Source organism: Cajanus cajan, chromosome 5 (genome assembly GCF_000230855.2).
Source record: "Cajanus cajan strain Asha chromosome 5, NIPB_CcT2T_4, whole genome shotgun sequence".
Classification (NCBI taxonomy): Eukaryota; Viridiplantae; Streptophyta; class Magnoliopsida; order Fabales; family Fabaceae; genus Cajanus; species Cajanus cajan.
Genome location: NC_138521.1, coordinates 64870307 through 64936996, shown reverse-complemented (window position 1 = coordinate 64936996; position 66690 = coordinate 64870307). Strand labels below are relative to the sequence as shown.

Here is a 66690-nt window from a genome sequence, read left to right as displayed (position 1 = left end):
GACACACAAAAAATTAATATTTATATCACATCAACGCAAAAAACATAACATTACAAAAGAAAATAACAATAAAAACTAAAAAAATTACAAAATTGCAAGTATATAGGGGTTAAAAATATCCGTCTTAAACTATAAAGACTAAAAAAATTAAAAAAGATAAGTATGAAACTACAAATTATTTTAAATTATAAGAATTAAAAGGTAAAGTAAGTGAAATTATAGAAATTAAAATAGTATTTTTAATCTAATTATATTTAATGATACTAATAATTATAAAATCAAGGAATAAGCTTTTTCAACTACTCTCTTTTATCTCAAAATAACTGTATCAATATATTCTTTTTTTATGCAATTTTATTAAAAACGTTTCACACTTAATAATTGTATAACTTTTAATTGTGATGGTCAAAGAATTTATGAGTGAAAGAATTAAAAAAAAAAACAATTAATATTACATTAAAATTTAAGAATACCACTCCTTTTAAGACTTTGCTCAAATGTTAAAATTATAATTAATTTGAAATGAGAGAAGTAGTGAATATGATTTACCCCTCTGATTTCTATTATAAACAACAACAACAAAAATATACTTAAAATAAACAAATTTTAACTCATTTAATTATATTCTTTATAAAATATCTTTCCATTATTAATGCATGATCTTTTGACTGTGTTCTTTTTTTTTTTACATTTATAACAAAGATCATTTGAAATAAATATTATAGAATTAGTAAAATTTAATGTAGATAATTATTTTTTTCAAAATGTGTGAATTCAGTTTTTTTCATCTTATAATAAATGCAAGTACTTTCATCAGAAAAATAAGTGAATGACTCATTAATCAACTCATATAGTTAAAAGTATAAAAAGAAAGGAAAATGCTAAGGACACTTGGTAAGGAATCATAAATAAAACAAAGATTAAAAATGTATTTACACATTCTTCTATGTAACTTTATCATAATTTTAAATAATTATATAATTATATATAATTATATATATATATATATATATATATATATATATATATTAATTCCTTGACCAATGTCTAAGAACATTGGTCAACAACACTTCAAAAAATTAACAATTAATATATTTAAAATAAATATATATTTTTATAACAAGATAAAAAATGATATTCTCATTTATTTTTGATATATAAGATTAAAAGTAATATTTAATAACACATAAAATGTTAGTTCATTTATTGCAAAAATTATTAATTATACAAGTAGTAATTTTTTTTATAGAAATATATTATTTTTAAATAGCTAAAATATACTTCTTCTAGTTTTTTTTTATATAAAAACAATTACTTAATCTATTAAGAGTTAATTTAGTTGATAATATTAAATTTTTCTTAAATTTATATATTTTTCTTAATTTACTTTTCACATTATTATGACTCATTTTACTAAATACTTATTGAATTAAGAGAAACAATTTTAATTAAAAATATATGTCGTCAAAAATAATTAATGTACTAGATATTTAATATTAGTTCTTATAAAAAAATAATATTTTTAATTTGAGTTTTATGAAAAAGGATAAGAAGAAATAATTTAATAGTGTAAAATTTTGTACTTTATCAATTATTCAAAAATATTATTATAACTGTTAATAAATTTAATATTCATAAAAATTTATAATCAAACGAGAGTAATTATTATGGATAAATACATATTTTGATAGATTTGAGTTTTGTGTATAAAAAAAAACATAATTAAAAGAGGAAATCTTATTGAAGATGATAAGTCAAATTCTTCAACAAAAATTAGTTATTGATAAAGTTTATAGATATTTCATACAAATAATTAAAAAAATATATTATAAAAATCATAATTAATATTTGATATAATTATTTTTTTATCATATAGTTTTATTAACTGTGCTTTTTAATTTTTATAACTAAAAATAGTACATTTTAGTCTTCTACATATTATTTTTGTTTATTTTTTAGAATTAACAAATTTATAAACTTGATCTTTTAGCTTCTATAAAAACTAACAGTAAAGGGACAAAAGTAATATGTATAAAAATTAAATTGAAATAACTTTAACTATAAAAATTAAAAAGTAAAATTTATGAAATTTTTTTATTAAAAATGATAGATAAAGAATAATAGCTCATAATTACAAAGACCAACAATAAAATTTTAAATAAAGTATTAATATTTATTTAATAATTAGTAAAAAATTAGCGGAATTCAGTTTAATTTAAAATTATATTTGGCAAACTGAAACCAACTTAGAGTGAGAGACCCATTAGAGACAATTATCAACCTAAATTAAGTAAAGGTAATTAAACATTTAAACCTTAATATTTTCTTATAACATTTTAAAATTTCCTATGTAACTTTCACCCTGGTCTAACCTGTGAACCACGCTAGTTGACTTTCTATATGGAGCCTTACCCTGCATCAACCCCAATGCCCAATTAATGTCCTCTAATTAAGATACTACTACCACTACCAATTAATTAATGGATGTCAGAAGAAAATAATACTCCCACTCATGCATTTTGCATTGGTTTGGAAATGTGAACCCAGATAATATTTTTTTTCCTCATTTTCCTATGATTTAACGTTCTGATTGACATTCTTTTGGGTTCTTCTATTCCGTCTCCAATCTGAAATCCAAGGATCTGGCCCCATGGCCGAGTTGAATAAAACAAAAAGGAAAGGTAGAAGTAGAAGTCACAAAGCCAATAGGGAGAGAGAGGAGACATAGGAATAGGATATGGTTATAACAAATCAATAGAGCTTTCTGGAATCCATAGTCTGGGAAATTGCCCTCTTTTCTTTATTTTATGTTTTCAATTTTGTCTTTAGGGGGATTCCGTGCTGCATAAAGAAGACTATTCCCTTTTCATGTTTCTACTTTCTATTCAGTATTCAGAACATGAGAACACAGTCAACGCACCAAGACCCCGTGCATTTGGAGAAATGACTGACATGACATGTATTTTTTCTTTTGATACTACTAAGTTTTTCTTCTCTTTTCTCTTGCCTTTTATTTCATTTTACACTATTTTTATATAATTTTTTTTAAATAAGAGGTTACTTCATTTTAAATCTAGGAATAAAATGCCACGTGCTTTGGTCAAACTTTACACTCAAACTTATAAATAACCTATTAATAAAGAAACGCAAACATTAAATGAAACCATCAATTGCATTTTACTCAGAATTATTCCATGTTTTCCGCCAATTATATGACCAATTAACTTCTACAAAAAATGTGACAATCAAATATTCTTGACTATCTTATACTCCCTACTTACTTTTGTAATTGTTGATTTTATTTTAGTAAATTTTATAATTATTTATCATTTTTAAAATTTAAAATAATATTAATTATTTTTCGATACATGTTAAAATAAGATCTTATATGTATTTATTATAGAACGAAAATAAAAGATGATATAATAAAAAATATTAAAATTATTTTATGAAAAATAGAACAAAATTATTATATTTTTTATTTGTGTATGACAACCTTAAACAACAATTTAAAAAAAAAACATACTAACAATTTTCTTCTAACTTTTGAGTGAACACTAATCTTACTTACTTATTTATCTAAGTAACACATTCAATCTCTTATATAAAATAATACTATTTGTACAATTGTACACGGTTAAAAAGATAACAAATTATTAATGCAAATTTTAACAATTGAATAAGACTTAATCTCTTACTCAAATTTCACTTCCAAATTATATATTGAATATCATGCGTGTTATGATTTAAAAAATATATTAACTTGAATGAATAATTTTAAAAAATGGGTTGAGAAGTTATTATTTTAAAAATTGAAGAACAATGAAATTTTTCATAAAGAAAACAGTGCATTGTACATAATTTAAAAACAAATGATAGACACGTTTATGATTAAAATAATATGAATTGACTTTTATTTTTTTTCCTTCTTCCACTTCAATGAATGACATTATTCTAAGAGCGACGAGTGGTTTTTAAAAGTTAGAGGGGAGGTGAGTATCATTTAAACAAAACTTAGGAGAGGTCAGTCTAATTAAATTATGCTTAATTTTTTGGGGTCTATAGACATGGTTCAAATAGTCCTCACAGAATTAATATGTACTCACAAAAATGTAACTTTCTAGGTAGTTTAGTGGATAAGATGGTTGCACTCCAACTCACTCAAAAATGGGATAACAGTGATCCGTCGACAAGCTCATTCTGATCTTTTAACACTGACAAGAGTTACTGAAAATACCAAGTAAACCTAAGTGTTTCAGGACATACATTATAATTATTGAGTAAGGAGTTAGATTATTATGCTTGAATTGATAACATTAGTCTTTTAATTCACAATCACATAATAAAATTCTTAATTGGTTTACTTCCTCCTTCAATGTTATATTATTCGTTTAAATAAATTTTGTTTTATAATATTATACTATTTATTTTTGTTTTTTAATAAAATATTATGTTTCATTTTATCTAAAAGAATATTTATATATAAAATCGTATAAACATATTTTTTTCATGTTCTTTTACATTTATCTGTTAGTTGATCGATTAATTAACTAAATACTTTTTATTTAACAAGCTTTTTTGTATGAAGAGAACAAGTTAACTTAAGAACGTTCACCTAAAATTTAGCTATGTAATTTCAACTAATTTATCAACTAATTATTATATCAAACATAATTAAGATATCCTAATTAAAAAAAGTCCAACAAAAGTATTAATTAAGAAAACTAAATTAAGAATTACTTAATATACTATATAAAATATTTAAATGTTTTCGGAGCAAGTATATAAATCTTAAATAATGTTGAATGTATTGTTATTTTTTTATTTCAATTAATTTCCTTAACGAAGAACGTTGTTAACTTTTCCTTCTCACAATTGCAAGTATACAAACAAAATGTCCTCATCATGGATTGTATAAACAAATTTGAGGCACCGAGTGGATGGTGTTTCTAGGGATGATGTACGAATGTTTTGTTATATGCGTGGAGCGTGTGCCTCGCTATGTTTCTTGAGGTCGTGGGAGAACGTGGAAGAAGGTTCTTACTTCTTATCATATTTAATGGAATGAAGACACCTAAGTTTGGCAGAAGCATTTAAGTTCAATTGACTCTTGGGTCAGGAGTTAGCTACTTAGACTAGGCGTCAATGTCCATCCATGATTCACTTTTAGGAAGCTCCTTCTTAAAATTGTGTTCACTACGAGCCAGTTACTCCAAACGCATATAGAGCTACACCAAGGAGAAAATATCAAAACTACACATGTCTGGCAAAGTCAAGTTCATAAATGTCCTACATTCATGATGCGTGCTTTTTAAGCTATTTTCTGGTTGTTATATTTATAATATCACACCATTAGTCAAGCACTAAGTATGGAAATTGAAAAGTGATACGAGAAACGAATTTTTTACCTAAATATTATTTTTTAAAAAAAAAATACCCAAATAACCACTGTGCAGGTTTATTTACACAGATAGAATTATTCACTGTTCAAGCTCAGAATTCGGTTCCCGGGGAACCGAATTCTGAGCACCAAAATGTATTTTTTTTTGTTTTTTCAACTCAGAATTCGGTTCCCGGGGAACCGAATTCTGAGTTGCTTTTATATATTTTTTTTTTTTCGTGTTTGCAGGGGAGACGTGGGCTGACGTTGGAAGCGGAACGGCCCGTTCCGAAATCAGAACGGGCCGTTCTGCTTAAAGAAACAGAGTGGCATTTGTTAACGTGAAACGGGACAAGAACGGGCCGTTCCGACGTTAAGAATTAACGTTGAAATAGATGTTGGAAGCGGCCCGTTTTAAACAAATTGTTGTGGCAATTTTTTTAACGTGGAACGGGCCGTTTTTGTTTTAGAACAGCCCGTTCCAAGATAGATATTTACACATTTTTTTTACTCCTGGAACGGCTTCGGAACGGCCCGTTCCAGGAGCTGTTTTTACAAAGTTTTTTTGATTTGGAACGGGCCGTTCTGGTTTTGGAACGGCCCGTTCTAGGTAAACAGTAAAAACTTGCGTTTTTCTATAAATAGACCCTCTCCCCTTCATTTTTTTCACACGATTTCAGATTAGCTTATCTCCTTTATTCCTTCCGTGTACCCCTTTTGAATCAGTTTCTTAGAATCACGTTAATTTCCTTTAAACCTTTCATAAAATGGCTTCTTCAATCTACGTTATTGTTCATTCTGATGGTTCCATTAACCAATGTCCGAATGAAGGAATCACCTTCTCTTCTCCATCTGCAAAATTAGTTCGTATGAACAGAGGAATTACTCTAGAAAGGCTTCAAAGAGTCATCCACAGAAAGCTACATCGACAAGATTCTGAGAGGGTGGCTAGCATACATTTTCGGTACCCTATTAGACTTGGCCCAGGGGTTAGTAACTATACCTGTGTTGAGTTGACGGATGATGAAGACGTTGAGGCAGTTTTCAATGTTCACGATTCTAATCAACTTCAATCAAGTATTGAATTATATGCTACATTTACTACAGTTGAATCACATGCACCACAAGTTTCACCTTCACGTTCACCTTACGAAGTTTATCAAAGTTACCAGTACACTAACCCATCTGGCCCTTCTTATGATATCCCCTCCAACTACAACATTGAGTCATACACACAGCTTTTAAGTGGTCCAATCATGGACCTTAATCAAATACCTTCTCAGCCATTTGAGCAAGCTAGACCTTCTGCTTCTCAACCCAATGTTGAAACCAACATTGAAGATGATGTTGTTGTTGGTCTCCCAACAGAAAATGTCTTTGATCCTTTTAGCGAGGACGAAGACGAAATTCTCTCTGCACATGAACATGATGATGAAGAAACCCTCCCAATTCCAAATAATCCACCACTACAACCACAACCAGTAGCCATATACAACCCACCTCCACACTTTTTAGAGTTTCCCAATGAAATCCAACAAGACAGTGAGTATAGCCATTTGTTGGAGCGTGATATGGTTGTGTATCCACCTGGAACACTATTTGTTGGCCAACGCTTCCAAACAAAAGAACAAATGCAGGATGCCATAAATAGATTTCACATTGTCAACCATTGCAGTTACAAGGTTAAAAATTCAAGCAGTAGTAGGCTTGTTATGGAATGCGTTCACCACGACTATGCCTGGAGATGTCGTGGTATATTGCGAACCAGGGAACAACATTGGGAAATCATGATCCTTGAGGGCCCCCACACATGTGTTTCCCCACTTATCTCCCAAGATCATAATAAATTGGGATCACAAATGATTGCTCAAAGCATTGGTGAAATTATTGAGGTTGATCCATCGGCATCCATTTCAACCATCATAGCCCACATCAAGTCCACCATGGGTTATACAATTAGTTACAGAAAGGGATGGTTAGCCAAGCAACATGCCATTGAGAATATCTTTGGAAACTGGGAGGAGTCGTACAACAAATTACCAGGTATGTTGCAAGCAATGCAAATGTATGTTCCAGGTTTTATTTGGAAATTAAATACGCAACCGGCTTACCAAGGTGAATTATTGGACGAGGGGAGTGTTATCTTCAAAAGGTTATTTTGGACCTTTAAACCATGCATTGATGGTTTTGCCTTCTGCAAACCAATTGTACAAGTGGATGGTACATTTTTATATGGGAGATATAAAGGTACACTATTGGTCGCAGTTGCGCAAGATGGTCGCAACAACATAATTCCTATTGCATTTGCTGTTGTTGAAGGTGAAACTAGTGATGCATGGTTTTTTTTTCTGAAGAACTTGAGGCGGTATGTAACACCGCAAGATGGGTTGTGCCTTATTTCTGATCGTCATGAAGCTATTCGAAGTGCATACTCAAGAAATGGAAGTGGCTGGACGAAAAACAATTTTGTTCATGTCTATTGTATTCGACATATTGCACAAAATTTCATGCGACGGTTCAAAAATGCAGCACTAAAGAAGGATGTCGTCAATATGGGTAAGTTTATCATTACTTTTTTTAAAGCATTTGATTATTACTTTTAATTATTTAATAATTTTATTATTTTGCAGCCTACGGGATGACTGAACCTAGATTCTTTTACTATTACAACATAGTAAGAGATACTAATGTTGAAGCAGCTCAATGGTTAGACAACATTCCTAGGGAAAAATGGACACTAGCATGGGACAATGGACGACGTTGGGGACACATGACAACAAACCTAGCTGAGTCAATTAATTCCGTATTGAAGAAAACACGAAATTTGCCAATTTGTTCCATGGTAATGGCCACATACACTCGTTGCAACAAGTTTTTCGTTCAAAGAGGTACGAAAGTGGGCGCAATGATTAATGCAGGACATGTCTACTCGGAAATTGCAAATAAAACTATTCAAGATGCACAGTCTAAGGCAAATACTCATAGAGTTATCAGCTTTGACAGATCAAGCAGTAGATTTCTAGTGGAAGAAACGCAACATTCGAGAGAAGTTCGACCAGCTGGGAGATTTGCGGTAAGGCTTGATGAATTGTGGTGTGATTGTAGCAAGTTCCAAAAAGTTCATATCCCTTGCTCACATGTGCTTGCTTCATGCTTACATGCACATCATGACTATGAAAGGTACATATCTCCCATATATACCTTACAACAAGTTGCAAAGGTATACGAAGGACAGTTTGGAGAGCTTCGACATGAAGATTATTGGCCTACTTACACTGGTCCAACTTTGTGGCCAAATCCAGAACTGAAGAGAACTTCGAAGGGTCGACCAAAGTCCACCAGGATTAGAACAGAGATGGATATTAGAGAACAACATACTCATGTCAAAAATTGTTCTTATTGTCACACTCCTGGTCACACTAGGAAGACATGTCCGAATATTAGTCATGGATGTAGTTCCCGCCACCAATGATCATTATTGTTGTAATCAGTTGTAATAAATTTATTTAGTTATGTAATATTAAAGTTAATTACTTTGTGTTAGTATCGGATAGTACGTTGTGTTTGTGTTAAAATCGTATATTGTGTTGAAATCGTATATTGTGTTGAAATCGTATATTGTGTTGAAATCGTATATTATGTTCGCAACAATACTTATAATTATAATAGTTTATAACCTTCTTAGTCTAGATCGCATGTAAAAATGCATAATATTAAAATTCATATTACATTGATAAAGACACATAGTACATTAGAATAAAAAAAACAATAACATTAACATAGAGTGATTTATATACATTTTTCAATCTCCGTAATGGTGTCCAGTTCCACAACGAGGGCGACGTCTATTACGGCCTGGATTACGCCGTGGAGGTTGTTGCTCAGAAGGATTTGTTTCATCATCAACCACCGGATGTTGAAATGGTGCTGAAGAACTTCCAGGTTCATTACCGAATTGTGGACGGTAAAGAGATTGCATGTATGATTGTGCTGAAGATGGAGTTCTAAAATCTACTCCAAATAAATTTGTAAAAAAATCCTCTGAAGTTGTTGCAAATGAATGTCGTCTGTCAATTATGTTTTGTTCAGGAGTGACGTACTGAGGATTTGATACATGTTGACCAGTCTCTTCATGCGATCGCATGGAAGTTCGACCAGTCTCAAATGTTGTGGAAGTCCTTCATTGTTGATGGGTCCTTGGATCTTGTAGTAGTCGTGGCACAGATAAAAAATAGATGGAATTGGCCATGTACCATTCCATGTATTCTCGTGTGTGAAACAGTGGGCCTTGCATTGGATGACCCATCAATGTGTGCTCACGTCTATTGTTCCATATGTCGATCCACTGAGCATGTCTTGTAACCCAATTTTCATCTTGTCTTCCCCTCATGTCAATGTTGTGCAGGTTATCCAAATTATTCGGTGGAGAAGGGACATCCTGGAAGAGACGAAATTGCAATTTCACTCTATCAGATTGGTGCCATTCAACAATTGCAAAACAAATAATGGAGGTGCATGATGTCCATAGCAGAGCATCTCTATATGCTTGCATCGGTATTGCTGTTTGCAATACTCCATATGGCGCCCATAAAAACTACAAAAAAAATTAAACTTCTTTAGTTAACATATTATGCTAAACAAAAGAAAAAAAAATAAAACTTTGATTTTAAAGAGTTACCTGGTCATTCTGAATGTGATCAAACCTTGATCTATATCCAACAACATCATTATGAGGTACATTTTGAAAGTTTAAAACTCTGCCCCCGCTCCATTTACAGACTAGAGGGAATGATGCTGATAACCTGGAAATAGGCGCAATATATGGCATGCGATGCCATGCCCAAGATTGTAACAGAGATGCACAACCACCCATTGTTTTGCTACTAACATTTGTAGCTCTACACATTTCCCTATATAACATAGCTAAACAAGCCGACCCCCAACTATATCGTTTTGTTCTTCTAAGATTTATTAATAAAGATAAATACATAAGATGTACCTTATTGCCTGTTTTGTCAGGCATCAAAACACCTCCTATTAACCCTAATATATATGATCTACAATGTGCATCAAGTTGTTCTTGAGATGGCTCCTCTGGTAATTCTAACATATTATCTCTTAACCACTTTAACTTAATCGTAGAGCCAATTAGTGACTCACCTTTAACTGGCATGATTCCGAGATAGGTGGAGCACATTTCCTCCCAGTCATATAATGTTGGGCCAATGACTGGTAAACCATCAACTCTTAAGCCAAGTTGAAGTGCAACATCCTCCAGTGTTATGGTGCACTCTCCAGTTGGAAAATGGAATGTATGAGTCTCAGGTCTCCATCTTTCAACCAAAGCTGTGATTAATGCGTGATCCACTTTTAGATGTCTGAGCTTTGCAACCCCAGAAAAACCCACTTCCTCTAGTATAGGAACAATTAGAGGGTGAGGTTCTGGCATTGAATGACAGTAAGAACAAATAATATTCTCAGTCTCCTGCAATAATAATTACCAAAATTAGTACTAATTTGTTACAAGTTAATTGAAATTTAAAGTATATAACGAAAGTGCTGAACTTACAGTTCTACCAATGAAAGCAGACCTATGCTCATTTTGCTTCCACAACAACATTTTTGATATAGTTAATAAAAATTGAAGAAGAAAAAAATTTCTTACTATCAAGGTGAATCAGAAGCAGTACAAATCGCATCAAAAAATGAAGGGGAGGGGGACTATTTATAGAAAAAATGCAACTTTTACTGTTTACCCAGAACAGGCCGTTCCAAAACCAGAACGGCCCGTTCTAAATCAAAAAAACTTTGTAAAAACAGCTCCTGGAACGGGCCGTTCCGAAGCCGTTACAGGAGTAAAAAAAATGTGTAAATATCTATCTTGGAACGGGCTGTTCTAAAACAAATACGGCCCGTTCCACGTTAAAAAAATTGCCACAACAATTTGTTTAAAACGGGCCGCTTCCAACATCTATTTCAACGTTAATTCTTAACGTCGGAATGGCCCGTTCTTGTCCCGTTTCACGTTAACAAATGCCACTCTGTTTCTTTAAGCAGAACGGCCCGTTCTGATTTCGGAACGGGCCGTTCCGCTTCCAACGTCAGCCCACGTCTCTCCTGCAAACACGAAAAAAAAAAAAAATATAAAAGCAACTCAGAATTTGGTTCCCCGGGAACCGAATTCTGAGTTGAAAAAACAAAAAAAAATACATTTTGGTGCTCAGAATTCGGTTCCCCGGGAACCGAATTCTGAGTTTGAACAGTGAATGGTTCTATCTGTGTAAATAAACCTGCACAGTGGTTATTTGGGTATTTTTTTTTTTAAAAAAATAATATTTACGTAAAAAATTCACGAGAAACCTCAAAACAATAACAATAATTTAATAAAAGAATAATTATGTAACGTAAATTAATTTTTCTATTTGCAAGAATTGTTATGACAATATGTAAAAGAAAGAGAAGAGAAAGAAGATGACACACAAATTACGTGGTTCAGTCAGTGTGACCTACATCCACGGGCAGTTCAAGAGTTTCTTATTTCTGAAATGAATAGAGATATCTGATACAGATTCCTTTTAGCCTTATAACAAGGATAAAATATAACAGTCTCATTACAACCCAAATAATAGTGAAAATAGTAACGGACAAAATTATAAATTTAAGGCATCTCAACAATTCTCCACCTTGACTTGAATTTTCCCAAGTCACCGGTAACCAAGAACAACTCTCCTGCCTATTCTCCCTGAAGGGTCTCAAGCGATGCGAACATTCACCAAGTCCAAGCTATGCTTAAACTTTTCAAAAGACAAAGGTTTAGTCAACATATCTGCTGGATTGTCTACCGTAGGTATCTTCTCTATGGAGAACAATTTGTCTTCAATTACATCTCGTATGAAATTCAATCTGACATCAATATGTTTTGATCTTTCATGATAGACTGGATTTTTTGCCAAACACAAAGCACTTTGACTATCACAATAAAGTATACGTCTCTGCACATTCAAACCCAGACTATCAATAAGACCTTGCAACCATATACCTTCTTTAACCCCTTCTGTCAAGGACATGTATTCCGCTTCAGTGGTAGACAAAGCAACAGTAGGTTGAAGTGTTGCTTTCCAACTTACAGCACAACCATAAAGAGTGAAGATATAACATGTCAAAGATCTTCTCCTCACGAGATCTCCACCATAGTCAGAATCTGCATAGCCAATAAGACCAGACCCAATATCATTAGAACCATAAACTAAGCAGATATTACTAGTACCTTTCAAATATCGCATAATCCACTTCACAGCCTCCCAGTGAGCCTTTCCAGGATTACTCATAAATCTACTAACCACACTCACAACATGAGCCAAATCTGGTCTTGTACAAACCATGGCATACATTAAGCTCCCAACAGCACTAGAATAAGGAACCCTATTCATATACTCCTTCTCTTCATCAGTACTAGGAAGAGTGTTAGCATCAAGTTTAAAATGTGTTGCCAAAGGAGTCCTAACAGGCTTAGAATTCTCCATTTGAAAAGACTGCAACAACTTTTCAATGTATTTCTTTTGAGATACATAAAGTAGACCTGCATTCCTGTCTCTCCAAATCTCCATTCCTAAAATCTTCTTGGCAGCACCCAAATCCTTCATCTCAAACTCACTGCTCAACATAGCTTTAAGAGCATCAATATCAGTCTTGCTCTTAGCTGCAATTAGCATGTCATCCACATACAACAACAAATATATATAGGAACCATCTGATAGCTTCCTACTATAAACACAGTTATCAAACTCATTTCGGACAAAATTATAGGAAATCATAAAAGCATCAAACCTCTTGTACCACTGCCTCGGGCTCTGTTTTAAACCATACAAGGATTTTTTCAGCAAACACACATGGTTCTCTTTTCCAGCCTCAAGGAATCCATCTGGCTGTGACATGTAAATCTGCTATTCTAAATTTTCATGCAAGAATGCAGTTTTCACGTCAAGCTGCTCTAACTCCATATCCAAAGCACTCACCATAGCCAACAGAACTCGAATAGTCTTATGTTTTACCACAGGCGAGAACACTTCATGGTAGTCAATTCCTTCTTTCTGTGAAAAACCTTTTGCCACAAGTCTTTCCTTGAATCTGGATGGTTCAACACCAGGAATCCCTTCTTTCCTTTTTAACACCCATTTGCATCCCACTAGCTTCACACCTCTAGGTAATGGTACTAACTCCCAGGTTTGATTTTTCTTAAGTGAATGCATCTCCTCATCCATGGCAATTATCCATTTCGATGCTTCTTTACTTTGAATCGCCTCCTTATAGGATTTAGGCTCATCAGAATCAAGAATTTCACCTACTAGCAAGGCATATGCAACAGAGTTAGTATCAAAATTAGTAACATCTGCATACCTCGTAGGTTTTCTGATTTCCCTCCTTGTTCTCCTTGTTGCTATGCTTTGAGGCTCTTTTTTAACATTACTGGATTGTTCCACAGGATTCAAATTTTCTTTATTTGAATCTTCAACCTCAAACTCCACCTTCTGATGAACTCCCTTATTTGTACTTTTATTTCCTGCAAGATTTTCAACCTCCTCTTTCTAGCCAAACATAGCAGACTCATTAAAAGTAACATCTTTGCTAAGAACAAATTTTTTTTGTTCTGTTATTTTCAGTACACCATAATCTATATATCCTTTGACACCCGTAGGATACCCAAGAAATATACATTTCATTGCCCTAGACTCTAATTTATCATCATTAACATGAGCATAAGCAAGACAACCAAATATACGTAAGCCAGAATAATCAGAAGGTTTACCAGACCATACCTCCTGAGGAGTCTTTAAGCCAATTGCAGTAGATGGAGACCTGTTCACCAAATAGGCAGCAGTATTAACTGCTTCAGCCCAGAATTCTTTTGAAAGACCAGCATTTAAACGTATGCACCGAGCACGCTGAAGTAGTGTTTTATTCATTCGTTCAGCAACGCCATTCTGTTGTGGTGTATGTCTCACTGTGAGGTGCCTGACTATACCTACTTCTTTACAATAATCATCAAATAATGCATTGTAGAACTCCAGTCTATTATCTGTTCTTAGAGTCTTGACTAATTTCCCGGTTCGTTTCTCAACCATAGTCTTCCACTCCTTGAAACGCCCAAACACTTCATCCTTAGACTTCAAAAAATACACTCAAACCTTTCTAGAGTAGTCATCAATAAACGTCACAAAATACTTGCTCCTTCCATGGGACTGCACTGGGGAAGGACCCCATAAATCAGAATGAACATATTGCAATATTTCGATTGAAGTGTGCTTACCGTGACTGAATTTCAGCCTGCGTTGTTTACCCATAACACAAGATTCACAGAACTTCAATTTCCGTGTCACCGCTTCACCCAACAGTCCTTGTTTACTCAACACTACAAGTCCACGCTCACTCATATGTCCCAACCTACAATGCCATAATTTTGTATTATCAACATGTTGCTCTAAGGAATGGGATATAGACACCGTTCCTTGAAAGGAATTGTCAAGCATAACATAAATTCCATGTTATAACTTTCCTTTCATAACAACCAGAGCACCTTTAGAAACTGTAATATGTCTATCATTTCCTGAAAAACTGTACCCTTGTTTATCTAAGGTACCAATAGAAATCAAGTTCTTCCGTAAGCCAGGAACATACCAAGCATCAAACGTTCTGACCATGCCATCATACATTTTTATCTGTACAACGCCACTACCTTTTACTCCAAGCTCTTCATCATCACCTAACTTTACACTACCATTCCATTCTTTAAATGAATTGAACAACTTCTTGTTAAAAGTCATGTGATAAGAAGCTCCGGTATCCATGACCCATGTATCATCAAAACTAGTAGTACTAACAGTCAAAACATCTCTGTCATCTCCTTCATCTTAACTCTCACTAGAGACAGTTGCACTAGAACGAACAACAGCTGCACTGGCGTTACTATTTCTATCTTTCTTCAGTTGTGGACAATTCTTCCTTATGTGCCCCACCTCTTTGCATTTGTAACATCTCACTTTTTTTGACTTTGAAAGTGAATTACTGCGTGTATGACCCTTACTACTATTTCCTCTCTCCATGCTTCTGCCTCTGCTAATTAACTGTCAGACCTACATCATCCACATTAGAACTAGAGACTATTCTTCTCTTCAATTCTTTAGATTGTAAGCTGTCCTTCACATTGTTGAGAGTAATACTATTTCTATCTTTCTTCAGTTGTGGACAATTCTTCCTTATGTGCCCCACCTCTTTGCATTTGTAACATCTCACTTTCTTTGACTTTGAAAGTGAATTACTGCGTGTATGACCCTTGCTACTATTTCCTCTCTCCATGCTTCTGCCTCTGCTAATTAACTGTCAGACCTACATCATCCACATTAGAACTAGAGACTATTCTTCTCTTCAATTCTTTAGATTGTAAGCTGTCCTTCACATTGTTGAGAGTAATACTATTTCTATCTTTCTTCAGTTGTGGACAATTCTTCCTTATGTGCCCCACCTCTTTGCATTTGTAACATCTCACTTTCTTTAACTTTGAAAGTGAATTACTGCGTGTATGACCCTTGCTACTATTTCCTCTCTCCATGCTTCTGCCTCTGCTAATTAACTGTCAGACCTACATCATCCACATTAGAACTAAAGACTACTCTTCTCTTCAATTCTTTAGATTGTAAGCTGTCCTTCACATTGTTGAGAGTAATACTATCCCTGCCATACAACATAGTATCAATAAAATTCTCATATGATTTTGGCAGAGAGCATAACAAAATAATAGCTAGATCCTCATCATCAACTTTAACTCCAATACTCTGTAGGTCCAAGATAATTCGGTTAAAATTATCAAGATGATCTCTCACAGACATATTCTCAGACATCTGCAAGGTATAGAGACGTTGCTTCTGATACAACCGATTGGTTAGGGATTTCTGCTGGAATTTATCTTTCAACATCTTCCACATCCCTGCAGCCGTTGTCTCTTCACCTACCTCTCGCAGAACCTCATCAGTCAAACTCAAGAGAATCAAACTGTGCGCCTTTTCCAACATCGCTTTCTTTTCATCATCAGTCATAGTTATGGGTAATTTATTCGCACCCTCTACTGCTGCAGCGCAACCCTGATGCACAAGAACCACTTTCATCTTCAATTTTCACAAAGTGAAATCATTCAATCCATTGAATTTATCAATATCAAGTTTGTACGAAGACATTGCGTTTCTTCAGATCAGGCCCTAGCGTAACCTAGAGCTCTGATACCAATTGTTATGACAATATGTAAAAGAAAGAGAAGAGAAAGAAGATGACACACAAATTACGTGGTTCAGTCAGTGTGACCTACATCCACGGGCAATTCAAGAGTTTCTTATTTCTGAAATGAATAGGGATATCTGATACAGATTCCTTTTAGCCTTATAACAAGGATAAAATATAACAGTCTCATTACAACCCAAATAATAGTGAAAATAGTAATGGACAAAATTATAAATTCAAGGCATCTCATCAATAAAATAAAATAAAACAGGTAATTTAAACATGAAGAGACATAAAAAAAATTTAACGTAAAAAATTCCTTAATATAAATTTAAAAATCATGAGCCGTCCAAATAAAAAAAAAAACTTCATCATCAACAAAGCAACAAAAAATACAAGAGAATCTAAAAAAAAAACAGTGCTTACAATCAATAAAAAAAAAATGAACACAATTGTTTATAATTAATAAATAAAGATAAAAAAAACCCGTAAACAAAATTGTTATTGCGATTCTCTAAACTTATTTTTGATGATCCAATCGTTGAATATAAAATGCCATATTATATGAATTTGTTTTCAAAAAAACAATCTGATCTAACAACAAACAAATCTTTGGTTACAATTTAGTAGACGTTGTTTAATGAATATGTGATTTGAATAACAAAACTTTATCTATTCTCTTCTTTTTTGTATTTTGTTATTATTTTCTCTCAAAAAAATGAGTCATACTCTCTACCCTATTATTATCTCTCTTTACTTACTTAAGTGAGATATAATAAATTTACACACTTAAAACTATTATCCGCTAATCAAGAGAGCCCAAAATTAAAAAAAAATTATATAAGAGATTTGTTCATATTAATTAAAAAGGTGCTACTACAATAATCTACATCCAGTTTTATCGATGGTTTAGAAAAAAATTATCTAATACATATGCGAATGTGTATTTGAATCAACATTAACTATGTACGTACTTATATTTCAATGGGTATAGTTTTTCTTAATTATTTTGTTAATGCGATACAATTGATGATAGCCTTTCGTTTTATCTAAATTAACCCTCTTCCTTTCTCGATGGACAAGAATAGTTTTTCTATAGTGCGACACATTTCTGTCTTATGAATAGGGTTGTGTAAATATACAAGTGTTAGGATCACTCGAAGACCAGGTAACTCGAAAAGCACATTCAGGAGTTTCAGGAAGTATCAAAAGCTCAAGCTGTCCGTATTCAAAATATAGTCGAAAAAATGAGTCGAATCAAACCGAGAAGTGCTCGAAAGATGGAAATTACTGAAGGTTTCCAAGTAGTGAGTAGTTATCTAAGAACGGTTAACGGAAAATGGATCGAAGTGAAAAGAAAAAGAGTGGAACGAGCGGTTACGAGAGGTTACATTCTAAAACCACCTATTGGGCATAGTGGATGGCGGTTACCTTTCCATGACGCACATGCACTAAAATTAACCACCTTCATTTGACTCTATAAATACGAAGACATATGTACTTTCAAGGGGTCGGAAATTTCATACTCACATTTCTGTAAGCACTCTCTGCCTGCGCATATGGCTTTCGTGCACGCATCTGCTGGGTATCAATTTCTTGACCACTTTTCTTTGCTTTTTAGGAGTAGAATTAGCGTAGTTTTCTTAGGTTATCTCGTTTAAACCCACGTAGTTGTATTACTTCAGCATTGTAATTCTGGAACGTTATGTAAGTTGAACCATGATTTGTATTGCAAATATCTCAATTATTCATCCTGTTCATCTTTACATTTATATGTCTGGAAATTATTGCTTGTTAATTATTGAAGAATCTTTAGAAACAAGTAATCACTAAATTTTCCTATTACTCCTCTTCTCGTTTTATAAGACTAAAACTCAGAAACATCACATATCTAAATTGAAACGTTTTTCGTGCTAGTCTAAATAAAAAGAGTCCATAAAACTTAATTCCACCGTAAACAACAAGATAATCATGATTACAGTGTGAGTAAAGTATAAATGTCACACTGTTTAAGATACATATCAACTTCATTAATTTAATTTAATTTTAATTTTTCAAAAGTTAAAAAAAATGAAAAGAAAAAGAAATGGAGATGATGCATTTTCGTATAATATAAATGTATGGTGTATATATGCAATGTACCAAACATAACATCAAAGACATTTTCGTAATGTCACCGGTCACTTCATTTTGGTATTATATTATTATTATTATTGAAGTAGTTGCTGAGTCATACAAAAGTACAATATGTCTTACGGGGACACTAGTTGCCTTGGGCTTGGCTCTACACATTTGGTTATATTCCCGTAATTACGAACTTGATAATATTGTGTCGACACGTGGCACAGCAGCTCTTTTGTGACTCTGGTTTTCACTTCAAACGTTGAATTATAACTATATGAATATGATGATGTTCAAAATATCCTATATGAATATGATGATGTTCAAAATATCCAACTGCAATAAAACTCGCTGACATGTCCGTGGCGTGAGTCGAAGAAATGATAAAAAAAAAAGAGTCAAGATCTTAGGTCGTTAGAGATGAAAAAGTTTGGAAATGGTTGAATAAAAATGAACAATATTTGGATTGGAGGCAGAGATAAAAAGATCCTTGAACTGAGTAATATAGTCAAGCTTGCTCCTAATTATTAACTACTTCTTTTGTCTCATGTGTGGATTTGTCAAACGTTAGGAGTTACCTCAGATACTTGAAGAAAACCAAATTGTCAAAAAAGGTGAAGTTTGGAAAACAAATGAACACTAGCATGCACGAGCTCCAACCAAAGCCCTGAGAAATATATAATAATAATAATGATGAAGGGTATTCATAATTGAAGGGTATCGTGCAGCTACACCTACAAATAGAGGCTTGCAAAATTACAGGGGAAGGAGAACGCTGATCCGCATGTGCCGGCGGATTCATGTTTTCTTACTAACTCTGCCTCATATTAACTATTTTTTTTATACAAATTATTAGTTGTGCAAATTATTATAATAATATGTCCTTTTTAACAAAAAAATAATAATATGTCCTTTTTAGTTATATATTTATTTGTTGGGGTGCAAACAAAATTTCACATCGTTCAAACAAGAGGATAAATATGAGTTTATATACACACAATTATCTCAATTTGTTGAGAGATCTTTTGGATGATGTTCAAAAATAAAATTGTGAGGGCTTGAACTCAAAGCGGACAATATCTCACCAATGTGGGTACACAATATTATTATATAACTAAAATTTATAATATAATATTTGAATATATTATTATATTTAAAATTTATATAAATAAAATTTTAAATATATAAATTATATATATATATATTAAATAAAAAAAAAGTAATTTTAGATTATAAATAAATATGATAAATAATCTTTTTTTTTAATTCTTAAAAAGTCCTCGTAAAAGAAAAAAGTTTAAAAAAATTATCATTAAAGAAAAGTTTTTCAAAAATACTTTTATGATAGATTTGTATTTAAGTGCTATTAATAAGTACAAAAATTATAAAGCATAATTGATATTTTAATTGTTCTCAATTTTTTTGATATTTAAAATTTTGATAATGTTATTATTTTAAAACAAATTAAGATACCTAAAATGATAGTGTTTAACATGAGGCAGTAAACTAAAGGATGATGGTTGGCCTGAGCATGGATGGGATCTGCTAGAGCGCAACATGGGACAACCAGGCGCAGCCAAATCCCAAGGGAAGTCAACCCCTCCAATCACATCATTTTTTTCCCCTTCTTTTATACTTTTAGTCAACAATAGATAAACATAAGTGCGCATTAAGCAAAAATAAATAAATAAATAAGCATATCTGCCATGTAAAACGGCATTCTTTCTGAATTTATATATAAGAAATAAAATCATTTTCACACGTTACAAAAAATTAAACATTTAGTTTTTATGTTACTATATAAAATATATTAAAAAAGATAATGTATTATTATGTTCTTTATGCTCCAAAGTGGGAGATTGCACTTTAGAAGGGTCCAAATAAAGAAAACTACAATCAATATTTTCATTTTACAACGAATGAATCATTAGCTTGTTATATATATATATATATATATATATATATATATATATATATATATATATATATATATATATATATATATATATATATATATATATATCGAGAGAGCTTGGTTTTATATTTAAAAATAGTTTTATAGAAGTATTTATTATTTTTCCTAAAGCCATTTTAATCAATTAGAAGGTATCGAATTTTTACGATATTAAAAACTTGTATTTTTGTTTAATAGATTTTTACTTTAATTTTAGTTTATTTACATGTATCTGTTTACGGTGAAAAACGTTACAAGGTTCTTTTTACTCGAACTAGCACACGAACAATGTTTTAATTTAGGTATTTAACGTGTTTTTATGAAATAAGATACAGAACGAAAGGAAATGGAGTAGAACGTTTTAATGATTAGCTGTTTCTAAGTATTCGTCAATGATTAACAGATAATAATATTCATGTACATAAATCCTCAGATAAACAGAATGAACAATAGATATATTAGCAATACAGATCATCGTTCATAACATCCAATCATTACAACATTTTCAACGTTTGAGTACTTTCAGCAATGATTAAACAGAAAGAAAGCTAAACTAATTCTAATCCTAAAAAGAGAAAATAAAAGTGGCCGAGAAGTGATCATACCCAAAGATAATTCCTCGCATAGAAGCCATGTGTGCAGGCAGAGAATGCTTGAAGGTCTAGTTGAAGTATGAGTTTTCCGACCTCGTAAAAGGCCAACTTTTGCCTATTTATAGAAATTTTCGAGAACAGTTTTCTATTGCGTGCATGCGTCGTAGGTGGGTAACTGCTCTCCATATCAGATACGTGCTTATAACTTCCAATAACTGCTTATCCCACGTGTCTTTAACTCTTTGATTTATCCTTTAGTAACTGCTCTGACCTATCTACCTAATTGTTTTGGGCTAGCCTCAGGAAACCTTCATCTATTTTCGAGTAGTCCTTATTTTTATTCGACCATACCTCGAGCACAAACAAATAGGGCTTGTCATACGTTCTCAACATGTGTTTGATTTGACGTTTATATTTCTCTCGAGTAGTACTATCAATCCAACTTTTCGACTCCCATATTTCGACCAGCCCTAACAGTATCATGCTATTGTAAGTTAACATTTGTTTCTTCTAAAAGTTTGTTTTATATTTTATAAGACTATGCATATAGATTAAAGATTTTAAATAAAACTCTTAAATTGAAGAAGGTATCCTTTTTAGCGGTTGTCCCTGGCTAGAAAAGGCAGATCATAAAAGTGAGTTAAGAAAAGAAAAATATTTGGTAATCGATTTAAAACCCCACTCGAACTCATAAGGCTTCAATCCATATACAATAGGGACATTTTATGGACAAACAGGCCCATATTGATAATTGGATGGAGCTCAATGTTCTTAAAATTCCTAATGTTTTGGTTTTCTTTTTTCATTTTTCAAGGGTCACAAGACTCGCAACCACTCCCTATCGTTTTTAATTCGGAACTGTTGAATTGGGTGTGATTGTGAATCATTTAATTTTGATCTACATTTGATACGGAACTAAGTTCCAAGTTAAGAGCCCAATTATAGTGTGCCTTGATTCTTAAAAAAAAAATGCCTCAAGTTCATAATAAGAAGCCAATTTCACACCTTTTTAGCCGGTAAGTATCTCATCTGTCGTACGGATAGTTTAAGTTTTGATAAAATTTTAAAAAAAATGAAAATAAAAATAAAAATATTTGAAATTATACAACGGCGTTCATATTTAATTCAGATAAATTAAAATTAAAATAATAATAAGATGTTCATAAGTAGTTTAAGTCAACAATAAAAAATATTATTATAATTACAAGATAATTATTGTGAACATCAACAGTGAGTGATTAAATTCTTAATTCTTATTATTAAGTTATACAGGTGGTAAGAAACAAATTTATTCTAATCCTTAATTTGACCCAATTTTTTTTGACAAAAACATTTTTCTAAATATAAATCTACTTGACCAAAACTAGAAGTACATAGAACCATACTGAATTAATATTAGTTGACATAAGTGAAAGTAATAGTAACATGTGTTCTTTAATCAAGTTGTTTAATGTTCAAATCATTACCTTATGTATGGAATATGGTATGTTGGGGGAATACTCACCTTGTGCGTATTCACAGACATCAATGAATGATAACAAATATTAGTCATTATCATTACTTTTGATAATAAATACTTTATAGAGAAATGCTAGCACTAAACTTTTTGATTGGTTGAGATTTTTTAGAAAACACAATTTTGATAAGTCTCACATCCTATTTAAGGACTATCTTCTGATTTTATAGTTTTTTTTTTAAATTAATTAATGAGAATGAGTGTGTTAAGAAAAATGTGTTGCGGACACTTCTTTACTTCATATAATACCATGGTTACCCATGTTCTAGAACATATAATTTAATTATAAATATAATATCATGTTACACACAATTTTATCTATTTAATAATAAAAAAATTATTTCTAATACACATTTGTTAAAAAATGTTTTTAAGATAACATAACACATCAACTTGGATTGGGACAACCAATGCCATAACCTAAACTTGTCCTTAAAATGTATCAAATCTAAATTTAAGATCTACATCTATCAAAAATCATGTTGGAAAATTCTAAATTCTTAGTTCTATAATCTTTATTATTTATGTGGAAGCAAAAAATTACATCCTAAAACAAAACACCAAGAGCGTGTTTAGATAAAAAAAAATTTAAATTAAGTAATTTATTTTTTTTAAGAATTTCAAATGTCTTAGTGATAAAATACTTTGTTTTGATAAAAAATTTACAAAGAATTTGAAATTTAAACATTTGTAAAATTTCTTTAAATAGCAAAGTTTCAAATTCTCCCTAAGAGTAAGAATTTAAAATTCTTTATATTTTTTCCTTTTTATCTCACTTAAATATATTTTATTTCTTTATCATCTCTCTTTTATCTCTTATATTTTCTTTTGTCTCTCTCTTCCATCTCTGATACATTATTTTCTCTCTCCCCCTCTCTCACTCTTCTCTCTTTTTTTTCTCCCTATTTCTTTTCTTTCTCTCTGACTTGTATCTCTTTTCTTTCTCCTATCTCTCTTTCATCTCCCCCTATTTTTTTTCTTCATATCTCCTTCTTTTTATTTTGTCTTTCCCTTTTTTGTTTGTTTGTTTGTTTTTTTTTTTTTAATTTTTTCTCCTACCTCTTTCATATCTCTTTCAAATTCGACATAAAAAATATATAAAATTTTCATTATTAAATATTTTAAAATATTAAATTTTAAAAGTATTAAATATTTAAAAATTGATTAATATTTAGTTTATAAAATTTAATCTTAAATCTTAGTCCCAAAAATCTTAATACATAATTTTACCATGGTAAAAATCAAATTATCATATTCTAACTAAGAAGTTAAAATTTAAGAAATTTGAATTAACATATAAGAAATATTTAAAAAATTATGAAAATTTAAATCAAAGTAATTTAATTTTTAAAAATTTTAAATTTCTTAAATTTCTATAATTCATCATTTAGGATAAATACCTAGATTCGTAGTTAGTTTTAGATCTAGTGTTCTTCAACAACTATTGCAAAATTTTTAAGTCAATTTATTATGATTAGGATCAAAGAGGAGCCAATGACTTTATGGTCCTTCCTCAATTGAATCTCTTAAATTTCCCGATGAAAATTGTCTCTTTTTAGAAGGAAAGAAGGAAGTAGAGTTTTCTATGTACATAATGCCATATATTGGAGACCATATCCTCTTTATAATGTGTTAACTTAAAGTAATTCTTAAAATGGAATCTAACATAATTTTTATAATTCCATATATTAGACTTTCACTCTAACAATATGGTCCATTTGGTTATCAATAATGGAATTAGCACGACTTTAGTCATCAACATAAAATGTTATTATGTCTTGTACATCAATACAATAAATGTCACACATCATTGATAATATGGATAAGCAAAAATTACATGCAATGTAAGATCAATATGAATGAGCACTATAAAAATTACATGCAATGTAAAAAAAAATGTAAAAACTATTTGACTTGATATTCTATTTTTAAATTTTTAATTTTTAGTTTTGTTTTTTGTGTTATAACTATTTATTTTAGTTATTACATTCTTTATTTTTTTTTATTTTAATAAAATATTTGATGTTTGTTAAAATTGATAAAGAGGGAAAATTTATATAGCCGTTTTTTGTCTTTCAATTAGTAAAGAGGGAAAATTTCCTCTAAACTTTCCTACTTTTTGTATCATCAAAACTACTTCCAGAAAATTCTAAAATTCCCGCACACTCTTATTCCTTATCTCTCTTGAAAGTTGTTGATGATATGTTGGACTGTGGGATACAGTTCTTTATTCAATTATAATACTAAAATGTTATCGTTGTTTTAAAGAAAAAATATAGACAAAAATGGAAACTTGAGATGCTAGCCGACTATCTCTTTATAATGATTCTAGCAGGTTTCCGTGAGAGATATCAAAGATGGGTGGATATTAGTCTCATGAAATTAATACTTGAGGTTTATTAGAATTTGATACTACATTCTTTTATTCGGAATGACCTTTTCATTTATTTTCTCTCTCTTTATTTTCTATGTATTTTAAGATTCCATAAATGATCTTAGGATTCTTGTTTAAGGTAACCGTTTGTGATTAATATATAAAAATTGATTTTTAAAATATTATAATTTAATTCATAAATAATTATAATAAATAAAAATTAAATTAAACAAGAAATTAAAATAATATTTAAAAATCTATCATCGAAAAAAAAATCCTAAAAATATTTCCGTAGAACATAGACTTTACTCTTTTATGTTTATTATGTAATGGTCAATTAAAACAAATTATTTCAAATGTCAGTTTACAAACTGATGAGTAAGATAAGTTAACATTAGTCTTATACATGAATACTTAAATATGTAATCAATAAAGGAAAAAAAAAAATGAAACGGATGAGGGTGGTAGCTATGAGTAACAGTTAAGACTTGAGAGGCTCCAATATAAACACGAATTGTAGGTGTATGATCATACCAAGACTGACGGTGGAAATTAAACTCAGTTATTGACTTATAGTATAGGACCTTGATGCTAATGCAGTTGGCTATGTGCTACAGCTACTTATGAGTTAGCTATAGCCTATAGACACATGTTATGCTTAGAAGAGAATGGAGGTCGCAATCATTTTGTTTCTTATAGAGCGGACACTCCATCCCCTTGCACCAATTTTTTTCGTGCTTCAGTGTGTAAAAGTAATACTATGTCGTAAGTTGTAACTACTATTCAATCATTGGATGCTGTTGACCAACTGTGCCTAATGGTGTTTATTTATCTTAACTATAGTTAATTAAGTGGGATGAAGCGCTAGAGAAAGGTCGTGGAGGGCAAGATTGAAATTTGCGTTCAATATCTTCAAAATTTTCAATGTATTGAAGAGCCCGAAAAGAACATTTTTATTATATATATATATATAAACGATGAAAAAATATTTTTAACCATGACACTTAAGATAATTATTATAATAAAATTAATAAATATATCATATACATGATAGTTTGTAATTAGATGACAATATTTTTCACCATTATTTTTACACTTATACTATTACCTTTACTCTATATATATATATCCTTCCAAAATTTAAACTTCCAAACAATCCTTTTGGAAATCAGGCACATTAGTACATAAAATAAGAGACGACACCTCCCTCCTACCGTGGATTTTCAGCCGCATATTCTTTGGGGAAATGGAAGGCCAACACCGCAATGTTATATCTTTTTAAATAAATGTGTATAGTATCTTCCTAATTATGATTATAATTATTTTAAGTATACTTCCTAAATAAAAAATTATGCACAGTATCTTGCTAATTATTTTAAGTATCCTAAATAAAAATGTATATATAGAGTGGATTAAATGAAAGTAGGTGTAATTATTTACTTGTGCAACGTGTGTTGATGCTATGTTATGTTATGCCGATGAAAATGAAACAGAAAAGATTCCAATCTAGGCACGATTGGGTTAGACAACACATTACAACCCATCATTGGTGGCACAAATTTGGTGTCGCTCCACTCCACTGCTTTATCAAGGACAACCTTTTGCCTCCTCTTTCTGTTTTTTGGAGTTATCATATTCTTATGTTATGTTGTGTTGGCACGCCATAATTATCATTAGCCTCCAAATTAAAATCATCCAATGTCAATTCTAAACTTAACTCTCGCCAACTTTTTACAACTTTGCATGTGTTTTCAACCCCCTTAATCACCACTTCTACCAATATTTATCAAACAACTAAGTTTACTTTTATGTACTTGGACATTCTCAATCTCCCTTTGTGAGTCATATCGTCTGCATAGACAAAATGGACATGATCAAATAAATAACATTTCAAGTTTAATTAAACAAAATCAGAAGGTGTTAACAACAATGTTGCATGTAATTAAAGATAGATGTTTGACGTACCCTTGGTTGAGGAGATGAGTGAGTTTGAGGACCTTAATGTGTGTGATACAGTTATAAGGAATTCTTCCTCCGCAAACGAAGGGGACAACGAAAGAAACGACATAGTAACTACCAAGTTGACTCCTTAATAATATCCAATCACGGTGACACGCCTTTTGTTGTTGTTGCCTGAAGAAGTTGTTTTCAAAATTTTCTTTTTCCAATAACATCTGTCACCCTTTTGGATATCATTCCATCTTATTTTTGGCAAATTGCTAGTTTAAGAAAAAAAACAAACATTTTTCCCGTTTTCATCGTTGCAAAACTATCTTGCATCTGGTGGGTGGGGTTGATGGAGGAGGTTTGATGCGATCAATCCTCTCCCAGAAATCACATATTTCTTTTGGGTTTTGATCCTTTCGAGGTTGGAGTTGTGGGAATTTGATACTTTTGTGAAATAGAGATATGCTAATGGCGATGGTGGTTGTGTAATTTAGAAGGTGGTTAATGTTTATTCCTCAAATCATTATTTGAAAGGGATAGTTGGAAGGTGGTGTCAAGTTCATAGTGCCCGCTTCGCAATTCCAAAAAGAATACAAGTTCTTCCAAAGGTACAAAGAATTTTTTTTGTATATATTGTAGAATATAATTTTGTGTTTTTGTTCGGTTTCTCAGATTTCCCGAATGGTTGAACCAATCTATAAAAAAAAAGAGTTGATTTTTAATATTTAAATGAAAATTTGAGAGTTGGTAATTCACTGGTTACGCGGACTCGTGGAGTTGTGGACAAAACTACCAAAACCTATTTCCCATCTCTCTCAAGAATCAGGAGAGGATGTTTGGTGGCCTTTGACCATTGCAGCCAATTATTTCGGATGTGTGAGAGACTTTGATCGAGTTTTGTTGGTTTGGTGAATAGAATTAATGAACCTATGACATAGAAGAAGATCTAACCAAAAAACCTTTATATTATTTCAGGATTTCAGATTGATTACGGTTTGATGATTTCATTTCGGAGGTGTTTGTCCGACAGAGAAACTGGTGCTTTTTGACGAGTCAGTGAAGGGACTCTACTTCCAATTTCCTGAATAGTTTGTTAATCGTGTTGTTATCTTGATTTGCTGGGACATGAAGTTTCTGAGCATTGTGGGGAATTCATTTGGATGTTCTGCATCTGGTGAGCGCTTAGTTTCTGCAGCAAGGGATGGGGATGTTCAAGAGGCCAAGGCATTATTGGATTATAACCCCCGTCTTGCAAGGTATTCCACTTTTGGAGTTCGCAATTCCCCTTTGCATTACTCTTCGGCTCATGGCCACCATGAGGTACTTAATTCAATATACTCCTTCTCCTTGTATCATGTTTTGCAATTCTCTTCCAAATGTCCATTGTGTTTTGCGTTGATGTAGATAGTGTATCTCTTGCTTGAGTCTGGAGTTGATATCAACCTCAGGAATTATCGTGGTCAGGTAATCTATGTTATTTTGTTTGAATGCCTCTTAAATTCAATCCTCAATATTTACATGTCATATCACGTGAAAGGGTCATCATCTGTTTTACTTACTTTTCTCAATTTATACCATTAACAGACTGCATTGATGCAAGCTTGTCAACATGGTCATTGGGAAGTGGTTCAGACCTTGATTCTTTTTAACGCCAATGTATGATCGTTACTACCAACCAAATTTGTTGCATAATTAATAACAATCAGATAAATTCTTGAATTATAAAACATTGGTCGTTAAATTGGATTGCAGATTCATAAAGAAGATTACCTAAATGGAGGTACTGCCCTTCACTTGGCTGCTTTGAATGGCCATACCAGGTGCATTCGGCTCCTTCTAGTGGACTACATACCTAGCGTCCCTAACTTTTGGAATGCACTACAGACAAATGATCATAAGTCAATCTTAGAATTTGATCGAAGGTACTATGTGTCTCTCTTAAGATCCTATTGCGTTCTTTCCATGTGGCAATGAGTTAATTTATCTTTAAATGGTTGCATATAAAGTGGCCTTTGCGAGGTAATTAACAGAACAGCTGATGGAGGCATCACTGCTTTGCATATGGCAGCACTAAATGGGCATGTTGAAAGTGTACAGTTACTCTTGGATTTGGGGGCTTCTGTGTCTGAGGTTACTGGGGAGGATGGAACTACCACAGACTTAATTGGTAATTGTTTGGCATTTTCTTATTCACAAAGTGGTCAAATATTTGATTTTGAAAGTCAGCATTTATGTCTGAGCTTCATGTTTGTTATCAAAGCTACACTGTCTGGTCATTTCTCACTAATATTTTCAACATTTCCATTTCTTGAATAACATCAGAATTTGCTTGGTTGGACTGAAAATAAACAAGCGAAAGCTTTAAATTTTTATTTTTATTTTTTTTGCAATTGCTTGGTACCACGAAAATTGGGAATGGCTGAAACTAACTGCAATTGATTAACATTCTAATTCCGTAATTGATAACCTCTCCTACAGCCTTAAAGTGAGTTGAAAATTATTTTTTTAGCTGTTTTCTATGCAAGAAGGATGATAGATTAAAAATAAAAAGCTTTCCATAATCCATATCACTCCAGATTATTTTTCTCTATATCTTTTAAGCTTAGACTAATCGTATGAGTGGGTTTCTCTCTCTACCATCCTTTTTTTTTTTTAAACATCATCAGTATGGCTGAGTCAGTATCAAATCCTATTAGATAGATATGGGCAAGATGTTCCTTTTCTCTATTATATAGGAGAAAATTAAATTGCGATTTGCTTCTTCGTGTTTAAAATTGAACACTCTTGTTTAGAGTAAATATAAGCACTATAACATAGCTTAAAATATATCATGAAATTTGAACACATTGCATCCAGTTAGTTTGGGCTAATGTAATTAGTTTTCACTTCTAGTAACTACTGTCTATACTTTATTTGTAGGTTCTGGAAGCACTCCACTCCACTATGCTGCATCTGGTGGAAATGCACAATGCTGTCAAGTGTGTTTCTATTTTCTTATAGAAGAAAACTATTATTTTGGATATGAAAATATATTATACTTCCAAATGAACATACAATTACTAAGTAATTGCCAGGTATATGAGTTGTCAGCATATTGAAGTTTCTTTTCTTTTCTTTTGTGTTATTGGTTGGTTCAGCTTTTGATTGCCAAGGGTGCCAATCTAACTGCTGAGAATGCAAATGGGTATGTATCACATGTCCTTGTTACTTTTGCTTTGCGATAATTTTATCATACTTACTACTTCAGATGGTAAAGATATAAACATTATGTAGTTCATACAAAATTTATTACTCTTCTAGAGGAGCCAAACAACTCCCTACTGCCCTGTCTTCTAATCATGAAAAAACTCGTAGCTAGTTTAATCTATAGCTCCTTTGGCTTTTGACCAGAAGCTTAAGTTTATTCTTGATGTTCTTGGTCATAGTATCCATGTTTCTGGGTTTTATCGTGTCCTTTTAATGAAACTGTTCTCTAAAAATTAGCTTCACTTCCTTTTTCTTTTGTCTTTTATAGTAGTAATTGGAATATTGCATTGTAGGTCATCTTTTGCTTAAATGCCATCCTCATCATTATATTAAGAATTGTATGTGGTATTATTTGTATAATTTGGATTTACCAGTGCATGCTCTTCTTTCCTTACAATTTGAGTTGAGGATAATTGTGTTTTATGATTGCGTTCTTTTCAAGAATCATTAGGTCTTTGTTGTCTAATTGTAATAAAAACCAATTGAACCTATCATAAGTTTAGTTACTGTAATGCTTTGTTGAATTTGAATAACGTGACTTGAGATTTATCTTGTCTAAATCACTTATTTGTCTTTGATGGCTTTAAAACTTTTTGGTTTACTCCTATGATCTTTGTTTTGAAGATGGACCCCCTTGATGGTTGCTCGTTCGTGGCATAGAAACTGGCTTGAGGACATCTTAAAAGAACCTCCAGCAGACCCCTTACAAGTTCTTCCATCTCCATATATATCTCTTCCACTTATGAGCATTGTGAGAATAGCTAGGTATGTGTTTTTGTTCTATCCTTTTATTATCAATTCAATCAAGTTCTTCCGATCAGTTTGCATGATTCTTCTGCTATCTCCTTTGTTCCTAGGATAACCAATTGAAAATTTGTGTCCCTAAGAATTAGCATGAATTTATTTTCTTAAGCCCGATTGAACAATTGTTTCCATTAATTTGTCCTGTCTGCTCTGACTTCAAATGAAGTAACAAGGCGGATTTGTCTTATCATGCTTTGAATGCGGTGTTTAGCCCAATTTTACAATATTATTGATGGAAGGAATTTATATTTCATTAGTGGACTGTTAAATGATTATTACGTTTCTAACTTACATCAATTCTTTTTTGGGTTCATTAATTTAATTTTGATATCTGTCATCATGACATCACTGGGAAACATACTTTGATCTTCTTATACTACACACCAAATAGGGATATATTTGGTCAAATTATGTTTCAAGTGCTCTACCAAACATTCCACCCTTATGTTGTTCGAACGCCGACTTAGCTTTGTGTAATTATCAAGTGGTTCAGTCAATGAAAGTATAAACTACAAATATTTGTGTGCATATTTTTCCACAGCAAATAATACGCTTGACATTACAAAGTAAAATTAGTATAAATTTTATCAACACATTTGATTTAACAAGTTAACTCTACCTCAAGCTGTGGTATTCAAATTAATGATTTCTAATGTTGCTCCTCCCTGCTTTTTGTTTCTGTTGTGATCATCCTTGATAGAGAATGTGGATGGAAGACGAATGACTTAGCACCAACATGCTTAGATCCATGCGCTGTTTGTTTGGAAAGGAAATGCATGGTCGCAGTGGAAGGTATACTCCTCTTAAATTGACACACAAACATATGTTCTTTGTTTAGTATTAATGCTGGATCCATGGTATGCAATTAGATTCTTTGGTATAGAAAATGATTGATTCTTTGAGCAAATGTTTTGTATTATGTTTAAATTTTTTTCCGTGAACAATTTTATTGTTTAGGAAACATGATGTAATTACCTTACATGAAAGGCCATATTACAATTTAATTTCCAATCTTTTAATTTTGACTTGCACGTTTACAAATATAAACATCAATCTTCGATATGGTTTTTGGATTTTGCAAGTGTTTCTAGTTCGTCAGAAATGATACATAATGGTACACTTCCATCCCCTTTATATATGGGTTGCCATTGAATGTACTAAAATCAATACTACAGTTTGCATGGGGCACTATAAAAATTAGAAACAAATAGAAGCTATGATCCTAGTCCCTAAGGATGGTCGTGGGGAGTTACGAGGATGTTAGATCAGTAGTTGTGTAGCATTCTGCTATTATTCTCTTCAATTCATTTCATTATATATTTCTTACATCTGATGATGGTGGTGCATGCAGGTTGTGATCACGAGTTTTGCACACAATGTGCCTTGTATCTTTGTTCCACAAACTCTACCTCAACAACCACAACAGGCCCCCCAGGTTCAATTGCTTGCCCCCTTTGTAGGCACGGCATAGTCTCATTTGTGAAGCTTCCAGATACAAGGCCATTACACAAGGGAATGCATAGGACATCAAATTTGTCCCTATCATTTTGCAAATGTTCAAGTGAGGTGTTGGGGGACTCTAGTGACATTACCACCCCATTTTGCAAACAAACATCAAGTGGATCCAAATCATCTTCCCCTTCAAAAGCATTTCGCTCCCTGAGCTGCCAAGCGTTCCCTTCATTCAGAATGAACCCCAGCCTTTGTTTGGGAGCAGAAGTTAGTCCTTCCTTAGCCCCTAGCAATGGGAACAAGAACTTGAGGAAAAACTTGGCTAGATGTTCTAGTTCTGGGTTCAAACAATCATCTTCTCGAGCAGAGAGAAGGAAGTCATGGTTTTGTTCCCTCAATCAATCTGTCGCCACAGGCAATGGTTGTTGATTACATTTTGATCTTTTCATGCTTTTCCTTTATCACACACCAATCACTATGAGTAGTATCCAACAAATTTGTACTCGTGATTCCAATTATCATCCACTGTTCACAACACAGCTTGTAAATACCTAGCCCAATTGTTCAGCTAGGACAAGCATTTCTTTTTTGGCAACATATTTCACAACAAGATTCATGTTTTGTGCATGCAAATGCAAACTACTCTCTACGTGGAAATTCATGGCTGATAATTATGATTAATGAAATAGCAACCCGTAAACTAGCTAGTTGAAGGAAAATCTGATGGTTTGTGATAAATCTAACATGGTGCATATATTATTTGAAATTTGGACAAAAGTGTTTTTTTGTACATGGAGAAAGCCACTGGGGATGTTAGTGCACATCGCAATTTCATTAAAGTTGGCTAAGGGGTCAGAGGCTCATAATCTAAATGATATTGATGCCTTAATTCAGTTTTCAGTAAAACAATAAATCTGTGCCAGCAGGGCTTAGGAATTATGGGCCATTGGATCCAGTATCCCATGTGCAGTAGGAATTATCACCGTTCGGTAGCCTCTTTTCATAGAAATTGCAATCTAAACAACATACAACTAAATATATAAAAGAACAAAATAAGGTATTAAAAAAGTTTCATTGTCGTCGATGTAATATTTTTTTATTGATTAAAAAAATATTTTATTAAAAAATAGAGTTTAATATACCATGTATATAGATAATATTATTGAGATTTGTTTGTCCATGAAAATGACTTAAAATAAGGTTAAAAATACTGTAAAAAAAAACTATAAAATAGGTAGCTGTGGGTTAAATCATATAAATTAGAAATTATGCTTTAAATTGTTTTTTGAGACTTGGAATATGTATAATATGAAATATAAAGATGTTAGATTTAATTTGGTTGAATTTGGAATTTATTTGAGTAGTATATGATCCTAAAAGAGTGACTTTTGGTTCAAATAAATGGCTATTCTCAAGACAATCTTTTTTCCCCCTATATATGGACATGGTTCAATGTTTTAAATTGTGTTTGGGGACTTGGAATGTGTATATTATGGATTATACTGATATTGGAATTAATTTGAGTGAGTTTGGGGTTGAATTTAGTTTGAATGTGATTTGAAAGTGTGATCTAAACATGTTATAAGTTGATTGTGATATGATAGTTCTGTTTCTTTTATGACATCCAATATAGATGTTTGGTATAATATTTGATGTACTTTCATACTCTAAAGGAGATATCAAGATTGTATGTGAATGCATAAGTTGCGGTGTGATGTTAGGATTCCAGTTAATGATTTGGAATGTATCATTTTTGCATAACTTTTACCAATGTTGGAGTCCTCTTCATTCTGATATGAAGGTATATGACTTTGTTGAAATATTTTGGATCATTAATGATTTGATACTTTTTGAGACACTTATTTTATCTTACTGCTTTGACAATTCATGTTGGTTTTATTATGCCAAAGTGCTTTCTTGGAGATACTTAAAGAAACAATGAACAAGAAGTCATTTGATGAGGCAGGTGTTAATTCTAAGGAACTTTGGGAAGAGGTGACTACCAAATAAAATGCGAGTTTCATGGGAGATTCACTAATGAGGAGACAGAACATAGACAAAGTCTCAATTAATGATCACTATATTTTATAGTTTTACACATGTTTTGTAGTTTAGGATGCATAATATTATTTTGCATATTACTTTACTTATTATGTTCACATTTAAAACTCTTTTGATTATATATATGATTGACACTTACCATTTCTTATAATTTGTATGTAATTTGGTCTATTGAGAAATAACATAGAAAATGTAAATATTTTGGTCAATTGAAAACTCATTAATTGATAAAATCGTATATAAACTATTTGATATTTTCTAATTTGTAGGTTTTGTTTAGAGATGCTCCCAAATTAGATAAAGTATTTTTAATAAAATCACTTTTAAGATCGATTATTTTATAATCAATTTTAAAAATAAAAAGAACTAATTTTAAAGTATTTTTTTTTCACTTGTGGAAAAAATATGTTCTTTAAATATGTGTTTAACGATTTGATCTATAAGATCATGTGTATAAGAGAAAATCGGTTAAAAGAAGTCAACTTCTTAAGGATGTGTTTGAGATGAGGAAGTAGTAGAGAATGGAAATGAAGTTTGAAGATGTGAAAGTTAAAAATTATGGTGTATTTGGTAGGTCAAAGAGGAGGAAAGTATAAGAATGTTAATGTGAGCCCTAGCAAAACTCATCCTTTAAAATAAGGGGCAAGTGTGTGAAACTTTCCATTGTAGATGATAAAAAATGTGTATGATTTTTGTTTGAATGATTAAGTTATACATATGTGTGTAATAAAACTATAATGATAATATTAACTATAATAATTTTAAATAGAATTATTTATAAAAAAAATTATATGTATAGGTTTATTTTTAAATAATAGTAACACAAAATAATTTTTATTTATTATTTTTAATAAAATTAACTCCCACTTTATTTCTTTTCTATTTTCTTCTTATTAGACAACATTTATTTTCATTATATTTTTTTTTACTTATTTTTCTACACTTCATACTTCTTTTATCTTATTTTCTCTCTATTTCTTTCTTCTTTTTTATTTTTTATTTTTATTTTTTTTTTATCAAACATAGTGTAAATATATCTCAGTAACTTGAAAAATTGGTCTTTTAGGTGGAGGATATCAGGAATTTTTTTTTGTTAAAGATAATAAGTTATGTATAAAATATGTTTTTTAATCATTATAAAATAAATATATTTTTTACCTCTTTTCATAGTAGTTTTATTTATTTTTCAAAATTTGAAATAATCATTACTAAGCATTTGAGAAAATTTCAAAGAGATGTAAAATCAAGTTTGTGGTACATATATATATTTGGAAAAATGCAATGGTATGAGGTGAGAAAAAAGCATAATACAACTTTGCACGCAAAGTTGGTTACTTCTGCATTAGACTTTCTCTTCTTTTCTAGTTGATTTTGAATTTCTATTTTCATCTCTCCACTTCGTTCTATCCCATCAAACTCTACCATGTTTCATATCTCTTAGGATGTGCAGTTGTGTAAAAGAGATAGGGTTTTCAAAGTACTGAAATGTTTTGCTATTTTTTTTTCATACACGAATTTCTCATAATGGTTTTGTTTTGTTTTTAATTTTGTGGGATCTATTACTTCTTTTGTACTTTTATAAAATTCAAATTATAAGTATTGTTCGATCAATTTATATGATTTAATTTAACATGTCTTTTGTATGAATTATTTTTAACTAAAGTCATTTTTCTTATTCAATAAACAGTTAAGAGAGTAAAAGTTTCATTAGTTTTAGGGATAGTTTTAAAAAAAATATATAAAAATATAAATTTAAGGCAAATTTAATATTATGATTAAATTTATTTAGAAAAAATTAATAATTGGGCTTGGTGATTAGCCGAAACCCGAAACCCGAATAAGAGGTAGAAATGGAGCAATCTATTTAGAGTGGGCCTGGCCCGGAATGCGAAAGAAGAAATTAGTGGAAATGAATGAGTAAGCAGAGAAAAAGAGAAAGAGAAGAGAAGAGAAGGATAATACAAAAAGAAAATGACGGTTCTTTCTTCTTCTCTCTGTTCCTCTTCTTCAATATCGTTTCCGTTGACATCTAATTGCTATGGCTTCACTTTCAGAACCCAAATCCAATCCTCAGCTTCCACCAACATTTTTACCCAAAAACTCATCGACACCAATCTCTTAACCATCGCCGAGTCCTTCTACGAGGATGAGCTTTGGGCCGCAGCCTCTCTCCGCGTTCGTTCCTTCCACCAATTCCGCCACGACACCTTCGGAGTGCAAGTCTCTCTCTCTCACTTCAATCTTTTCCTTTTTCAATTTTTCAAATCTCATAAGGGTGCGCTTGAATTGTGATAAAAGAGTGATTTTTACCAAGTAATGTAACACGGTGCGTTCCGCATTTCGTGTTTGTTAAGTTCTGTTAGGATCATACGAGGTACTTGGCTGAGCGCGAGTTCGAAGCACTTAAGGAGCGTGTTTCCGGGAAAAGATTGGGCTTCAGAAGAGTCTCTTGCATAAATGCTTCCCTTCCTTTGTCGCATATTGCCACTCTCTCCTATGATTTATGCTCTTCATGTAAGGTTCGTTTGTTTCCTCCTTTCATTTGTTAATTATGTCAATGTGTATGTTTAGAGATGGAGATGTCTCGTGGATCATAGATCATGTATCTCTATCTTCTTTGAAAATTCACGTGCAGCTTCTTTAGATTACTAAAGTTAAATGTACAGATCTGTCTTTCATACATATCATAGAGTTGTAACGTTTGTTTGGTGTCAAACCTCAACTCCATCAAATAAATTGTTACATGGGATGAGTTTTCTATGCGTAGATTTGTTTAGTGGCGTGCTGTTTCTGGTTTCTTAAAAAAATTAATTTGATTTTCGATAAAATTGTAGTTTTCTTCCAATGGAGAGGACAGGATCGTAGTTGGCACTCTTGATCTTAATCAGTGCTTGAGCCTTCCTGATGAAATCGCAGGGGTGAAGCCAGAGGTATTTCTTTTATCTCCTGAATTTCTAAAATTGTATGCATGTTTAAGTGTCTGAATTTTCCAGGTAACCAGGTTTTGAGTTTTGACATGTTAGTTGACAACTTTACTAATTTGTACAATGCTGCCTCCGTCTGATTGTTTTAATGTTTGACTGTTGTAGGTAATGGGAGCTGATATCACCAGGGCATACCTCAGTAATGTTTGTGTTGCTAGAGAGTTGCACAGAAATGGGTTGGCTTATGCACTTATTGAAAAGTCAAAGTTGGTTGCTTATGATTGGGGTAAGAATAAAAAAGTAGCATTTAATTTCTATGTGGATGTTGCTGTTGCTATCCTTTACACTGCCTTTAAAAAAAAGTATTTGTGTGCACTCTTTAAGTGCCGCGGTCATTACCAATTATATCAATTGTACTTGTAAGAGTAGATTCTTTTTTCATTTTTTGCTCGTAAAGCTTTGGCACTCTGGTCGAACTTGATTTAGGGAACCCTTATTTCCAAATCCTAATCTTTGTTTTGATGAGGATTTTTTTTTAATTTAAAATTATTTACCCGCTCTCCCAATATTTGGTCCTAATTAGCAAAAATCTTGGATGTTCGGTGAAAATTAGGAAATTCAGTTGGAAGTAAAGATGATTCTTGATCGTAACATAAGTAAATCATCATTGCTATTATATTGGACTAGTATACGTGTAGCAGCAATACAAAACTAATCTTATTGATGATTTTGATGATGTAAACTTCTCTCGCTCTTTGATAATCTCAATTTTTCTCTTTCAGGCATAACAGATTTGTACGTCCATGTTGCTGTTGACAATGAACCAGCTAAGAAATTGTATATAAAGAGTGGGTTTGTACATGAAAGTGATGAACCTGCGTGGCAGGCCAGGTTTCTAGATCGACCCCGAAGACTTCTCCTATGGTCGGGGCTCTCAAGGACCTAATTTAACTATTATGCTATATCACGTGTTAATAAGGTTTCTTGTCTATTCTTAAGTTATTTTCAAAATATTTCTACCTTGGCTCATATGAGTTCTTTTTCCTTTCATTCCAATGTTCAAATGTAACGTGTTTTGCCATTTTAGCAAATTTGATGACAAGGATACTCTCTCTCCTTAAGATATGATGCTATGGAATATTAAGCATACATTGTTTTGGCTCAAAAAGTTGCCTTAGAAAACGGAACTCGCATTTACCTAGCATATGCGTATGTTATTTACAGTTTAACAAGCATTTGGTGCTGCGGAGCATTATAAGAATATAGAGTCTGTTCGAATTTAGTCTTTTAGTCTAGGACTTCAGAAGGTTTCTCAACTGCAAATAAAAAATATATTTCTTTAGTAAAAAATTCTTAAAAACACTTATAAACTTGTATCCAAACATATTTTGTTTCTAGTATCTGCTATTACCTTAAATAATAGAAAAAGCGAAAAATAGTCTCAAAATATATCTTTGGAATAAACTAGGCCTTTTGACATACATTTCATCCTTCTTAAATTCCTTCAAAACCATCGTAAACTATTAGTAACAATTAAAATATGATGACAAATTTGTCAAAAGTGTCCATATACAGTTGCGAATATTAAATAATAAATACTATCTTAACTCCGATAAGAATTATCCGTCTATCTTACTCGAAAAGAGATCCCAAAAAATGTAATTCATCTTTTTAAGAAAAAAATAGATCATCTCAAAATATAGAAGCCATTTACAAGCTGTCTACTGCAAAATTTCCTAGTAAGCAATAAATTAACAGACATGAAACAACATAAATTCATCTCAGAGAGACCAATTTACCAGAATTAAAATTGGAGTGCAGCAACGAGAAGAAATGATAAATGGACTGTCACGATGCCAAATTTGCTGCAGAACAGGTGAATATTGCTATCTTGTTCGAACATATACAACAATTGAAGCTTGAAGATCACGATCAACCTTGAAGTGAGCATTAAAAAATCTTTTTTCCTGTTGTTGAATCCCAATGTTAGAAAATAGAGGACAAATTGCCGGTATTAAGCTTCAGAAAACCGTGTAATACTTAACTTAGGGAAGTCCCATTAATTACCTCTCTATAATCAAATGAAATTAAAAGGTTCCTCAATTTTTGTTCTTCTGAATCAAATAAAACAATGTGGCTGGGCAGAGACATGTTTTTTGCATATTCAGACACAAAAGGAACAGGGTCCATCAAGAAACGGTCAGACTCATCAGGAACTCCTTTCTCTTCACTGTTGAACATGATTCATTAACACGAATTATGAACTTATTGAAGTCCCATTTAAGATTAGAAGCTATAGCAGAATTGTATATTCCAAACCTTGGCGTGCAGTCCAGAAATTGCATTGGCAGGTTATGATGCAGCATTGAATAGTAGGGAGTGGCATGGCATGGCGTTAGGAATAGGATGCTTTTCAATTTCCCATGAAGAGCTTCTCTAGCAAGGTGGTTCATGACATCCTCAGGTCCTCTCTGTTAGAAAATAAAGAATATATTAAATATTTATTCTAGGTTCTTACAGAAGTTTTTTTTGCTCAACTCTTGATATAAAAAGGACTGGAGATAATAATATATAAACACATCAAATCGGAACAAAACAATAACAAGAAAATTAATAATTTCTATATCCTAAATTGCAAGTGTATAATAGCAAGACCCGTCAACTCCAAGTAAAGGAGGGAGAGTAAGCGAGAGAGACCTGATGAACCAAACTCATATACAAAGCCATTGGAATATTGGTAGCCAGCAAAAATAAGATAGCAAATCCCATCTTGGGAGGAAATCCGGTATGTTTTTTTGAAGTTTCTTTTCCCTTATACTCTGCATAACCAGGATCTTTTATCACAGCCAAAGAATAACCAGAAAACATCAGAGCTATGGGAAGAACTGGCAAGACAAACCTGTATCTCACAGTAAATATTATCATAAATCAAGTTTAAGTCGATAGACCTGGTATATGTTAATATGCATATGTAAATTTTTCAGATTGAAATACCTGAATTCCTTGTGACCCAATAAACTGTAGAAACCCAAAACCCATGCAAGAAGGCCAGAAAGCTTCCATTGTTTGGAATAAATGATACCAGCTATACAAAATGGTAAGTGAGAGAAGATCATGACTGGAAACCCCTGAGTGAAGTACCAGTGCCACTTGTGAGTTCCATAATAATCTCCTCCCGCGGAAAGAAAATTGAATTTTAGAAAATTAAGTGGCACAAGAATCCATGTTCCATACATGAAACGATCTAATAAGAAGGTAAGTCCAAGTACCAGGATCCTGATGGAGTGAGCCAAAGTGTTAATAAATATGGTCTTCGGTGAGAAGGGAAACAGGAAAAGAAAATCACACAGGATGATATGTGATTATCTAAAAGCAAAATTACTAAACAACACTGTATTTTCATAACAACAAATCACAAAATTGTGGGAACTTTCAGGAAAGGGGTGGTCCAATGTTATCCTGTAAGTAAAAGTCATACAGAATTTATAAGGTAAGTTCTAATGGGAACTTGGAATGGAACCAAGGATAGTGCTAGAGTCAGATAACAACCGAATTCATTTTAGACTAGAAATATATTTCTTGTTCCTTATTTAATTAGAAGCAAGTGATTTTGAGAAGTAATAATAGTTTGAATAAAATTTAATTTAGGCTAAATTTGCAGTTACTAATGCTTTTTGACGACATGAAATGTCAGCAAACTTTCCAAAAACCTAACATGTTAAATTAATGTTTTTAGTAAGTGCAATAAAATAAATCTCATGGCATATTTATATGCTATAATAAAAAAGCTCACTATCAAAATAAATCCTAGTTATATGGATCCACAAGGAAAATAACACAAAATTTACGCATCCTTCCCCAATTGCCATGAAGCTCAGCATGTATATAGACTGAAACGCTAGGAAATAAATAGCGCCCTCCCCCACCCCCACCCAGCCCCTCAAACTCCTTACACACAGGTAAAATAATAGCATGTAAACACTAAACAGTCCCAAAACATACCCAATAGGAGCCACCTCCAAAAACACGAATTTGAATCTGTCACGTGCGCTTAAAAGCTCAAGCAGGCCAACATACATCCATGTGATTGCACTTGTTGGTCGGATAGCACAAGCAAATGCAGCCACAACTAAACCCCACTTCCTTGAAACAAAGGAGCAGTTACTTTTAGATCTCAAGCAGGGCCAAAAGTATAGAGACACTAGTGTAAAAACAGTCTCCAAGCTATTCGATAGCGTTCGAGAAAAGCAATAAAACATAAACCAATTGGACAACTGGGAAAAAAGCTGAAACAATAGTGTTAAGTTTTCAATTTTCATACACAATCTCGAACAATGTAAAGCATCAACAACGTCTAATAACATTAAACAGGTAAACAAAATAGTAGGATACTGCCCATTTTGCAACAGAGTCACCAAAGAGAACCGCAGAAAGCTTGTACATGTATAAATCACCAACTGCAGAGAACACAGACTGCAGTAGCCGTGGAGCTCTCATCTAGAAAAAAATTACTAGAATTTAGTTTTCATAAAAAAATTCTCAACCAAATAATAAACTTGCCGGAAATACTTTTTAAGAGAGAAAATTAAGAAGAAAAAATAAAATAAGTTTCACCTCTTTACCAAAAAAAAAAAAATAAGTTTCACCTAAACTAAAATAAACTTACACATAACGTCTTAATTTTTTTAAAATCTTATTTTAACTAATACATAAGCAAATTTTAACTTTTCTTCCAAAAATTGAGGAGAAATTTATCTAAACATATCATAAATAAGAATTTTAAAATAATAATAATAATAATACTTACACTAAAATGAAACAGACGAGAATACATTAATTGTTTAATTAAGCTGTTACATACAGATTCAAAGTGTTTACCATAATCCAAGGGGTATCAAGACGCAGTAACTCGAGTAACCTATAAAGAGGAACGAAGATCATTGGATGCAAGTAGCTTCGGATACCCTGTTTCCACTCCCACGTTAAGTGGCCGTACCTGCCAGATCAGCGTTTACGAGGCATCGACGAAGAAACAAACGGAGGTTTAACGGAAAAACGAAAAGGGAAATTGATGGAAGGGTACCCAAACGCGACGCTATGCGCAACCTCGGGGCCCTGCCAGTGTTCGTCGGGGTTGAAATAAGTCTGCACCAAAACGGAATTCACTATTCGGAATGCCAAACACAAAGCGAAGACTCGCTTGTGTGAGGAATGCTCTGAATCTGATTTGGATGGAATTGGAGTTTGGGAATTGCGTTTGTCTGCATCTTTGTCGCTGTTGTGCCTTCGTCTCATTGTTCGAGAATGTGAACTTTGAAGTGTCTTTCTCTCTTTTTTCTTTCGTTCTTACTCTGTTGTTAGTAGAGCAAATATTAAACTCATTTGTTTGAGTTGTGTGTGCTTCTCCTGCGCAAAGAATAGCGTGGACTTCGACATATTCGAGTGGCCTGCAACATTTTTAATGGGCCGATTCAAATTGGGCTTGGGCTTTTCTTTAAATGGGCACAACACGGAAGAAACCCGTTTTGTGATCTAACATGTTCTCAGTTCTAGTGACTTCAACATTTTTCTTTTACAGAAAAACAATTTTGTAGAAAAAGAAAAAAAAGGGAAGTCACAGAAACGCACTTAAAACGATAAATCCTCTAGTTTGAAATTTGAAATTAAACTATGTAAGTGCAAATAAAACTAATACTTCCTCTATTTTGAAATAAATATTATTTAAGAGTGTTGCATAGATATTAACGAAATATTCAATTTAATAATATTTTAAAACTAATTTTCTTTCTTCTTGAAAAAATATTATTAATATTTTTCTCCTAAAAACTGAATACTTATTAAACACTAATATAGAAGAAAAAGGATAAAGTTAAAAAAGTAATAAACGTTTTCATGGTATTATAAAATGATAGATAAATCGTGACAAAAACATTATTACAATGAAACTTACTTCATAAGAAAGGAAGTAAATATTAGTTTCATTCTTATTTATTTATTTATTCACTTTATTTTTTATCTATCTCTTTCAAAATTAATATGCTATAAATGATTACCTCTTTCAATCATTTTTTTTATATTTAATTATCTAGGACTAATGATCTATTTCATCTCAATAATTACATAGAACTTACTTTTTAATTCCTATACAAATACTTCTAATCCTCTTTTGAACTTTGTTACAATAATTAAGATCATTAACAGTGAACAATGTGGCTTTGATGTGCCTCTAACATGACATTAATGTGTATTTTGCTTTACGTTCCAGTCTACATATTGTCACTATTTATATATTTTAGTTTTTATATTTGCACTAATGTAGTTTTGTATACTTTTATAATCTTTACCTTTTAATCTTTATATTTAGAAATTTCTTGTTTTAGTTCCAAATGTTTTCATGTTTTAATTCTCATTAACATTTTTCATTTTTCTTCTTTCTCCTGCTTCTTCCATCTATGATTCTTTTTTCCCTCATCAACACCTTTTTCTTCTTTTATTTCATAGGTTCTCCTTCTTCTAAATTTTCCTATATCAACTAATTTTTATTAATAGTAAATTGTAGAGTCTTTGTGACTACAAAATTTAAATGGATTTATTGACCAATATTAGATAGGAGAGTTGTCAAACAGGTCAAACTAGATTGATAGGTTAATAATTGTAAAAGTTAGCTAACTCACTTTATCTTAAAATTGTTATACATCACTTCTCTTGTGACTTGGTTTGCCAGATTAAGCTAAATTGACTCCTTTTATTTTTTAATTTTATTTAAATTTTACAAAAGAAAATATAAAAAAAATCGAACATGAAAGGAAGAGAACTATACACATACGACAAACCAGGGAAACATGATAATAGAAGTTATATTAAAAAGTTAAAAGTAATTTTAATTTAAATGATGATATTAATTAAATATATATTTTTTAATTTTTGTATTATGTTATCAAATGAATAGATAAAAAAGGAAGAGAGGTAATATTTTCTAATAAAAAGAAGATATAAAATGTAAGTAAGTAAATATCACATTATTATTTCAAAATACATAAATCTCAAAAAAGAATAATAATTTTTTCCTTAGATATAATATATGTAGTTAACACAAAGCTTATATTATTAAATCATTATAATCGAATTAGTGGTTAAAAGGTTAAAATAGATACTTGAAAATTTAGATTTGATCTTCATTGGCATAATTATAAAATTTCTTAAGAAAAACTTACACCATTGTTAGTTAACTCCAAATTTTCCTACTAAATTAACAACGTTATAAAGAAAAAGAGACACGTGATGTAAGAAAAATAAATCTTGTTTTTTTGGTAAAAGTTGATGTAGTTTTTTATTATTATTATTATTATTATATTTTTTTATGTACTTATCTCTTAGAGCAACTTCAACGGGAGTTTCTTGGCTCTTCAAGCAACTTGGCTCTTCAAGCAACTCTAACATGGATTTCTTAGCATTGGAGAAGGCTGAGCTGGCAGCAAGGGTTTCTTGCAGAGGAGAGAGGATTGCTTCAGTAAGAAACGGTTGCTTACATTTTTAAAATGAAGGAGGCGCAGCAGAGAACAACGGAGGACGGCGGAGGCGCGATTGGACGGCGGCGGCGTCCGGGTGGACAGCGGAGGCACGCCGGTGGACAGCGGAGGTGGTCAGCGGAGGCGCGTCGGTGGACAGCGGAGGTGAACGTTCTGTCGTGGGTGGCCAGCGGAAGCGCGCCGGTAGACATTGGAGGCGCGCCGGTGAACGTTGTGGCTGGACCAGCGCAGTGGCGGCGGCGGAAGCGGCAGCGACAGCGGCAGAAGCGACCAGCGCAGTGCATTTTGGAAGAAAAGGAAAGGGGAGAGATAAAAAAGGAAAACCTTTACGAAGAGAAGAAGAGGAAAGGGGAGAAAAAAAAAAAAAAAGAAAAGAAAACCCTTTAAAAGAAATAAGAATTAAAAAGTACAAATTAAAAAATTAAAAATTAAAAAATTAAAAAATTAATTAAAAAGATAAGAAAAGATCCGTTGAAGTTACAAATAGCCGTTGTCAAATTATAAAAGATCCGTTGTTAAATAGCCGTTGGCAATTTTTTTTTATAAAAAAAAATCATTATAAATATGCATCAACCTAATTCAAAAAATTTGGACCTCTTTAACTCTCTTCTACTTCTTTTATCTTGCTTGTTTTGCTCTCAAAAATGGATTCTAACCAATACAATCATCAAAAAATTTTAAATTCTTTCCAAAACCAACCACCACCGATGAGTGCAAATTCTCAAATTCCTCCACAATATGTTATGTATCCACCATCTTATTTTAGTGAAAATTCTCAAAATCCACCACCTTATTGGTCAGCACCACAATATTATATGTTTCCAACACATCCACCTAGTGGTGATAATTCTCAAGGACCACAATTTTTTAGTCAACCACCACCTCTCACCAACCCAAATGCGTGTTATAGGCCTTCTCCTCTACACAATATTGACACTCCTAATAGTGAACCTGAATCACCAATTGGTCTCGATGGAATTCAACTAGATGGAAGTGCAGAGAATTCGTCAACAAAAAAAATTCGTGTTCCATTCACAGTTCAAGAAGATATTATTCTCGTGAGGTCATGGGTCAATACATCGAAGGATCCAATCATAGGAGTTGATCAAACGTTACGACAATATTGGTCGAGAATCACAGAAGCATACAACAACGATGAAGACCGTGGCGAGTTCCCAGAGAGAGAATCGACTCAACTAAAAGCACGTTGGAATCGAATTCATCCTGCAGTTCAAAAATTTATTGGTTGCTACAAATAAGCAATTAGTCAAAAGAAAAGCGGGAGTTCAGAGAAAGATGTCATGGCATTCGCACATAAGATTTACACTCAAGATACAGGTAAAAAATTTGATATGGAGCATGCATGGGTCATTTTGAGAGATGAACCTAAATGACAATCTGATTTCGTGCAACACAATTCAAAAAGAGGGAAGGTAACATCTGCAGGTGGTTACTCTTCGTCTTCCAACACAGAGACACCCATTGAGCTTGAGGAATATGAGATACCAACGCCAACATCCTGTCCGATAGGACAAAAGGCAGCCAAAAGGAAGGCCAAAGGAAAAGAAACTTCCAATACTAATGTTGTTGATTTTTCTGGCATAGAAAATGCAATAAAGGAGAAAAATGTCTATGCATCAAGACTAATTGAGTTGAAGGAGGCACAAGAAAGACGTTTGGCATATGAAACCATAATGAAGGATACTTCCAACATGAATGAGACTCAACGTGAAGCTCATGAAAAGTATTGTAACTATCTTAAACAACAATATGGGTTTTAATTTCTTTTAGGGTTTAGGTAAGTATTTGAGTTTTAATTTCTTTTATTATTGTAATTCAAATTGTGTTGTTGTAAAAGTAGTTGTGTAAAACTAGTCGTTGTAAAACTAGCCGTTATAAAACTAGTCGTTGTAAAACTAGCCGTTATAAAACTAGCCGTTGTAAAACTAGCCGTTATAAAATTGTGTTGTTGTAAAACTAGCCGTTGTAAAACTAGCCGTTATAAAACTAGCCGTTGTAAAACTAGCCGTTGTAAAACTAGCCGTTGTAAAACTAGTCGTTATAAAACTAATCGTTGTAAAACTATTTATATGTAGACTTTGTCATCTAATCCTACCCATTCTCACATCTTCTCTCACACAAAATCCCCATCTATTCTTCTTCGATTTTTAGATTGATACGTGATGGATCGAAACAACAATTTAGATGATCCAAACATCAATTTAGATGATCTTTTGGATCAATTCATAGATGAGGAACTACACGACAACACCGACGAAGAATTGATCCAGTTGATGATACAAACCTATCAACAACAACTTCCCAACACCACAAGGTCAAACCAAACAAGGAGGGTAGTTCATCGAAATCGTGAGGAAGGTCATGAATGATTGTTCAATGACTATTTCTCTGAAAATCCAGTATACACAGAAACTCAGTTTCGAAGGCGGTTTCGCATGCGACGACATGTGTTTCTCCGAGTTGTAGATGCCATAAGCAATCATGATGAGTACTTTCGAATGAGGCTCGATGCAACACGTAGAAGGGGCCTATCACCGTTGCAAAAGTGCACAGCTGCTCTTCGTATGTTGGCTTATGGGACACCTGCTGACTTTGTGGATGAGTATATTAGAATTGGTGAAACTACTGCAGTGGAATGCTTACAAAGATTCGTGAAAGGAATTTGTGAAATATTTAGGGATGAGTATCTGAGACGCCCTAATAACGAAGACATTCAACGACTACTACGGATGGGAGAGGCACGTGGGTTTCCTGGAATGCTCGGTTCAATTGACTGTATGCATTGGGAATGGAAGAATTGTCCAGTTGCGTGGAAAGGTCAATTTTGTCGAGGTGATCATGCCAACCCAACAATCATTCTTGAAGCTGTTGCATCACAAGACTTGTGGATTTGACATGCATTTTTTGGAACTGCAGGTTCGAATAATGATATTACTGTGTTAAATGCATCTAATGTTTTTAACGAAGTTCTTTTAGGAACTGCTCCGACAGTGCAATATACTGTGAATAGAACCCAATATAATATGGGTTACTATCTAGCGGATGGCATATATCCAGACTTTGCTACATTTGTCAAGACCATCTCCATGCCACAGGGGAAAAAAAGGAAATTATTTTCCCAACGACAAGAATCAACGAGAAAGGATGTAGAACGTGCATTTGGAGTGCTTCAATCTCGATTCGCAATCATACGAGGTCCGACACGTTTTTGGGATGCCGAAATAATGAAAAATATAATTTATGCATGTATCATATTGCATAACATGATTGTCGAGGACGAGCGAGACACCTATCAAAATTATATTGATTATGATGGTGTAGATGATGACATGTCAAGATCTGAAATATCTATAGGTGCTCATCCCAATTTTAGAACAACATACCTTCAAAGGAAAGCAGATATTCATGACAAACGAATACACTGCCAACTTCAAGCAGATCTTATTGAACATATTTGGGAACGTTTCAGAAATAATAATGATGAAAATTAATTTCGTATAATGTTTATGTATTTATTATTGCTTTATTTTATTTTTAATATCTATTTATTGTGTATTTTTTCTCATAATTCATTTTCTTTTATTGTAGTGCAATTGTTCTTTATAATAAAAATTTTAATTGGTTCATAAATAATTTGAAAAAAAATTCTAAAAGCTGAATTTTTTAAAGTTTCTTACCATTGGAGTAAATTTCTGTTTGAGTTGCTTAATGCTGACATGGCACAGTGGGGACCACTTTTTCCCGTTTCCAATGCATGAAGCAACTCAAATGAGTTGCTTCTATTGGAATGCCCTAAGAGTTACCCAACAAAAGTTGCGGGCTCGGTGTCTCTCACTCTTTCGTGACCCGGGGGACCATATAGTTGGTGTTGCTTACCTTTTTGTCCAACAATAAAAAAGTAAAAAGGAAACTTATCTTGTTTGATTTATGTCCCAAATACAGAGCTTCAGACAACAATGTGGATTAAGGTAAAAGAAATACTCAAGCCCACTTAGCAGACACTAGTTAGCCGGTTGGTACTGTCCCCGGAAAAGGTGCCAGGCCAGAACATAGTTTGCTTTACACAAAGCACTGCGAGTGTGTCTTAATTCTTTATGTTTTAATCAAAATCACAAAACAAACTATTTCATGTGTAACAGTGTAAATGAGATTGGGCATGCTATTTGTACTCATCATATATTGTTCATTAAGCATATTCTTTCAAATTAAAGCATATAGTCTAGTTCCTAGTAACATGGCGCGTATGTACAAATTATTTTCTTCGCTGGAAGACAGATCACAGATAATTCAAATTTAATAGTAGTGACGATATGTTGTAATAGTTACAAATATATATAGGGGACAAAGATGCAAACGGATACATAGGTAAGTGCTGATATGATAACATTAATTTCAGTAAAATTGCATCTCATACTTTGCGAAAGAAGCTGAAATCTTGAGCATGTGATTGATGGTTGTGGCCCATGTCTTGTAACGACGGAAATCATCTGCCATGTCTAGCTTGAAAATGCCTCCTCTTGTTGTTAGAACAATCAGATAACACGTATCAGCATCCTCAGCTTCTGAGCCTTTGTACAGTTCAGCATGCAGAGTCATTACAATATCTGTATGTAGCCATAGCCAGTGCCGTGACTCATCATGCCTTCTACTCTAAGTTTTAAATAAAGTAAAACAAAAGAATAGAACATGGTGGGAAAATTAAAAAATACACATACCCTCCTTCTTGCTTTTGAATAGATTATGCTTCCTCATCATAAGTACAACCTGTAGTTTTAGAGTAGGGATCATTGCACCAAGAGTCAGAGAGACAAAAGTATAGCTACATCAGTAATGTTAGAATTAATCATAATGTCCAAGTTAATCATAAACTCATTTTCTGGACATAAAATTCAAAAGGTAAGATTCCCACTCCGTAAGTTTCAATAGTTGAAATGATAACACTTAGTTAACTTGAAGAAGTAATTAGATTTTACGGTGTCTAAATTCTGTTTTGATAGAAAGTGTATCATACTATTATTATTAACTGAGTCATGCCATGGAAAGTAGCTTTGGCGATTTTTCTGGATATGTTTTCGGTTCATAATCCTATTGAGCCAAATAAAAGTAGATAGACATAAAAAGTAAAAACTACCCATGATCCTGACCTTGGCTTCGCTGTCTAGGATTACAGACACTGATCTAGGCATGTACTTTCCTGTTCAGACATAATTGAAGTAAAGCACAAATTAGAAAATCACATGATGCATACTGCATAGTAGTTAAGAATTATGCCACTGCATAACAGGGCTGCATCATAACTGTACCTTCTGGTGTTTCTACATATAACTCAGCACCCTGTGCAAGAATGGATCTGCCTTTTTCAAAGTCAAAGTCTAAATCATTGTTGTCTTCAAGGGGCAAGATAGGAACTCCCCCATTCAATCTGTTCTTGCATCCTGATCTTACTTTAAGTGTGGCTGCTCCTTTTAATGCTGCAGTTGGCAACAGTTTTTGGTCAACAAAGGACATAAAGCATGGTGCATGGACGCCAAACGAAATCAGAATTATGAAAAAGACATGTTTTCCCTCAATTGCATGTTTCTTTTGTTGGGTGAAGTACTTTATCTTACTAATTTCTTCGTATAGATATATTAAAATAAAACATGAGGAAATAGACCTAATAAAAAGTAAAAAAGTGCCTTTTCTTATGGGGAAGGGACACGTCAAGAACCATCTAATTTCAATCGGGCCAGGCATTTTATTTTCAACCCTTTTGGCACCACCAAACCAAATTTTTAGTTCCAAAATCTGTAGCCAAATCTTGCATCTGCACCCCTTTTCTCCAAATAAAATAAAAGTATCTAAGAAAATGGATGAAAATAAAATAAGGAAATTACATGTTGCAGCTGCGGCAGTGAGAGTTAGGATGTCGGTTGCACTTGTGCCACTCATGGCTGAGCCAATTACACTGCTAAGTTGCTCTTTCTTTGCCCCCATTGCTTCAGCTACTTTTGCACACTGTGCTGCAACCAACGCAGCAGCAGAGGCCACTGCTGCATCTCTGTCTTGGTTTGACTCCTTTTTAGAATTGTCAGCAGCAATGGCAGCTAGAGCTGCTGCAACCCCTGCAACTGATATTGCTGCATGCACTTCTGCTCTTTGCAACCTCTGATCTTCTTTCTTCTTCATCTTTATTTCCTTAAACCATTTCTTTATTGACACACTTTTCAGTGGTACGATCTGCTTCCATGGCATCTGCATGGTAATGAACTAATAATATACATGTAACTGTAACAATAAGATTGAGAGATCATAACTTCACTACATACCCATTTCTTTCGGAAACAGCTGTTGTAATTCAATTCAGGATGCATCGCTTGCTGCATCCATATCCATGACTGAAAAAAAAAAAAAAAAAACTAATCACGAGAGGTTGATTCTCAATTTGGGATCATTTGCTTGTGTCTTGTAATTTCTTACCTTAACATTATTAGACTTCCATCCTGGCAAAGAACTGAAATCTGCACCATCCATTCTAGCACTTTTTTCCATCTTATGCAAAGTTTCATAAATATTGAGCACAAATGAGTAAGTTGAATAACATTAGAACAATTAATGCTATGCCCTCTTATTAATGAAAATTTAAAAAACATAAAAAAGTTCAATAGATTTTTGGTTTAACACTTTAACTAACATATATCAAAGATACTGTAAGAGGATTCAGAATTATTGTATTGCTAATAGTTCAAGCAGTTTGACTCACCGAAGGAAGAGCATTGGGGCTAGCAGGCTCTAATTGCTTCATGGAATTATTATCAACTAGAACAACTGGTCCATGTTGTGGCTCAGGATTCAGAGCCTGCACAGCGAAGTTACACCATGCATGTGAAAGAAAATCCATAGTCTCGGGATGTGCATCCGAAGGGGATAGGTTAAACTCGGAAGCCATGCTAATAATGCGATCAATCTTCAGAACCAAGACTATCTTGGAACAGGATGGTAATTATTCAGCTACGCGGTTTCAAATATGAAAATATGTAGGCGAGCATGCATGCATATTTATACATGCTAAATCACCATGCTAACAATATAATGATTTGTAAACCCCACTACTCTAACCAAAAAAGTAAAAGGGAGTGTCTTTTAAACTAGCAGTATAGTATACTCAATATCCCATTAAACAAGGACATGACACCGCCACAGTAAGATTTTTGATACCGCTTGTTAAATCAAAAAAGTAGTTTATGGATCTTTTTACTTAAAATGGTCACCCCTTAACTTATTCTTAATGTGGAATTTCGTTACTCAATTGATTTTCAAAATTTTGCGATAATATGTATAATTAAATTAACAAATAGGACATGGCAAAAGTCGACAGAAAGAAAGTGGTATCATATGCTACCTTGTCATCATTGATCATATCGATCCATTGTATGAATTTTGAATCAAAAGCAAGGCTAAGCAAGTGATTATGTACTGATATTTTGGGCACTAGTTGCTACAGAGTATAGTCCAATAACTAATAATATCTCGTTACAATGAAAGGTTTCTGGGGAACAGGAATATGGAGACGATGGAACAATTGTATATTACAGATGGAAAGTGCCGATACACTTGATATAATTGTACATAACTTTTCGTGAAGTTGCTGATGATGTGGAAATTAAGGGACCTACGTGATATTGAAAGGGTTATTTTGCTTATAGATTTAGATTGTAGAAAACAAGCCCCCGAAGATTCGAATGAGAGATAACACATGCTAGCCATAATAGAACATTGTGGGATTAGTATAAAGACTAAAGAGGACCCTTTCCTTTATGCATCTTTAAATGAAAGCCATAAACTTAAGGCTAAGCATGATGCATCTTGAGATGATAAAATAATGAAAGGCTAATTGCCAGAGGACCAGGGCCACCACATAAGCATCCATGAGAAAAACAGGCTAGAAAAAGTGGGGGGCTATTATAACCTAGCATGCTCGTGGGCCAATGCTGATGGAAAGAAACTAGACATGTATGATTGCATTGAATGAAAGGAAGCTAATGCTATCATTATGGTTAAGCATTTTTCATTAGAATAATTAAACACTTGATTAGCTTGCTTGTTAAATAATAACGATAAAGGTTAGCTTTTCGATCGTCATCTTGAAAAGAGCGTGAAAAGCTAATTGAGTAGGCTATGGCCTATGGCATTACAAACAACTACATATGATGGACGGAATGATGTTTAATTTAGGTAAACATTTGTGGGGATTTGCTTCAAGGCGTGCTGATTACGTTCATCTAACAAGCAAATACTTTATACGTTAGAGATGCTAAGAGTGTTTATAATTCATGTTTTTTTTTTTTTCCTTTTGTAATGTGAATACCCGAGAACATGTTACACGTCTAGGATCAATGTATTCGTACTTATTTGATTATTGAAAAAGACAAAACATTGTTAAATTATTTAGAATCCAGGTAAACGTATGCCGTATCATGTATGGTGTGTATGACATAAGGTTGATATATATATATACAGAGAAGAGAGATGGAGAGAGTGATATACATGATTAGTAATGGAAAATAAAGAGTTAAGAAAATTATATTAGATGTGAAAGAAGATAAAAGAAAAAGTAAGTATATATATATATTAAATGTTGTACTTGCCAAAGATATTCTTTATGTATTATTATTTATCATTTCTTTGTTGATCACTTTCATGAATTGTCAATGGTACGAGGGAGATGTATATGCAAAAAGAATTATGACATTTAAGTAAGGAATTCGCTTAGAATAATAAATCTAGTAAAAAATGAACAATAATTACATTTTGATAAAAAAAATATTATTTTATATTAGTTGAAATGAACCAATTTTTCAATAAGTTGTTATCCATAATTATTGATTAGGAAATACATTTCTAATCTTTTCTTTGATATAATTAGACTTAATTTTCTCAATTATTCTCCTAATTATGTGTCATCTACTTTAGCTCTTCAACAACTTATGCCTGATAGGCTTGACTCTTGGCAATCTCAGTTATCAAGGGTAGGATTGTCAAAACGAGCTAGTCCAACCTGTTTGGCTCAATCCACCTTAACCCACTTTCTTAATGAATTGGCTTGGTTTGACTCATTAAAGTTAATGTTCATAATTTTGTAATTCAGCTTGACCTATTACGAGTTGGTGGGCTAAATAGGTTGACCCACTAATCCAGCTAATTTTTTTTAAAAAAATCTAATTTAAAATAAATTTCAATTTAAATTAAACTCTGATATAAAATAACATCTAATTTAAAATAAAAATTGTCAAATTAAGTATCATGCATATAACATGAAATATAATTAAAAAAGTGTGCAAATTTAAATAAATAAATAAATAATATTGTCATTAGACTAGTTATTCACCAATATTAAATTTCATTAGATACTTAAGTAGATAAATCTATAGTAATTTTCATGTTGTTTAATATTAACTTTATTTTTCTCTAAAAAAAATGGTATCTTATTAAAATAATACACATATAACAATAAATGGTTAAGTGGACCATTGATAGGTTGGGTTGATGAGAGGTATAAGTGGGTTAGGTGGACATTGCGGTCCACCATGGGTTCAATCCATGTGAATTACGTCAAAAGTGGGTAGAGTTGAATTTTTGGACAAATTAAAAGTTTTTTGATTTTTTTTTGTCCAACCTTACCGTTTTCAAAGTAGGTTGGGTTGACCTATGAGTTGGAATTCAATTTGATAACTATAACCGAGGGGTGCCAATATTTGAGGGCTTATATCTCGTACGTGTCCTTACACCTGATAAACTGAGTCTTTGACAATCGAAGTTGTCAAGGAATATCAATTAGACTAGTTTTCAATCTCTTAAAAGTTTTTTATTATCGAAGGTGATATTTGGTATAAATGTTTTTACATTATTAAAGTATATATTGTAATCTTTTGATAATGAATTTGATTTTTCAAATAAAAAAATTTCTTAATTAAAATTAAAATTTTATCTTAATAATTTATATATTATAAACTCACAATAAATATTAATTGGTAAAATTATCTGAGTATAACTCAAATTTTAATTAGACAACACCAACTAAAAAATTAACAATACACACATAAAAAAGAACAATGCCTAAATTTTATTCTTATAAAAAAATTGTCTCGACTTTAAAATGATATATGGAAGTTAGAAAATATCTAGATAACTGAGGTATTTTGTATTGGATCACCACCCAAATCCAAGCCCATAACTTATTATTTGGATCTCATATTCAAAGAGGCCGAATCCAATATTGAATCATATATTGTGGGTGATTTTATTTGTATTTTTTACTTTTTACATTTTAGAAATTAGTTTTTTATTTATTTAATTTTTTTTAAATTAATGTACGGAGTGTAAAAAAACAGAGGATACAATTGAAAAAAGAGGTTTTAATAGAATTTTCTTATATATATATATATATATATATATATATATATATATATATATTACTTCTAATGGACCTAACATCTTTAAAACAAATAATTATACTTTTACAATTAAATGTTTAAAAGAAGAATAATTAAAATTATGATAAAATATAACCACATGTACAAAAAGTTTAGTTCCAAATTTAATTTATTAATGGATTGTTATACGTACATTCCTTATGTTAAAGTATAACATTTTGTTTCAGTAAAAATTACAATATTAATAATAATGTTTAAATTTAGAACATTGTAAGAAACATAACTTACCGTAATTTAATTTAGAACCTCTTAGCTCAGGTATCAAAGTCCTACACCTGCTTCATTTGTGCACTGAATGCCTTCCTATATAAATAATCCTCACATTTTTACCAACACCATTAGCAACCCACATGGAGATTTATGAGTAACAAGTCGAAAACTAGACCAGGACAATTCGTAACTTAATTTTGAATATAAACAACGAAAAATCAAATGTTATTTCATGTACAACTAAATTTCACCACACTCAATATTCAAATTACGCCATTTTGTTTTTATATGTGTTCAAATATCATAGCATATTTTTGCATTTTAAAAAATAGCTTATTTCCTATTTTTTATTGATAATTATAAAACGTCATATTCTAAGCTTTCATTATTTTTTGTTGTATAAAATTGGTGAAAATAATAGTTTTACATTCTCCTAGAAAAAATCTTTAAGAAATGAAAAAAATAAAAATAACGAACAATTTTAAAATTATTAGTAAAAATATAAAATAAAAGACCCTTCTATTTTCATGTTATATTTATAATGACAAAAAGGGGATAAAATACAATAGTATTAATTAAACTAAGTCCATCATTTGAATTGTTTAAGATAAAATCTTACAAATTCAAGCCTAAGGATATACATTTTTTTCCTAACGATAAAAAGACCCTTCCTAATGTGATAAGAAATAAAAAATTCTATAGAAATAATATTACATGCGTTATGGTGGGTGAAATTGATTTGATTGTAAAATGTGAGTGAATCACGTGCACGTGGCTAAAAAACACAGTACGTGTCTTGGGCTACAAATTGGGCCATTGAAATCACTGTGTCACGCTTTAAAGAGTCAGTCTCCGCACTTTAGGAGGAAGTTGACACGCCGTGGGCTACCTAAGAATATCTCTAAAGAGGTTGTTTATAAGCAATTCCTGTGATACATTATTGTCTTATTAGCTTTGACCCATTTTATGGATTGCTTAAATTTTAGTAAAGTTACTTATAGAAATAACTCTACTAAAATTTAAACAATCCATAAAATGGGTCAGAGTTGATATAAGACAGAGATTGTTTATAATCAACTCTCGTTAGAGAGATGGTCTAAGTAAGTTTGCAACAATCAAGTCTTTCCTTTCCATACCAATATCTTGTGTAAATCACAAATTCTTCTAATACTATTCATTGATTCTTCCCACACCATAGATCTACCACTTATGATGAGATATCTGATAAGCTTATTTGATTTGATTGGTGCGTGTCAAAAAGGCAAGTAAATCTAGACTAACTAAAATAACTAATAACTATGGCATCATTATTATTGGAGCATAAATAGCTGTCAAGCAACTAAAGTTTTTGTTTGACAGTAAGAGGGCAATTCAAGAGATTTTGCCTATCACGTGATTGGAGGAAATTAAACGGACCAGTTCTATTGTCATAATAAAATGCAGAGAAACAATACGTTGAGATAATTCGTATTCATATTTTGTAACAAGCAATGCTTATATTCATAATGCATATATTGTCAATTGAAAATAATTGATTAGTTGTCAATAAATTTCTGTAAGTATATAGTGGCTTTTTGTTGTTGCTATTTTGAAAAAGATTGATTTAAGACATTACCTAACAATTGTTATCCTACTCCAACGACTTTGATTCAATTCATATCTTACAATGATCCACCTCCTTAGTATAATGACAACCAGAATACTCGTACGTCAATTTATATTTTTATTTTGTTAAAATAAAAAAAATGGAAAATTGTATTTGAAGTTTATTATAATCGTCTGGTGAAAAATTCATAAGTATTGAAACATAATTACAATCAAAAGTAATGCATGCTTATGATTTTTATAATTATCTTTTAATTAACTATAATCTGTATATAGTCTCCAAATGATAATAAGATGTATATGCTTGAAGTTTTCAATTTTTGGCACTCTATTAGTTTCTTTTTATTAAACGTTTATTTTTGAATCTTTAAATAAAAAATAAGATTTATTTACAGTTTTGACATACTTCATATTTTTTTATTTTTTGTAAAATCACACATGCCAATTCTATTCGAATAGGATAAGACCTATAAAACTATCATTTTGAGTTTTTTATTATTATTATTTTTTATGTATTTGAGTATAATTTTTTTTAATGTATATCCTTTTGAGTATTTGATGCAACATAGTCTGTAACGTAAGTGATAGTTGATAAATAAGAACCTTTCTTTTTTTATCATCCATTCATGCTGTTAAATTCTGCTATTCAGTATATATAGTGATAATCAGTTTAACCTACAACAGTCTCTTATATATATATATATGCGCACCCTGACTCGACTTTAATTAAGAAATTGTACGTAACTTCGTAGTATGTAGAATCAAAATACCTAATTTGTATGTCTTTTATTTTATTAATAAGCTGTATTTACAAGCAGAATAATCAATAAAAAAAACGTAATTAAGACAAGGCATAGTTATCGTAATAATCTATAGAACTTTGAATTTTTATAAGAATATGATTCATTTATTATCACATCTATTTAACAGTTATTTAAATCATTTACCTTACGAGTTACGAGTACATATTGTTATTGATTATGAACTTTGAAATATTATTTAAATTATATTTTAGAATAATTTGTAAGCATGAATATAGCTCACTAATATTTTTTTTTATTTTTTATTCTTATTTGGCACATTTTTTTTTTGTTTTAATTTATTCGTTATTTTAAATTTTCAAGAGAATGTTAGTTATTAAATTATTATGCCAAAAGAGAAATACAATAAATATATATATATATATATATATATATATATATAATATTAAAATGATAAAGGGGGAGATAAAATTTATGTTAAAAAAAGTCACAAAAATATACTTTTGATATAATTAAAATTTTAATTATTTTCTTAATCTTTATACTAAATTTAAACAATAGAAAATAAACTAATTGAATAATTAGTAAAGTTTCAAACTATGACGTGATTGTATATGCTTTTCACGCATCCACATCCAAAAGCTCATAATTATGGTAACAACACGTTTCCGTGTTCCCAATTAATTAGTGTGATGGCATTTTCATCACTAATTAATGGTGTTAGTCTTATATAACAGCTGATGTGAGGGACAGCTTCTTATAGCATTTCCAATAAAAGCAACTTATTTGAGTTGTTTTATGTATTGAAAAATGAAAAAGTGATCTTAAGTGTGTCATGTCAGTATTAAGTAAATTAAATACAAATTTACTCTAATGATAAGAAATTTTAAGAAATTCAACTTTTAGAATTTTTTTTCTAATCATTTATGAACCAATTTTAAATTTTTATTAAAAAGGATAATTGCACTACAATGAAAGAAAATAAATTACGATAAAAAATATACAATAAGTAGATATTAAAAATAAACTAAAGAAATAGTAAATACATAGACATTATACGAAATTAATTTTTATCATTATTATTTCTGAAACGTTCCCAAATATGTTCAATAAGATCTGGTTGAAATCTGGTAAGGAACGGTTGCTTGAGGAAACAATTCTCTCTTCATTAAGCAACTCATGTTGCCACGTCAGAGTCCTCCAATAACAAGAAACCGAGACTTGAGTTGTCTCATGGGACAAACAACTCCCATTGAAGTTGCTCTTATTGCGCTTCAAAAAGTAGTAGGGAGGGTTTCTACTAGCTAGTTCCTTATATTTCTTTAAAAGAGAAATTTTATTAATCAGAGTATAAAAGAAAAGATATTCAACTCATTATTTTATGTTCCAAGTTGTTGATATAAGTATAAATCATCCATAAAGTGTTGCTTACCAAAGACGACATTGCGAATTGATCATGAAAATACTTTTTTGAATTCTAAAATATGCAAGAAGCTTCATTTTATATTAAGATTTAAGAAAAATTACATAAGTTTTGTCCTTGTTAGATTTCATTGTAACATTAAGGAACCCCATGGATTATATTACCCTTGTGCTTCTTAATAAAGTTTAGCTTAATAAAAAATTATTCTAAAGATACTTCATTTTGATTAAAATTAACATTTTATTTGATTTACTAATTAATGAAATATTGTTCAACTTGTCCTTATTAGTATAACTCTTTTTTTTTTTTGAAACAACAAAATAAATTGAGGTAGCACTAGGGGTGCCACAACCCAATATTACAAATTACAGGTTATTAATAATTTAGTTCATTTGAACCAAATTACTGCATAACCAAATATAGAAACCATATAATTACACCCCAAAAAGCTACGTCCTGATTCTTAACATAGGCTATAGACTATTTGACTAAAAACTACCCACAGTTGTTGCTCGTTACATTACTGTTATTCCCCATTTCTAATTTCTGTGAGCATAGGTATTATTGACCTTATTTTACCTTTGAAACCTATCAGACAACTAGAGACAACAAGCATTGACCTGGATTACACTAATAAAAAGTGATATCAGTATAAAAAATTCACACATATATATATATATATATATATATATATATATATATATATTAATAGTATATATTTTATAATAAGTGTCATTGCAAGGAAAATGATTTATACTTACAAATATTTTGTTCTTACATATACATGATAATTATAGGTAAAACAAAAAATTGTTTTTATCTATAAATATTTAGTATAAGTAAAACTTATTAAATGCTTGTATTTAAAGGCTATTTAAATATAGTCTATAAGTACTTTTAAAAAAATTTCTATTAAAAAAATATTATTTTTAAATAAAAAACTCTTTAAAAAGACTTTTATAAACTCGAAGTCAAACATACTTTTACAACTATTTATTGCAAAGTAAAACTTTTATAGCTATTATATAATACATAATGAACGAATAAATTATTTGTATGCAAATATAAAGTAGATATTTATCTACAAAATTTTAACTTTGAGTAATGGTTTATATTTGTCACTATACAAGTCAATTTATTTCTGTATAGTGTAAATTCACAATAATTATACAAAGTGTTCAATTTCATTCAAAGAAGTAATTCCAATTAACGAAAGCTATTCGTACAACAAATCATTAATAAATGAATTTTTTTTATTCAAACCCATACTTATTTGTTTTTGATCATGCATTATATAATCAATATAAAATATATATATTACCCCCCAATAAAACATTTTATATTTAATAAATTGTAGAAATTCGATGTCCTTGACTATGAGTAGATTAAGTTGTATACATTTTGGTCATGAAAAAAAAATTACAATGCGAAGTCAAATAAAAACATGCATAATTCACATAAAAATATAGTAATTTGTTTAGTGAAGGACAAAATCCAGTATATATATTTATTTGTTATATCTATTTTTAATGCATAAATTAAGTTTACAAATTTTTAAAAAATTTTAAAATTATTTGAAGATGTTTTATTATATAAATTTAAATCAACATAGAAAATACTTTTATTATTACCCATCAATTTAAATTAATAAAATAAAATATGAAATAATTTTTAAAAATTTTAAATTTTTTTTAAAAATTTATAAACTCTTAATTTAATATTAAATTATTAAAATTTGTAAACGGAATTTAAGATTAATATTTAATATATAATATGAGTTATTAAGGAAAGAAAATTTAAATAAACTTACTCTTAAAGGAAATAGATGTTTCCTCTCACCGTATATATATTTGATACCAGCTATATGTACTGAATTTAGATTCATATTATAGCTTTCAATTTTAGCAACTCATATTGCATGTATGTGATTTGATATTTAAATATATGTTAATTAACACTTTTGTGCCTGCATATCTATAGAATATGTATATTTAATTTGTCCTGTTCATAATGATATAGTAAAGGGAAGTGCAATTTGGTCTTATATTTTATAAATAAACTTTAATATGCATACTATCAGTATAAAGATTAACTAATTAATCAGAAACAATTTTTCGTATAATTTTTAAAAACAGTTATTATAATCAACAAATTTATTACATATAAAGAATTTCTAGTAGATGATATTTAGTATACAACTGTTAATATTTGCACGTCAAAACAATTTTCATTTATAGAACTCAATAGTTCAAAATATGCATCATGATTCAATAAAATCAGCAACAGAAACCATCATAGCCTAGATAATCAATGCTCAACTGGCATATCCGCATATTATATATATATATATATATATATATATATATATATATATATATATATATATATATATATATATATATATATATATATATATATATATTTATATATATTTCTTCCCCTGATCATTGCGCATATATACACGAGTAATGAGTCATTTAGTTAGTGTTATGATTATATATATATATCGAGACACAGACACACATAAATATATCAGATATTGATTAATTAGGAAACTTGTGTTAAATCTGTCTTGGGTTGACATCTATTATCAATTTCCTCTCTTTACCGTTTGATGATACATACTGATTCCGATCGACACATAAAGGAAAGAGGAATCAAAGATAAAGCAGCAAATATACATCATATATGTGAAACTAATAATTAATATAAGCTCCGATCGTGCAGCGTGATGAAAATAACAACTTAATTTGATAGACTTACATATAATATACATATATAAGTTTACCTCTGTACAATGCCTTAACGTATATATGGGAGCGCCTCTTTTTCTCCAACCTTTCTATCTCGCAAAGAATGTGAAGAGGGCAAATTTAAAAGAAAAAGCAGAAAACAAATATTTAAAACATAATATAAATAATAAAGAAGCTAATTAATCAAACGCTATGGATTGATATATTATATTCTATAAAGATATTTACGATGGATTTAGGATCATGAGCTCTGAGGCAGTGACAAGACATCTCATTACTTCAACTTGAGCTCGCAGTGATTGTATATAATCTAGGGTTTCTTCAACCAAACACACATCTTCCATGGATTCTCCTCCTGGTACGAGACTCTTGAGCCTTCGCGTTCTCTTCTCGACAAGCTTCTTCGCAACGAAACTCGCCACCACCCTATCCTTCGTTCTGTGGACTCCTCGGTTTCTTCTCAACATGTTTCTGCAGCTTCTGATCCTTATGCTGTGAGAATTATTCGTGAAGCTTTTCCTTACCCTCTGTGGTGACGATAATGAGCCTAACACGTGTTCCGTGAGGACCTTGCTGTTACCATCTCTGGAAGCATTCGCAATAAGGGCTCTGCTCCAGCGAGTGGTTTTGTTTCTGGTGGAAGCCATCGCTAAATCTGCTGAAGCCTTTATGGCTTTCTTTCTCTCCATCAGGTTCATGTTCTTCTTCTCAGAGCTAAATTTTCTCAGACCCCATATCCATTTCTTCAGGAATTCTTGCTTCACTGAGTTGATGTTTCGCATTCTGTGAAACAAGTGTTGAAATTAAGGGTTATACGTTGTAACTGTGTATATGCTAGTTATTACCTAGGGCTTGCTATAGCTAGACGAAATTTAATTTAATTATATGTAATTAATTATCTAGAAGGAAAAAAAAATGATGAATTAAGGGTTACCTTGATGAAATGGTTGTAACGGAGAGTATGAGATGGAGAAAGAAAAATTATGAATGAGGGTTGATGAGTGACGATGCAGTGTTACAGATGGAAGCAAAGTGGTATATGATGAGGATCTGAGAAAGAGAGAGAGAGAGAGAGAGAGGGGTTGAGAAGAGGAAGAATGTGTAGGGAACGAATTTATGTGCTCGAAAGATGAGAGTGGTGGGCCTTGGAGAGAAAGACACAGCACATGCTGGCACATGGAGTCCCTGGCCCACTACCCAAAACCATAGAGAATAATGTTACATTATAAAGAAAACAATGTATTTAGATTAGTGGTAAAGAAGAATAAAGGTGACCTTAATGTAATGCAAACCTAACATCGGTATCTTTGTTTTGAATACAAACAAAACTCACTAAATACGACTCGCTTCGAAACAATGTGCCTATGGCCCGCGAGTGGAACTCCGTGAGAGCAAGATTGTACCTTATCATCACTATTAATTATTTTTAATTAATGATTATAGCTTTGCATTCTATCTTTTAAAATGTGTGCCCTCCATTTTAGGGTAATTAAATTATGGAATAGGATGTATTTGTATTTTCTAGACTTGATTCATTGTTGCAATAAATTTTGATACCTGATTTTCAACTAAACTAAATCATAATGATTTAAGTTCATAAATAATGTTTACATGGTTAAATTATTATTATTTTAATAAAAATTGTTAATAAAAGTAGCTCATCATTTATGTTTGTTAACTAAATATTAGGATATAATCTCTAATTTAAGAGAAATTATTAGGTAGTTCTAACTTACATAATACTTAATGAATGATATGTAATCAAATGTTATTAATTTTTCTTGTAAACTTAAAAACTTACATACATGTTATGTAAAGATTAAATTGAGATCTTGAATGATAATCTTAAACTACCTAATAATTTCTCTCGATTTAAACATGATAATTGAAGATACACTATATTCTAAATAAGTCAACTTAGGAATAGAAAGTTATACCCCTAATTATACTAAAAGAAATCATGTTATGTTTTAATATGGTCAAAATAGATAACATTATTTTTAAACGTAACACTAAGTTCAATGGAACCTCAATTTGGTCACTTAGATTGTGGAAAACTTTCTTATGCAATAATTAATGAAGTAAATATAACATGCTTTAATCATGACGTGTTACATATATTAGATTATATAAATAATGCAAGATTTGCATGATTATATTTTTAATGTTAGTTTTAGCATGCATGTTCAAAATATCAACATTGTCAATGGGTTGGATATTAAGCATGAAAATATCAACATTGTCAATGGGGTTGGATATTAACTTTGCCGGGTCTTTTCGTTCTTGACAACTAGGACTTGAGTTTCCTAAAATAACCTGTCAATAAGTCATACATAATCTCATTATAAGTCCTTGATATGTTAAAATTAGTAGTTTTCTCAGACATTGCATGGCGCAGCCGGTCTTTTTCTCTTAAACATTGTGAAAATTCGATTTAGATCAAGCTTAGATTCTGGAAAACTTTTTCTTAATGCATTAATTATTGTGGTGATCATATATCTAACATGATTTAATCATGACTAATTTAATGGTTAAAATTGATTAATTTTATATTTTATAAAATATTATTAAGTAATATAAGTACAAAAGTCTCAGATTGATATCAAATAACTTTTGTACTTCTATATATATATATATATATATATATATATATATATATGATTTACATAAATTAGATATTTATGGTGCTATTTAGTGATAACATTTATTTATATTTTAAATAGTATATTATCCATCAAAATAAAATAATTCATTTGAAGTTAATAAATAATAGAGAAAACGAAGCATTTGCTTTGTTTCCCTACCGGCTACCCTGGCATCGATAGATCGATTTAATATATCACCGTCGTTATGCATATATTGGTTGTTTCATTGGCACAATGAACAGTCATCTTTAGAAAGTTAGTGTATTGTTTGTAATAACGTGAATAGTTCCAAGATATACAATGGTTTCATTGGCAAAATAGGAAAAAGAAAATCATGGATGATTTCTTCATTGATTTGATTTGATAGATATCAATAAAAGAACAACAGCACAGCCTTAGGAGTTGGCATGAAATGCGCATTCTTCATTTCGGATTGGTTGACATGCAAACTAATGTTTGGCTACCATACAATTCTCATGCATGTGGCATGTTCTCAAATCATAATTAAAAATGATCTCATGTGCCGTTATTTTTATTAATTATTATTATGCTATAAAACTTGCAAGCAGCCGGGGGGAAAAAGTAAAACAAGCTTTCCCCACCACAGTAATTTGATTTGCTATGTTTCTGGAACGTTGGAGTTAGAATGTGGTAAATATGCTTTTATAGGTCACCCAGTCAAGCTACCCAGCATTCTGTTTATGAGTGAGCCTACAAAAGTCTACATCAATTAATGTTCCCCTCCTTTAAAGTGATAAGAATTATAAAATAAATATATATCCATATAATATAATTAAAGTCGCCATACTTTCTAATTTTATCTATATGATTGATTGTATTGACATGTATATATACATATATAGGTAGATCGTTTTATCGAGACTAATACAAGTAAGTTGAACCGTATATACTATTGACAATTGAGTATATAGAGTTAAAGACTAATTAATTAAGTAATGAAATCATATGGGTGTATTTAGATAAAATGGAGTGAAGGTAATTGACTAGGTATAATAGCTAGGGTTGGGGTTGAGCGTGCAAGAGAAGAAGAGAAGAGGAAAGGAAAAGAGAATTAGCAGGATCCGGAAAACATGCTGATAGGAGTGCGTCAGGTCCCACAAGAATTCGAATTCCCGGGCACTTGGGATTTGGCATTGCCTTAAGAAAAAAGAGCAGAATGCAATCCCCACATGCTCTCCACATGGCCCTTTCAAAAGTGTGCTACCTCTTCTTTTTTCTCTTTCCCGAATCAAATCTCCCTTCGTTACCATATTCTTACCTAGCTACCTATCTTTTCCCCCCACAATAATCTTCACTTACAAACAACACAAGCAAATTCCCATTGTCATTACCGCTTTCCCATTTTGTATCCCTTTTAGCTGACGCAAATGTCTATCATTACCGTCACGTTTAGGATAATATGGGACACGTACGTACTTACCTATTTCAAATAAAGAAAGGAAAACGGAATATATATGTACAGTGGTTTGATTTGTTATTATTAATGAATTTGGAGGGGGGTTTATAATGTCATATAAAATGCATTTAAAAATATAGTTGACATAGTCCGAGCTAAGAAATTAATTAATAGATTGAAGAAAGAGATATAACCATAGAGAGGTCGTGGAATG

General features: G+C 31.6%; 6 protein-coding genes across 8 annotated transcripts; 2 read left to right on the top strand and 4 right to left on the bottom strand.

Annotated features, from left to right (window-relative positions):
- Window positions 1-9560: 9560 nt before the first annotated feature.
- LOC145958151 (serine/threonine-protein phosphatase 7 long form homolog) lies at window positions 9561-11000 on the bottom strand. Its single transcript, XM_083074633.1, has 3 exons — window positions 10950-11000; window positions 10059-10865; window positions 9561-9974 (listed from the first exon to the last, which is right to left on the bottom strand). The coding sequence occupies exons 1-3, from the start codon at window positions 10998-11000 to the stop codon at window positions 9561-9563; spliced, it is 1272 nt and encodes a 423-aa protein (XP_082930759.1).
- A 16147-nt stretch (window positions 11001-27147) lies between these two features.
- LOC109811863 (E3 ubiquitin-protein ligase XBAT32) lies at window positions 27148-33312 on the top strand. The gene is made up of 11 exons (XM_020375703.3): window positions 27148-27761; window positions 28129-28473; window positions 28558-28617; window positions 28738-28809; window positions 28906-29075; window positions 29160-29320; window positions 30073-30131; window positions 30291-30337; window positions 31024-31164; window positions 31904-31995; window positions 32555-33312. Exons 2-11 carry the CDS (start codon window positions 28279-28281, stop codon window positions 33082-33084), a joined length of 1527 nt encoding a protein of 508 aa, XP_020231292.1. The 5' UTR covers window positions 27148-27761; window positions 28129-28278; the 3' UTR covers window positions 33085-33312.
- A 3308-nt stretch (window positions 33313-36620) lies between these two features.
- On the top strand, window positions 36621-38789 carry LOC109811855 (Acyl-CoA N-acyltransferases (NAT) superfamily protein). Its single transcript, XM_020375695.3, is given in 6 exon segments — window positions 36621-36817; window positions 36820-36936; window positions 37080-37235; window positions 37551-37646; window positions 37806-37926; window positions 38423-38789. Coding segments are annotated over 6 exon segments (717 nt in total). The 5' UTR covers window positions 36621-36754; the 3' UTR covers window positions 38587-38789.
- Window positions 38790-38816: 27 nt separating this feature from the next.
- LOC109811854 (Alg9-like mannosyltransferase family) lies at window positions 38817-45493 on the bottom strand. Of its 3 annotated transcripts, XR_014434202.1 has the most exons (12): window positions 45170-45493; window positions 42724-43087; window positions 42519-42636; window positions 42033-42137; window positions 41643-41926; window positions 40635-40916; window positions 40338-40539; window positions 39960-40111; window positions 39708-39870; window positions 39440-39607; window positions 39052-39142; window positions 38823-38956 (listed from the first exon to the last, which is right to left on the bottom strand). XR_014434202.1 is itself a non-coding variant. In XM_083075678.1 (10 exons), exons 2-10 carry the CDS (start codon window positions 42933-42935, stop codon window positions 39527-39529), a joined length of 1599 nt encoding a protein of 532 aa, XP_082931804.1. In that variant the 5' UTR covers window positions 42936-43087; window positions 45170-45493; the 3' UTR covers window positions 39244-39526. The 3 variants fall into 3 exon arrangements, 1 of the variants encoding a protein (XP_082931804.1); XR_014434203.1 differs by lacking the exon at window positions 39052-39142 and having other exon boundaries at window positions 38817-38956; XM_083075678.1 differs by lacking the exons at window positions 38823-38956; window positions 39052-39142 and having other exon boundaries at window positions 39244-39607.
- Window positions 45494-49434: 3941 nt separating this feature from the next.
- Window positions 49435-52273, bottom strand: LOC109811891 (auxin canalization protein (DUF828)). Its single transcript, XM_020375742.3, has 8 exons — window positions 51933-52273; window positions 51650-51721; window positions 51499-51567; window positions 51067-51424; window positions 50494-50661; window positions 50335-50384; window positions 49906-49954; window positions 49435-49794 (listed from the first exon to the last, which is right to left on the bottom strand). The coding sequence occupies exons 1-8, from the start codon at window positions 52116-52118 to the stop codon at window positions 49583-49585; spliced, it is 1164 nt and encodes a 387-aa protein (XP_020231331.1). The 5' UTR covers window positions 52119-52273; the 3' UTR covers window positions 49435-49582.
- A 10117-nt stretch (window positions 52274-62390) lies between these two features.
- On the bottom strand, window positions 62391-63515 carry P1R1 (transcription factor). The gene is made up of 2 exons (XM_020375736.3): window positions 63349-63515; window positions 62391-63197 (listed from the first exon to the last, which is right to left on the bottom strand). Exon 2 carries the CDS (start codon window positions 63194-63196, stop codon window positions 62639-62641), a length of 558 nt encoding a protein of 185 aa, XP_020231325.1. The 5' UTR covers window position 63197; window positions 63349-63515; the 3' UTR covers window positions 62391-62638.
- Between the last annotated feature and the right edge of the window lie 3175 nt (window positions 63516-66690).

Excerpts from the sequence above, each read along its gene's own strand:
- LOC145958151 (XM_083074633.1), bottom strand. The coding sequence starts at position 11,000 with ATGTTGTTGTGGAAGCAAAATGAGCATAGGTCTGCTTTCATTGGTAGA. Across the intron at positions 10,866-10,949 it reads CTGCTTTCATTGGTAGAACT|GAGACTGAGAATATTATTTG; the intron begins GTAAGTTCAGCA and ends TTATTATTGCAG. Across the intron at positions 9,975-10,058 it reads ATCACATTCAGAATGACCAG|TTTTTATGGGCGCCATATGG; the intron begins GTAACTCTTTAA and ends TTTTTTTTGTAG.
- LOC109811863 (XM_020375703.3), top strand. The coding sequence starts at position 28,279 with ATGAAGTTTCTGAGCATTGTGGGGAATTCATTTGGATGTTCTGCATCT. Across the intron at positions 28,474-28,557 it reads CGGCTCATGGCCACCATGAG|ATAGTGTATCTCTTGCTTGA; the intron begins GTACTTAATTCA and ends GCGTTGATGTAG. Across the intron at positions 30,338-31,023 it reads ACTGCTGAGAATGCAAATGG|ATGGACCCCCTTGATGGTTG; the intron begins GTATGTATCACA and ends TTTGTTTTGAAG.
- LOC109811854 (XM_083075678.1), bottom strand. The coding sequence starts at position 42,935 with ATGAGACGAAGGCACAACAGCGACAAAGATGCAGACAAACGCAATTCC. Across the intron at positions 42,138-42,518 it reads TTGATACCCCTTGGATTATG|ATGAGAGCTCCACGGCTACT; the intron begins GTAAACACTTTG and ends ATTTTTTTCTAG. Across the intron at positions 39,871-39,959 it reads TTTCTGGACTGCACGCCAAG|TGAAGAGAAAGGAGTTCCTG; the intron begins GTTTGGAATATA and ends CATGTTCAACAG.
- LOC109811891 (XM_020375742.3), bottom strand. The coding sequence starts at position 52,118 with ATGGCTTCCGAGTTTAACCTATCCCCTTCGGATGCACATCCCGAGACT. Across the intron at positions 51,722-51,932 it reads GCCCCAATGCTCTTCCTTCG|ATGGAAAAAAGTGCTAGAAT; the intron begins GTGAGTCAAACT and ends ACTTTGCATAAG. Across the intron at positions 51,568-51,649 it reads GGAAGTCTAATAATGTTAAG|TCATGGATATGGATGCAGCA; the intron begins GTAAGAAATTAC and ends TTTTTTTTTCAG.
- P1R1 (XM_020375736.3), bottom strand. The coding sequence starts at position 63,196 with ATGCGAAACATCAACTCAGTGAAGCAAGAATTCCTGAAGAAATGGATA.